This window comes from Neodiprion lecontei, chromosome 3, assembly GCF_021901455.1.
Source record: "Neodiprion lecontei isolate iyNeoLeco1 chromosome 3, iyNeoLeco1.1, whole genome shotgun sequence".
Taxonomy (NCBI): domain Eukaryota; kingdom Metazoa; phylum Arthropoda; class Insecta; order Hymenoptera; family Diprionidae; genus Neodiprion; species Neodiprion lecontei.
Window position 1 is genome coordinate 15994070 of NC_060262.1, and position 64862 is coordinate 16058931.

Genomic DNA, 64862 nt, shown 5'->3' on the forward strand with positions numbered 1-64862 from the left:
TTACACCATTGTCGAGCTGTTACCGTACAGATTCTAGACTCCCTCAAAGTTGTCTTTCATCATTCGCTTCGAACAATTTTATACATTTTCAACTCAGTGCTTTCTTGGAGCCCTCGCTGGATTCATTCTGTGCCTTTCGATCTTCCAGACTGTGTTCAAGGCATCAAGCAAGTAAGCTGCAGATCTCAATCATGTTCAGTATATACCTGGCACAATAGTCTTTTGAAGATCAAGGTACTTCATCCAGAAAGTTAGAAACAAATCGTCATTATGCTTCGGAGGAAGCACGGCTGTTATACGAAGCGCATAACATTTTTTAGTCAAAACATATAAAGTATGCAAATAAACTGCGATCCAAGCTTTTTCAGTTTCATTGCGTTACTTCATTTCATATCATAATCAGGATGATTAAAAGGATTGCTTGTAGTTGATTTCGGTAATCGGATTCTTTTCCATCATAGCACTCAACTTTAAGTACGACTCTGGTATGTTGAATTGTACAACATCCCCAGCGCACCGAGTATTATAGGAATGTCCTCTTCGGCAATGAATACTTTTCCTCCGTTGAACTTTCTGACGATAGCATTGTAGCTTTCGACAGGGTTACTGGTAAAATTATACAGCAAACACTCGGCATGCCAACTAAGTTGTGTAGTCGCTTTAAAGATCCTTTCATACAATCTTAGCTCAATCACTACCGGCATAATTTTTTCTGTCTTATTTCGGAATACTACTTCATAAATGTTTCTTTGATTGTTTATATTCATGAAATTGAATTTTCTGATGAGATTTATAAACTACAACTGCAGTAACCTTAACCAGTTTTTCTTTCACTAGGTAACATATTTTACGATTGAAACTTTGTTTTCGTAATATTGGAGCTAAAATATGTATCCCCAAACATTTGACGGCAAGTCTGACAATAACGTTCTATATCTGAAGTTGAAAGCAGAAAAACGAATAAGTGTACATTCGGGATGATTTGTCAATGGTTCTCATTATCGCTATTCAATTGTATATTGGTAGAGATTTTCGTCAGAGGTAAAGAATAAGTTCCAGGTTATACACGCAAATTAAGTATCTTTATCCTCACGAATTATTCCAAATTGATATGAATTTCATATGGCCACTACGACGATCTGACAAAGTATAATAAATATCAATAGTTTCACATGTTTTGTTCAAATACTTACCTGGATATTTCAGCGTCGATTCTTCATGTCGGTCAAAAGTCAAAGATGGATTGCTCGACACTTTCGGGGCTACTTGCAGCGGCTCAACCTGCTCAAACTGTATGTGTAGTGTACTACACAAGCTGTGTATGGGTATTCGTGAGCAACGGACAGGGCCCACGGAAATTCACGCTTAGCTGTGGCTCGGCCTCGCCAGCTCAGCGCCAAGCCGAAAAGTTAACGGTGGCGCTCTTATATCACTGAATTTTCACGTCGTAAAATATCAGTGAGTAGAGATTAACCAACAACGAAGTTGCAATTAACCTATTCGGTCTGCTGTTTTGTTGTGGGTGAAATAAATTCCAGTGGTATCTAAGTGCCACGAATCGTTAAACAATCAATATGCTATAGCAGGCGTTTCAGCCGTAGCCATGTTAACGGTGACAGTGTGTAAATACGTGTATTAGCTGTCAACGGAATATTTTATAATAATTTTTTTCGGTACTTTCGATTTAACAGAATGTAAATTCGAAAATTTCTAATGATATGAAAAATTAACGACAGAGCCAGGAATCGAACCTGGTGTCTAGAGATGCTTTACGAGAGCCTTACTCCACTAGACCACCTAGCCGCCCTGACTACATTGACTTCAATTTCTCTCATCACCTGTAAATTCGAATTTATTTTGTTTTCGTGTGCTTTTTATTAGTATATATTATGAAATTCGTTTTATCGCGCAAGCAGACTGCACTAACAAGGGGAGGCTGCAACATTCGGATCACGAATTTTCTTCCAAATTTGTACACTTTTCGAACTCCGTTAAAACAACGTAATGTGCAAGTAGCAAGGCGTACTACTTCGGAGTTTTCGATAAAATCGCAAGAGAAATCTTACGTAATTTAATATCCACCGGTGCGTAGCGACACTGACAACGAGGCGGCGCAAGCGTCGCGGCGGCGGCCAAGCGTTGAGCGTTCAATATCCGTAGTCGCTGAATCGCTGAATCGAATCCCGCTCTTGTATTTTTTTTTTTTGCTTTTTTTTTCTCCCATAACACTGGTCATATTATTTTTCATCTATATTACAATTCAAAGATAGTGTAATGAAAAAATACGTGTATTTTCATGAACCTTTATCGAATTTCCAATGTTATATTGCTATATTCATAATTATCGAAAAGTAAACGAACAAACGAATACAGTTTTTCTCAAAGTGTATGCCTGGCGAGATTCGCGAAATTATCGGAAAAAAGAGAAATTTTTCAAAATGTCAACGAGGTTTCTTTTTCCACAGAAACTCTGAAGATTCCTTGTGCATGCGGGAAAATTGCATTCATTCAATGTAGCAGATGCCGTTTTAATTTATGTTTTCCGTGTCTGCATGAAAAATATTATCCTGCAAATTGTAACGTCGAAAGCACATCCGACGATTAATTGTCGAAAGCACTACCTTACATTCACATATTGTAACTCATTGTATTATTGAATAAAATTATTTACACCTTTATTTATCGATGTTTGACTATATAACATTGGAAATTCGATAAAGGTTCATGTAAATACACGTATTTTTTCATTACACTATCTTTGAATTGTAATATAGATGAAAATCAATATGACCAGTGTTATGAGAGAAGAAAAAAAAAAATACAACAGCGGGACTCGATCCAGCGATCCAGCGACTACGGATATAGGGACCGTGCACGGCGTTTGAAGTGCCACCTGATGGCCAATATCAACACTATTTTTGTGAAAGTTATCACGTGCGTAAATGAGAATATTTTTAATCATATTAATTTTACGAAATAAAAACATATTTCGCAATGTCCTCGTCAAGAGGATATTGTTGCATCCGAGGCTGTTCCAATGCGCCCTTTCGGCTGCACAAAATTAACCCACCAGTGAAATTTTATTCTTTTCCGGAGAGCACTGTACGTGCTCCATGGAAAAGTGGAAAGCGAAACAAATGGATTAATGCAGTTAAAAATTACGTGTAAGTTTCATATTATCACTAAGTTTGCTATGATTCATCATTCAGATTGATAAAAATCGTCTCTTGAACATAAAATATCGAGACTCAACCTGAAAATATGCGTGATTACTGATTATTCATCCATATAACCTCCAAATTATTTTATATTTCAGTAAAAACCCGAAAGTTTGGGAATCAAAAAAAAGTACAAAAATTTGTAGTGAACATTTCGTTAACAATGCAAAATCGGAACATCCGTTGCATCCATCTTATCTCCCTACTATTTTTCCGGGGAAAGTAAATGTTGAAAGATCTGCTCAAAGTTTACAAAGATTTGAACGACAACAACGTCGTTTAAAACAAGCTACAAACATCAAGGAATCACCAGTGAATCAAGAGTCGCAGCAGTTATTAAATCAAGAGACGCATCAATTATTAAATCAAGAGACACGGCTGTGTCTTGACGCCAAGTTATTAAAGAAAAATTATACGAAAATGGAGCAGAGATGATTTCACTGATGTTCAGCCAAATGATTATGTAGAAATCAATATACCAAACGACGCTCCAAAAATAGCACATCGGAGTATAACCTGCCAGACTGATGATGTAATTTATAATACTCTGGATGAGCGTACTTATTTTTTATGTACTTTAAGAAAACGCAACGGTGTGAGTACCGCAGTAGTACAAGTGAATATACCATACAAGAAGACAGCGGAAAAGATGTGTGATGCGAATCTGCCAATTTTAAAGAAAGATATTCAAGACTTTGGTTGTAATCCCATTGATCAAGACCCTGCCAAACTATATAGTCCCGGCTTCCATGGAATCTCATCAATTACGGACGACGAGGCTTGGAGCAGTTTAAGTGGTGTTAATTCTTCGATCTTTACTTTTCTTTTAAATATACTTCCAGACTTTGAAAGCTCAAAAGTAAATAAACAAACCAAATTGTTAATTACTTTAATGAAATTGAAGACGGGACTAAGTTATACAGCGCTAAGTGTATTATTTAATATTCATCGAACATCAGCGCAGCGAATGTTCATAACAATTTTGCAGTGTTTGAGTGTATTGCTGAAAAAAATTGTGTTTTGGCCTTCGAGAGCCACTGTGAAAGCAACTCTGTCGGAAGCATTCAAAATACACCATCCAGAAACTCGTGTTATTATCGACTGTACTGAAGTGAATACCGAAGTACCAGCACAGGTGAAAAACAGAGTTTTTATGTACTCTGAATATAAACATCACCACACAGTAAAGTTTTTGGTGGGATGTACCCCAAACGTATTCGTGAGCTTTGTTTTAAAGTATTATGGTGGCTGCGCTGGTAACTGTTTTATTACAAACGATTGCGGTTTGATTGATTTGACCGAACCCGGAGACGTGGTTCTTGCAGATAAAGGTTTTCCAACGATCCGCACTAAAGTTGAAAATAAGAATGCAATTTTTTTCATGCCGCCATTTCTCCACAATCCCCAATTTTCACCAGAAGAAGTGGAAGCAACGTACAGTATTGCTTCGGTAAGAATACATATAGAGCGGATCATGCAAAGAATCAAAGATTTTAATACATTTTCTGAAGTGCCGATACCACTACTCCCTCACATAGATGAAATCGTCTCAGTTGTTTGCGCTTTGGTAAATCTTGAAAAACCAATTATTCAACAATAATTGTGTACATTACGGAATTGAATAAACGATTTTTGGTATTGAAAATGCATACACGTTTACTAGTCTTTTTTTTACTTTTTATTTCCAACATGTTATTGATACACTATTACAATTGCCTCTTTTCCAATAGTTAAATTTTATTTTAAACCTTGGTACTGAAACAGTTTAGTTTTATCTTAAATTACAGTACAACAGTCTCATGAATATGGAATATTTTTTTTAACTGTTTAGCTTCATCTTAAATGTTAGTAATACATTTTTTTTTTAAATACATTTCTGTATATATTTAAATCTTAGTAAATAGCCTCTTTTTCAATAGTTCAATTTTATTTTAAATCTTAGTACTGAAACAGTTTAGTTTTATCTTAAATCACAGTACAACAGTCTCATAAATATATTTTTTGCTAGGCACAGACTTATAACAAGAAATTATTCAATTGTACGTAGAATATAATCTTTGGAGATATACGAGTATATTAAAGTAAAATTGCTCCATGCGAGGCAATATTTTGGCCAAAACTATATCACTTCGGCGAATTGGAATTAACACGCTGCCTTTAGGTGAATAAATGAACAAGTCACAGATATTGACATTCGTAACGTACATTTGAATTTGTACTTGCGTATAAATTGAATGACTTTCTTTCAACTGCAAGCCGTTTTCATCCACCCTTAGGTACGTCACGTTTATCTTCGATAATTCCCTATCAAAAACGGGCAGGTCCGTGCAATTATAAGGGCATTTAATTTCAACAACACGTTTAGTATTAATATTCGATCCATGGATCACAATTCCGTCTGGAGAGCAACTCAACCACGGTTGTCTTAGACAGACAATTAGACCAACCTTGACCACTTCGTATCCAAGAATCAAACACTTTTGATACTCTCGAAGAGCAAGGTCTTCGGTTTTTTTCCCGTACAACATAGAAGGAGTTTCGATTTTCTTGGGAGTCAGCAGGCTGTGAATAACTTTATCTACGTTAAAACGAGTTCCCTTGATTCTATGGCTAATACTTGCAGTTATGCGTAATCTTCTTTCTTTGTACCACTCGGAACTCAGTGATTGATCAATGGTCCCAACGCTAATTTGCAATGCAGCATCAATGTCACAGCAAACTTTCTCAATGTAGAAATTATACAGTTCTGCGGGAATACTTATATCGGTAGAAAATTGAATATTATCCGACTGAAGCGTGAATATTTCCAGTGTTGTTTTTCTGGCCTTCTCCTCTGCTGCTCTTTTTTCCGCAGTGCGTGTAATCTCTACGAGTGACTTTACTGCTATTACTTCTTTGTGGTTTCTTTCTTCAAATGCAAGCATCTCGAAAAGAGGTGTTTTGGCCAAAGATTTTCCTGTAACTTTCGTTGATACCTGACAAGGCTTTAATGCAGCTGTTTTAGCACACACAGGTACTGGTGGAAACAAGCTACATATTTTCGCACCTTTATCGTAGCCCAATAATTGACGAGGGGACGGTTTTCCCCATTCTTGCGAATGGCTCGTCTTTGACGCGGCACTCTCAGGAGAATTAACAAAATGAGCCAGTGCGCACATGTGTTTGCATTTTCCAGACTGGCCAGCTTTACAAAAACATAAAGCATTTGTAATATTTCTATTACAATCAAGCTGACAAATCAAAGTTATTCGGTTATTTATAATTTGAAGCATGTTAATTTTATGTCATACATTTTTCATACGTACCGTTACTTTTACGTCCTACAAATTTGACACCCGAGTCTGTGCTACCACTTTACAGGTTATGGTGGTTTCTGAAACACCTGGATTTTCGGTCTCCACAACGTTTAAGACGTGCCCTGAATCAAACAATTTTTTGCCTTTGGTATCATTTTGACCCCGCACGAAATCGTCAATTACCGGACGAAAGCCACACTTTATTATTTTTATCATTTTTATGGTTATTGCCTATTCTTTATTGCACTATTTTCACAACAATGATTCATCGATTTCCCAAACGAGAGCGCGCACATCGGCAGTCGTCGCGCTCTCTATAGCTCACGCACGGTCCCTATTGAACGCTCAACGCTTGGCCGCCGCCGCGCTGCCCGCGCCGCCTCGTTGTCAGTGTCGCTACGCACCGGTGGATATTAAATTACGTAAGATTTCTCTTGCGATTTTCTCGAAAACTCCGAAGTAGTACGCCTTACTACTTGCACATTATGTTGTTTTAATGGAGTACGAAAAGTGTGCAAACTTTGAAGAAAATCCGTGATCCGAACGTAGTAGCCTCCCCTTGCAAGACGGTGACGAAGAATTCTTATTTTTTCTCATTGAAATAAAGTTGTGCTAAATTATGTTAGTTTGATATTCAATTCTCACCTCATCAATAAACCCTTAACAATTGATTTAAGTTATTTGCGTAAACAGTAATTATAAAATACAGAAAACATTGTATTATGACCGTATATAAGTACAATTTTTAGCGATATTTCAATTATTTAATTCGAAGCTAATAATATTATCATTGCTCGTGTAATTTGGTTAAAGGCACAAGGGCACATAGGACGAGTATGGGTGAAAAAGAAAAAATATTTCCGCCAAGTACGTAGCTCTTTGAATGATGTTTCGATATCACTACACGTGTTACGCCCCGACGTACCGCCTTGGCGTACCTTTTTCAAAATTCCATCTCATTTCATTTCTTTAATCTCCTCAATGCACAGATATCATTTCATCAAAATCTCATATTCTAATAACGGCGAGTTCCACCCCTCCTGGCAAAAGTCACGTAGAGACCAACAATGATCCCTAGTATAAGGTTCAAAATTGTTTCTTATAACTGGTACCAAGAACTGAGATAGGAGACTGCTGAATTAGCATCAGTAGCGCTCAGACTGGAAATATCCCTCTTTTTAAGTTAAAACTATAATCAATAACTAGGATAAACCACTACCTTTAGAACCACCAAATTAAAATAGATTACTTATTGGAATGTATGAATGAATGTGTGAACATTGCATGCAAATATCTTTTGTTCATATTTTCAATGTGTCACCGATGAGATTGAGAATCGTCGGAACACCGTCGAAGAGCGAGAAGTAACGCTGACCATGTGGATTTGGGCACCAGGAGGTCGCCCTCGCACCTCATTGGCTAATTACCGTTGTAACTTATTACAACTGCAGCTCCTTGGACCCTCGGGCCCAAGAAGCCGCGTCTTTCGTCTGTCAAGTCGCGAGGTGCGTGGACGTCAACCCGTATTAGCCCTTCTCGAGCAATAGTAGCGTTCGGAAAATCTTAGTTGTGACCGGCCTAAAGTCTCGCGCTAATTCGTCAAATTCGAGCATTCAGTTATTCTGTTAGCTGCAAGAGACTTACTTTCTTCTACGTTTCCATCTTTTCTGTGCTTTACTAAATCTCATCATTTCGCGAATAGACATTTTTATGCCATTCCATTTTCCATAATTAAACTGAGTTCTGCCCTGATTCAACCGAATTAGGTAATTTTAAGCGATAATAATAATAATTACACTATCGTTTTTAATAAATAATCGTTCCAATCATTTTAACAATCATCAAAATCAGAAAATTGACACTTTCAACTATAACTTTCGATAACAAGATATCATTCCAAATCTAAAAAGACTAAGTGACCGACGTTCAACATCGTTCGATTGAACAACTCTTCCAAACTTGAGGTGAGGCCCTGGTCCAGAATTCTACCGACGCAGACCGACACGATCCGACGGCTCTCAATCTCGTCGACCGATTCACTTAAAGCTAAGTCAATCCGAGTCTTAATCTTCGAAATTGAACGAATTTTTTTTTCACCTTTATAATCAAAATCTACTTCAGTAATTTTCATTCAAAACCAAGTCTAGAACTGGTGGCTAGCTTCACTACCCCCAATTAAATCGTACTTATTGTTTCCAAGAATTAACGAATAAGACTTAACAATAGTATATATAATTGATTTAAGATAATCTAAAAAGAGAGATACAATGCAATAATCACGACCAGCTAGTTAACCATCGTTCAGAGTAGATGTTCCTGGTACCAAATAATAATATCCTTCAGAATAGTAAAACACACGATTTGTATAAACTTGAACACTTTATAAATTGTTATTTTCGGCTCATATATCATTATCACTATTGATTGTTACCAGACATTTCAATAACCAAATCGAAACAGAATATACTTCATCTTTTACCAGTTAAATCATATTAAACATTTATTTTGAACGACCTTCTTCCCATTTTTCTTTATTATAAAATTGCCTCAACAATTTAAACAAACCTCACAGGCCTGTACAGGACTATAGCAACACGATCCTACAAATTACCGGCTTATCGAAAGGTAGGTCTTTTCTTAGTTTTAATAATTATTCATTGTCGTTACGTGGGAGCTTGATTATTCAATTAATCATTAACTACCACCGCTCAGTACACCCTCACCCCCACGTAACACACGAAAAGCAAGGTCCGACTTCACAACGGGTACGTGCGGGGAGGTCGTGCTTGGCATTTTTCCCGATTTCACGGCAAAGATTGACGATAAGTTTTTCATTATAATGTAATTATGGTATTTGGCTGCTTTTTTTACATTTCAGATGTTATTGATTCAGATACAGTTATTGTTTCGGCAAAGTAGCGATGCATAAGTTGAAACAAAAGTATTTCAAATCATAATCACATATGAACCCACACTCGCGTGCAATGTTTACCGTCCGTCTCCACTTCAAATCTAACCGCTTGCCCGTGTCGCGACTCAAAACAAATCTGTATCCATGTCCTATTCTCTACTGTTGCGAAATCATATCTGTGTATCATTTATGTGTATTTTCGCCTGTAAATCTTCAGTTATCGTTCTCTTCTCTCGCGATACATATCAGTAGTATAGATACGCCGGTTCTAACCCAAAGATGGCGGCACTCCCCCCTACCCCCTCCCCCTCACACCCTCTTAAACCCGCGGCGCTCCCCCCTAAATCTGCGGCGCTCCCCTCTAGTTCCCTTCTAAACCCGCGGCGCTACCCCCTTCGCTCCCGCCTCGGCCCGCGGCGTTCACCTCTCACTTTCCCCTCGCCCTTTGATCATTTTCGCGGCTTGCCGCAAGATGGCTATTTTCGTAGGATTTGACACACACACGCACAAAATAATTCCTGTCGGGACTTGCTTGGTGCCGGAAAGTCGCGCATAAATCGGATAGGGTAAAAAACCGTTAGACCTATTAAAAAAATTCCAGGAAATGGCTCCTTTGAGATGGTGCCAACAATGAACTTTTCAGGTGGTGATGCACTTAAACCAGTCTGGGACAAGGGGGGGGGGGGGGGGGGGGGGTCCATAAAAATGAGACTTGCCCGATGGAAAATTGCTTTGGGGATGGGTGGTATATAAAGCGTATGCCTATTGTGATTGTCACTCTGTTCTCATCGTATTCTCATTGTGAACTGTTCTCGCTTGTGACATAACTTCGATACGCGATGAATCTGACAAAAGTTAACCACGTCAGCCGCCTGGAGAATAAGCCCACCAACAAGATATTGGAACTCGAAATTGGAGAGGTTATGGTGTTACTGGTCTAAAAGTGCTCCAAATGAAATTTGGAGTACGTGTTCTGCCTGAGATTAAAGGGGAATACAACGTCTTCTTACCACCGAGAATCACAAAGGTTCTACAAGAAGATTCGAATCAGATAGCTGAAATGTGTGATATGACGGAGGAAAATCGTCTACAGTTGAAATACTTTGGGGGCGAGTTCAACAAGTTTGAATTTTCCTGCAGTTATGTGCGTCAAATATAATCTGACACACCCCCCTCCGCCGCTTCTTCAAAAAATCTATCGTCGGGAGGATAAAAGCGAATATGCAGGAGACCGAATTGTCAGTCTTCTAAAAGCATTTGAACCGATAAAGCGCATCATTCCTCTGCAGCATGGAGATGATCCTGGACGTATTATTCGGCAGCAACCTTCCGACTGGTGAACTGGCGATCATCAAAACAAACGGATCGGGTTTAGAATATACCCTCAATGAGGGTCCCTCATTGAATCACTCCATAATCTGCCTCACTCTTCTGTTCACAAATCTCCTGCAGCTGTACCGAACATTGTGAGAAAAATGGTCGAAAATGCGTGCTACGTGTACGTCAAAGGAGTCGAGAAGAAAACATGGCTGACGGAGATTCTCAACGGTACGCCGCAAGTTATTAATATGAAAGATGTGCATGTTGTACCCCCTACACTGGAAAAACTGAAGTCTATTGAAGCGGCACCCTGGCATGACTTTAATCATGGAAACTGCCCAAACGATAAATTCCGGAAGTATATTAAAGAAGGCTCGATTGGGGTAAATCTCAATTGTGAATACATCCCGACGTATGATTGTGCGCTGGAAAACGTTCAACGTCTGCAGCAGTGGTATTCGAAGGAGTGTACAGCTTCTGTAGAGAAATCTTTCTACCTCTTCAAAGAATTGGGTGACTTAAGAGCGATGAGACCTGAGGATATAGCGTGTTTGCCAAAAGAATTCGTCAACACGTTCGCATCCAACTCCATCAATGATGCGTGGTAGCTAGGGAGCTGGCTGCCAAAATTTCTAAATGATTTGTTCATCTAGCGGACAGTAATATCAAATTTTGCACCATAAGAAACATTAAGAACCGCGTCTGCCACCATGACAGGCCTGCGTTGTCAATTAACAGCGCTTAAAAAATTTAAAAAAAAGGCTGTGCTAAATCATTTTTTCGTGTCTGCCTCTTGGACTGACGGACACAATCATCCTGAAAACGATCAAAATCCAGAGGCAGACATCCAGACCTCTGACTTTTGTAGTAGTAAATTTTTTAAGTTTTTTTTATGATTCAAAAACGTGTATATGAAATGTTCGCTCAGCAGACCTGAATTGTTCGATTAAAAATAATGTGAAGGGCCACAGGAAAATGGTCCGCCACCATGGTAGCGCTGAGTTGTCAATTGACAGCACTTCAAAAATGTAAAGAAAAAGGTGTGCTAAGTCATTTGTTCGCGTCTGCCTCTTGGACTGATGCTCAGAATCGTCCTCAAAACGTTGAAAATCCAGAGGCAAACATCCAGACCCCTTATTTTCCAAAGGCAGACCATTTGAATATAGTTTTTTTTTTCAACTCTACGCTCGCGCCAAGCCACAAGTGAAAAATTCTGCGCCTACAAAATGTTAATAAAAATAATTAATGTTACATACAAGCAATCGATAGGAACAATTTTAAAAAGATATTTCAAAAATTCGGGTTCTAAATCTGTTACCTGCCGTCCCGCAGGTACAAAATGAACTGTATAGTTTGTCTTTCTTTCTTAGAGTGAGAGTGAGAACGAGAAAGAGAGTGAGAACGTTATAACTCCGTAGAGAGTTGGGGCATACCTAGACATATATAATAAATTGTTAAATAATTATTTGTTTAAACAATTTGGTTAATGACTTTTGGGCAATATTATTATTGATGATTGTTGTTCATAGCATGCCGAATGTTGTTGAATTTTTCCAGATTTTCATTAAGTAACAAAGTACGAAAAGTCTGATCGTATACAATTTTTAGCTGGGACATCCTTAAATTTATGTGCGTCTTCTGACGTTATAATGAACTGTTTTTTTTTCTTTTTTTTATTGGATCCAATAAAAAAGACTGAACAATATAATATATATAATAATACTGAAACTGTTAATACCAACAATAAATAGCCGTAATACCCACTTTCCCTTGATTCTGCGTGAACTTCAAAAAATGGTACACCTCAAAATCAGTGACCAAAATGTCTGCCAACATTTTTTTGGATTCTGGTAGTCCTATTGAATCGAATGGACGCAACTAGAACGACGAACAAATGATTTAGTAGACCTTTTTTTTACATTTTTACAACCACGTCCCGTGATAATGCAGGGCCCTGGATGTCTGCCTCTAGATTTTCAACGTTTTGAGGACGATTCTGACCATCAGTCCAAGAGGCAGACACGAACACATGATTTAGTACCCTTTTTTTTACATTTTTGACGCGCTGTAACTCAAAAACATAGAACCTTAATTAACTGGACCAAATCGATTTCTATTGATCTGAACTTTCATCCCTATCGATATGAGAGACGAACAAATCATTGACCAAAATGGCACCCAGCACCCTAGCTATGGGATAAACTACCAGAGAATATGAAAATGGACTACTTCATCGCTAGTTTCCGCAGATGTAGCATACATTATACACCAGGACTTGATGGCGATATAGTGGATGGACCGAATCCTCTAATTAAAGACTGTCTAGGTTGCAATCGTGTGTATAGATAATATGGACAATATTTACCAAAATAGCAATAGAATTTATTACAATATACAATTATATTTGCGTTTATATGTAGAATATTCAATAGAATTAATCCTAATTATATCATAGCTTATATACCCACACGGCACGAAATATGTCAGAAATATTTCCGAAATGTTACAACATTTCAGATTCATTACATAATTTCAGGAATATTTCTGAAATGTTTCTGAAATATGTCAATTGCAATATAACATTCCCAATATTTCGGAAACCTTTCAGAAATATTTCAAATGCAATATAACATCACTGGTACCTTCGAAACGTTTCAGAAATATTTCAAATGCAATATAACATTTTCGATATTATAAATATATTTCAGAAATATTTCAAATGTAATATAACATTTTCGATATTATAAATATATTTCAGAAATATTTCAAATGCAATATAACATCACTGGTACCTTTAAAACGTTTCAGAAATATTTCAAATGCAATATAACATGTTCGATATTACAAATATATTTCAGAAATATTTCACATGCAATATAACATTCTCGATATTATAAATACATTTCAGAAATATTCCAAGCGCAATATAACATCACCGGTACTTTCGAAACGTTTCAGAAATATTTCAAATGCAATATAACATCACTGGTACCTTCGAAACGTTTCAGAAATATTTCAAATGCAATATAACATTTTTGATATTATAAATATATTTCAGAAATATTTCAAGCGCAATATAACATCACCCGAACTTTCGAAATGTTTCAGTAATATTTCCGTTTATGTGTGTATACATATGTATTTTTCATAAAATTTGTCATTTTTCAAATTTTCCATAATGGACACGTGCATAAAGTTTTTCAATATTTATACCTTTCATAAAGTTATGGATCTTTAATGATTATGCATACTGAGCTACGTCCAGTCAAGAAGACCGAAGTGAAGATTTTTTGACGGAATACGAATTGGGCGTCATAATTCTCATTTGTCTTGTTGAATCTACCAATTTTCTCGAACAACATCTCTTAAGGGACAACACCACTGTGACGGCTTCAAAAAATCGATTTTTTGAAAACCATCTAGAAAAATCTAGAATACATTTAAGAATAGAATGCCGTTGGTCCCAGGTCGAAAAAATAATTATTTTGGGAGATATAGGAGATATGGGAGATGCCAAAGGGACTCGTGAGAACGGGTCCGAAAGTGTGGTCCACACCGAATGCGTGTTTACTTTAAAACCAGTATAACATTGACCAGATACTTCCAAATTCCAATGTTTAGAATATTCAAGTATTGGACGTGGTGGTTTCGAACGCCTTAAACGGATACATATAAATATTCGTTATTTACGTCTGAACTATATAAGAATAAACAAGCAGTGTTTATATTTTAACTAAACAATTCATCAATAATTAACATTCCTTTTTGATTCCTGGGTGACCGGTTTACACTAATTGTAATATTATAATATTTATTCACATTCTTATTCTACGTATATGTTTATTAAAATTACCGTCGTACTTATATTAATTCAAATTAACGCGCCTTATTTATTCGCGTTTTATCCGCGAGGAAGCGCTGAAAAACCCTAAAAATATGGCATCACGTCGCATACTCGAGCGCGAGTGTCGAGCGTCGCGCGCCAATTTTTCGCGCATCACCGTCGCGCAGCGTCGTGCACTCTTCCATCCTTCATTCTCGAGCTTTCTTGTTCTTTCGCACCGCGTTTCACAGGTCGTTAGATACCACGGATCTCTTGAGAAAATTACAGAAACCCACGTGGCAAGAAAAGTGGATATTTGGTAAGTAAATGTTTAATTTCCAATAAATGTGTAGAGAATTAGACCAAAAAATATCCTTAGCTACTTGGCATAATTACATATTTACGTGCATATTTGCTATGTACGCGGTTCTGCAGTTTGCTTGCTAAATCGGCTATCCTTGGCCACCACGTGTTGAATGGTATGCAATTGAAATACCGGCTTATGTGTGAACAGAAAGTACTATACTGCTTATAATTTTTTGTCAAGCTGTGAATTAAATAAAATAATTACGATCGTTGACTTCCCAACTATGAAACATCTATAATATTAAATCTTTTTATAGTTTACTCAACAAGGTTATTTCCTAACCGCAGTTGACCTCTCACGAGTGAGTACTCGTTTGATTTTCCCCCTTGATGGAAAATCACACGATACGGCATAATTGCCTTATGCAGTATTAAATTATGCATATTCCGATATTCGTATAGTGTCGCGATTTATTAATAAAGGCTAATTTTAATTTATACTAAATTGTTGATCAATTGAAACTTGAAGATACGCCGAACGTTATCAAACTTCGGTTTACTTTTCACTAGTTAATTACTGATTGAGGCCTGTATATTCAAAACTGTACGTTTTTAACATTTTAACTATAATTATTATAGGATATTATTATGCATTATAATTATTTTTCACGCTATACATATAGACGGGCCCTAATGAAACACTTAGTGTATCTCGCTGGCCCAAATAGAACAAGGCTATTTCATAAAAAGCTGTATAAGGCATGTACAGAGCTCTGTATATACGTCCTATGTCAGCTTCAGTTTTATGCACATTCCTATCATTGTTGATTATAAAATAGCAGAATATACCCTCACAAAACATTCTGCTTATACGTTATTTCAATCTGGCGTATACCACCTTGAGCCTCGTGTAATCTAGCTTTAGTTAGAAAGATATCAGACTAGGTGGAGACCGCCGATCAGTAATTACATGTTATTTGCTTTGAATCACACTCATGTATTTACAACTAAATCTTGAAACATCTGTAATAATTGCAGGAAAAGGTTGAGCAGCTGACAGTCAACTGTGTATTCGAAATATACAACATACGTTTTAGGTAAGACTATTATTAACCAATCATTTAGTTTATGTTTGATCAAATGATTGGGTAACCAGCTACCATTCGATTGGTAATCACACTAATCTAATATCAATAGTGGCATGACGTCCATATTTTCAGTGTATATTTTATGTTAAACAACTTAACTTTGCAGTCAACTGTATAGTAGACCCTGACAAACATTAGTTCTCAGACTGTATTCAGAATAAACTTTTATTTTCCTGCACATCAAATGAGAAATTATTGACTGACCTTTTGTTATTCAAAGTTTTATGTTTGCAACATTGAATATTATACTTGTATTATTTATGATATTTGATTTCAGAAAATGACACGTAAAAGAAAAAGTATCGACTGCTATTCAGATAGACATAAACGTCGACTCGTTGAACAACAAACTAAATTAAGTATTATTAGAATGAAGCACGTTAAGCACGTAAAGTACGAAATGTAAAGTCGTGAACCAAACGCTTTTTTTAAAATATACATGAAAATAAGTATAGTTTTTTCTCGGTTTAAACTTATTATTATAATATTATAATAATTAAATTATTTTTAAATCAATAATGCATATGAAAATATAGGTTATAATAATTAAGCTGATACAGGGCAGTCTTTTGCTATACACCATATTTACTAGTATAGTAGTAATTATACATAGTAACATGTACTACGTGTATTACGTAACATTTCTTTGTAAATATTGTGCAGAGCAAAAGACTGCCCTATATCAGCTTAATTATTATAGCCTATATTTTCATATGCATTATTGTTTCCAAAATAATATAATTATAATAATATAACGATAAGTTTATATTGAGAAGAAGACTATACTTACTTTCATGTATATTTCAAAAGAAGCCTTCGATTCACGACTTAATATGGACATGACTCTGTACGATTTTATAATGTATTTGAAAATAAATAACTTTGTAAGATACCTATATAATTAATCATTTTACTCAGATTCAGGACTTTCTTTATTACCTGAAAGATTTTTGAAATGTATTGTGGAATATATCAGAAATATTTTCACTATATCTTTCGGAAATGTTTCAGCAATATATCAGTCACCATTTTCAGATATATCGCTGAAAAATTTCTGAAATATATCGCGGAAATATTTCTGACATATTACCGAAATGTTTCTGACATATTTTTGACATATGTCAGCTATAAAACGTTAGTTATATATGCGGACATGGACATATTTCTGACATATTTCTGAAATGTTGCAATGGAATATAACATGTTTCTGATAAGACATTTCTGAAACATTTCTGAAATATATCGCGGAAATATTTCTGACATATTACCGTAATGTTCCTGACATATTTCTGACATATGTCAGCTATAAAACGTTAGTTATATATGCGGACATGGACATATCTCTGACATATTTCTGAAATGTTGCAATGGAATATAACATGTTTCTGATAAGACATTTCTGAAACATTTCTGAAACATATTGTGCTGTGTGGGTATAGAATTAAAAAAATTTACTATTCGATAAAATTATAATCTAGAGATAGGATACATTACAAATATATATGTTTTATAATTTTCACCCAATCTTGTGATACAAAATGTAACTGTTACGAATTTTTACTAGTGAAAAATATATAATCCATAATTGTGAATTTAGCGTGGTTTATTCCTTAAAATAATCCATAGAATCATTATCGTTATCCTGTTCGCTAGCATTATCATCACCATCGGTATTGTCGGCATCTATCATTATAGCTATAGTTTCTTCTCCCCATTTTTCTCTAATAATTTCCATCGGTGTATGATTATAATAATTTATATAATATAGGCTATTTGGTCTCACTCGAGCAGCCCGCGCATCCTCAACGAGTTCCCGGAGCTCCTTCAGCGAGAACTACGGAGAAGCCGATAATTATTTCTTCCTCCGCCTCCTTATCCTCACCCCAATCAATGATCAACCAATCATCATTATCATCATCACTTGAAGCATGGTCTCGAGGAGAATGAGATGACATTTTGTTCAAAATTGAATCGCGATAAAGAATCTGTAAAAAGAGCAAACCGAATTAAAAATTGAATGGTGCGGACATATGCACTCGGATCTAAAATATAATTACTTGTTATATGATAAAATACTTACAAAGTCTATCGTTTTGAAGTCTTCGAATGATTGCTTTTTCACAGTTCGCAGCGTTTTCCGTACCTGGAGGGTTTCAAATCTTCAAACAAACACTTTTCCACCACTTTCTTCACCAAACACTTTTCGTACACGGAAGATTTGCGACTACAGGAAAATTTCCAAATCCCTATTCGAATTTCTACTGGGCGGTGGTGGTGGTGGTGGTGGTGGAAGACATGACGCGATGTCCACCAATCTTTAAATCGTCCATTCACTGAGGAGATAGTGCACTTCACGGTGTGGAGTCACAATGCAACGTCAGAATATGTAGAAAAAATTCTTTCGAAAGGGTCATCTCGAGAGGCTTTTCTGCCAACCCTCGTAAAACATAGTTCCTTCAACTGAGGATCGCAGAGTCGGGTTCTGAGACAAAAATCAACACCCACAGCTGTGTTCTTTCAAGAGGTCTATCTCAGGAGACTTTTTCGTCGAACGTCATAAGCGTAGGTATTTGGGGCAATGAGTTTAAAACCCGATTTTTTTTATACCGGCACCGCTGGCGACCTGCATTTTGGTAAGCAATTTTTATTGCATGCTTGGGAAACTATACATTAATACTCTACTCTCAGCATTTGCACAGATTTTTACACTTAGGAGGGCATCTATCGTAGGCGGCGGCGGGTTCGCGCAGATGGGGAGGGTGATAGGGTGAAAACCTGTTCCAACACGCTTTCAGGTAAAATGCAGCTGCGGAAGCGGGTGACTTCAAACGAGCAATAAACTCCGAAAATTTAGGGATGGTGGGAGGGGGACTGCGGACCCCGTCGTCTCTAACGTAATTTTTCCCTCCGAGATGCGCAAAACGTAGTGCGCACCGCATCTCTGACGTCATTTTTCCCTCCCAGATGCGCAGAACGCTGTGCGCACTGCCCCCAAATTCTTGAGATTCATCTGTATAATGCAAGGTGCATCTAAAGACTCGTCAGTCTTACACGATACGTGAAAGTGAAAATTTTTGAATATCTTCATCATCCGCGTCAAAGTCATAGCCGTCAAAGCGTATATGGGACTTGCAGAGCAGATGGAGGGGACGTACAATTTGCTAAGAGAGCAACCTCCCGGAGAAGAGAATGACGCTGCCATCAGTCATTGGATTTATGTTGGAATTGCGAATATCCAAGTTCTGCGCGATATTTCTATGCAACGAGGAACGACTGTTGGTGCGAAAATACGACTCAAACATACAATCACACTCCTACAATCTTGGGTGACGAAGATCAGGCGATTGCAGCAGCGTGCAGTGGTGACGGGTGGATATATCGGTACTCCTGTGGGTGTACAATGGGACGATGTGTATAGTGCTTTTGCTAGCCGAATCAGAACGGGGGTTGTCACAAATCTTCGTCATAATAATTTGGACGCCTTTCTGGACGATGTCCAGCACTTTGTCACCGAGAAGTTGGAGCTGGTACTGCGCGAGGAGGGAAATGTGAAGGTCAACCTCATATTATCGTGCAAATTCGAAAATGCCAAGCACGAAGAGATCTCCACTGAAGTTGAGAGCTTCAATACATCTAACGTGGCGATTCTTCTCCCATCGAGCGGCATAGATGGGTGGTTTATACGTGCATGGGGTGATCTGCTAACGAAGGTGGAAGATTTCGAACAACGTGATTCCGGTTGGAGTATGATTGAGATCCACAACATCGCTGTAAACATCAACTGCTATGATCCTCTCGCCGCGGGGACTTCAACATTCATCGAGCTGCCTAAGGATATTCAACGGAAGAGAGCGGTGGTGAACGTGCGGTTCGAGGATGAAAGATGTCTTCTCTGGTCCATCACTGCAGCCCTCCACCCAGTCAACACCCACACCGATAGGACTCACCATTATCGTCGTTATGTTTTCGAGTTGGACTGTACAGGTATCAAATTCCCTGCTACTCTACATGATGTGAAAAAGCTTGAGAGATTGAATAATTTGCGAATCAATGTATATGGGATAGAATCTCAAACTTTTTTCACATCATGCAAAATCGAATGAAGGCGTCATCGTGCCAATTTATTTAAGTGATAATTTGAGTACCGCGATCATTGACACGATTCATCTTCTAATGGTTGAGAGTAATCCCGAAGACGGTATGGCTCGCGAGTTCACATTAAGATTCCACTTTGCTTGGATTGAAGATCTTTCACGATTGGTGAGCAAACAATTGACCGTTCATGAACACAAAACGTTTTTATGTGACAGATGCCTATGACAACTATCGACAAGATTGCATTATGTTAAATAAAGTACGCATGGAATTTCCGGAGTCCAAAGATTTAACATTTTAAAATTTTCATAACAATGGTACCGTCCCGTTTGTCGTTTACGCCGATCTCGAATGTATATTAGAGTCTATACCGGTTAATGAATTCCAAAATCATGTTTCAAACCGTAAAACATATGAATTTCAAAAGCATGTCCCGCACAGTGTAGCATACTATGTACATTGCGCGTACGATGAGACTTTATCGGAGTTCCGCGGTAAACGCGGTGTCGATTGTATAGATTGGTTCATGCAGCAGCTTAAAGATTTATCGATTCAAGTAGAGTCACGCATCAAAAACATAATTCCGATGAAGTCTCTTACCCAAGTGCAACGTGATCGTCACATGCGCGCAAAGAATTGTTATATTCACGAAAAACCGTTTACCCTTGAGGAGAAAAAGTGTCACGATCACTATCACTTCACGGGTAAATATCGTAGTCCTGCTCAAAATGGGAGTAATTTGAATTTCAGAGAGACGCATACAATTCCAGTAGTTTTCCACCATTTGTCCGGTTACAATTCGCACTTTTTTATAAAATCCCTTGCGTCAACTTTTTCCGGTGAAATGACACTGCTACCCATAAATAAGGAAGAATATATATCTTTCACGAAACGCGTTGATGGAACAATGATGCACTTGAGATTCATCGATTCGTTTCGATTTATGGCTAGCAGCATCGATAAACTCTCGTTATATTTGCATCATGCCGACAAACACATAACATGTAAATTTTGTAATAATCCGACTTAGTTCAGTTTAATGACTCGCAAAGGCGTTTTTCCTATGAATACGTTGATTGTTGGAGGAAACTCAATGAAACGCAGTTATCTGCAAAGACGCATTTCTACTCGCACCTCTGCGATGCAAATATTTCAGACGCCGATTACAAGCACACTAAAAATGTTTGGGGGGAATTTCATTTAGAGTCATTGGGGGGCTATTCAGATTTATATTCGAGGACTCATGTTCTTTTGCTTAACGTTATTTTCGAAAATTTCCGAGCCAGCTGCTTCAAAACATACGATTTAGATCCGTTGCACTATTACACTGCACCCGGACTTGCTTTTGACGCGATGCTCAAGCATACTAAAGTAAATTTACAACTTTTAGACGACCCTGAAATGGTGTTATTTATTGAAAGGAGCATTCGAGGCGGCGTAGCGCAGTTCTCTAATCGACACGCTCGGGCCAATAACAGGTTTATGGGAAAAGATTTTGATCCAAACAAAGCGGAGTCATACCTCACGTATTTTGACGAGAATAATCTGTACGGGGCCACTATGAGCGTGCATTTACCAGTCGGCTCGTTTGAGTGGGAGTATGAGCATGTTGATATAACAAACCATCCGGACGATTCTCTGATCGGTTACTTTCTGGAGGTAGATTTGGACTACCCTGTAGAACTCCACGAGGATCACAAAGACTTACCTCTTCGTCCCGAGCATTTCACTCCTCCAGGTAGTAAAATCGCCAAACCTGGAACCACCCTTCATCCCAAAACAAAATATATATTGCATTATAGAAATTTGAAACAGTGTTTGAGTTTAGGACTGAAATTGATAAAAGTGCATAGGATTTTGAAGTTTGCACGATCTCCATGGCTCGAGCCTTCTATCACTCTCAGCACAGACATGCGCAAGCGGTCTAGGAATGAATTTGAGAAAAACTTTCATAAACTCATGAACAGAATTATACAACGCGGTGTGCGGCAAGACCATGGAGAATGTGCAAAATCATAAAGATGTTGAATTAGTCACAAAATGGGAGGGAAGAGGTGGTGCGAGAACGCTTATTGCCAGACCAAACTTTCATAGCTGCACCGTATGTGACGAGGTTATAGTTATCATTGAATTGGATCGTGTCAAAGTTCTCTTCGCTAAACTCATTTACGTCGGCGCATCAATTCTTGATCTATCAAAAATCATTCTCTATGATTTTCACTACAATTACGTAAAATCCAACTTTTCAATCAGCGAGGTCAAATTGTTGTATACCGACAGGGAAAGCCTTATTTATCAATTCAACGTATCGAACATCTATGATATCATCAAACGTAATGTGGATGCAATGTTGGATACCTCTGACTATCTGCCCGACGATGTGTATGGTATTCCTCTTAAGAACAAGAAACGACTAGGGTTAATGAAGGATGAAAATAACGGTGAAATTATGACCGAGTTTGTGGGACTGGGAGCAAAGCTGTACACATTCACTACGATGGGTGAGGATGGGGAAAAATATTACTATGGAGTGAAAGTGACTGAGCGTGCTAAGGGTGTAAAAAATTCAACAATAAATAGCATCACGTTTGATGATTATGAGCGCTGTCTGATGACTTACCAAGAGTTGACCCGTCCTTAATGCTTAATACGTAGCAAAAAACATCAAGTTAGCACTATCGTTCAGAAAAAATTGGCTCTCAGTTTGCAAGATGACAAGCGGCAATTGATACCTGGGCAGACCGACACAGTACCTTGGGGGTTTGTCGCCGCCCCCCAATAGCTATAGGATAGAACCTCTGTAAATATCTATATTCAGCATCTGAGACGATCCGTGGTGAAATTATCAGTTTTCACAGAAACGAAATAAAAATTTTACAGAAATGAAAAAAAGCTTACCAGAAATGAAGAAAAGTTTCCAGAAAATGGAAAAAAGTTTACCAGAAATAAAGAAAAGTTTTCTGAAAATGAAATTCCCATCTGATTAACACGTAAAAAAAGTTTCCAGAATATGAGAAAAAAATTTATTGGAAACGAAACAACGTTTACCACAAATGAAAAAAAGTTTTCCGAAAATAAAATTTGTATTAATCGTACGGAAAAATAGTATATTATTATCATCATCGTCGTCGTCGTCGTCACCATCATCATTATCATTATCATTATTATTAATGATATGTTACACCTGTATGAATAAGGAAAGAGAATGTGGAGATATTTTGTATAATTGAATATTTTATTGTCATTTTGTAAATACATACAAATTACATTACGTGTCTGCTTTATTTATATAACTATTGTGCGAAGTATCGAATCCCAACCATTTCACATAGAGCTGATTCCCTTATTTGCGTAGTATTTTCTCCACCAAGTAGCCATCGGGGTATTTCACCGTACTGAGCTCCTCCTCGTAGAAACCTCCTTGGATGAGATCTTGATAATCGGTAAGTTTGTAGGTGGGTGGATTGGTATTTTTCACCTCACTCACGGTGAATATGTCAATCGTTCAATTGGGTGTACGTATAGCCTTTTTCGAACACATTTTTGTACTTGCTGATTCGAACCCGGTGGCCAACTTTGAATTTCCGCTTCTGATTGCTCCGCTTGATTTGCCGAGGCTTGTAAACACTTCGATACAGCTGTTTTTCGTTGTCCACGTTGACATCCACCGGCTTCATCAGTATCGTGCGATGCTTCGTGTTGTTGTAGAGTTCCATAAAATCGCTCAAAATATCAATCTACCTGTGAGATCCTCGGAGAGTGAACCGCTTCTACATTTTATTTTTCAACGTTCGGTTAAAACGTTTGCATATCAACGCCTTCAAATTGCTGAATGTCGAATACATGTTAATATTGTTTTGCGTCATGAGAGCCTTGAATTTACTGTTGTAAAATTCTTTGCGTGATCGACGTGTAGATGTTTAGGTATGCGGTTCGGCATCAGTACCGATTTCATGGCAGCAGTCACATCTTTTCGACTCTTTGACTTTATCGCCACCACCCACGCATACTTAGAAAATGTGTAGATGACTGTGAGCAGGTATTTGTATCCCTTGTCGTGTGAACTTTATGCGGTCATATCCACGAGATCAGCTTGCCAGGTCTCATCCAGTCCACGCACGTCTGCGAATCGGCGCGGATAGTTGCGTCGAGCCTGTCTGTGAAGTTCAGCAGCTATTACCACTTTCACTGTTCTCAACTCTTCACATTCCAATTTTTCGAATTGTCGTCCAACCGCTTTTGATCCTCAATCGATACTGGTAGTATATGGGCACCTTAGGGCGTCACAACAGTGGTATAGCAATGGGGGTTCTACTGACAGATTCTTGTTACCGACGCTCACCGACATTCTCCCCAGACTCAAACCCTTCACCGCGATGACGTCACAGTCTGTCTTACCGACTTGAGGTCAAAACCATGCAACCTTACCGACAGTTGTATCGGTCGACGGTAAAAATCGCACTGCTTTACCAACAATTCTTATCGTTTGAAGGTCAAAATCGTGCTGTCTTACCGACAATCTTACCAACCGAAGGTCAAAGTCTTTATGTAGTGCTTGTCTGCCAACGGTAGAGGGTGCAGCGGGGGCGAGAACTTTTTTACCGTCCAGCATTCTTTTCCCACGATAGGACTGCTGATGTGTAACATTAACCACTCCAAATTCCTTTCCCACGGTATGACTGCTGATGTGTAACATCAACCACCCCCACATTCTTTTCCCACGTCATCAACCACGTGACATTCCAAAATTAATGGTTCTGCGAATTGTTCTTCACTTACTCGGATGTCGGTTTGATATCAACCACGTGACATTTTTTTGGCTTGTAACTGTCATGTGAACTCAACAACGAATTTTGAACGGGTTCAGTCAAGACCAGAGTGCAAGGTCGACCGATAGCCGCGGTACATCCAGAGCCATGGACCTGCGGTGTTGGGTTACTATCTCTCTAGGAATGCTAATAGGTGCGCACGCATACACAAACATACGTACAGCTGCCCTATGAAAAGGACGCTCATCACTGCAAACGATCATTAAGTCACAACTTGTCAAGTATACGTGAGGAAAAAGCTCAAGATGAAATCCGCGAAGTGTTTGAGATTGATCGATATTATGGAATCAGCGTACGAAATCTTGGACAAATCATCATCAACAGCAGAGATTCAGAAATGAATGAAATTCGGAAGTCAAAATATTCGGCTTCTGAACAAAATTTTGCGAAAGGCATCATCGATTGGAGAAAAGATGAAAATAATCACAACGATCGGACGCTTGGGAGCGCTCGCGGGAAAATTCAAACGTCTTCAGAAAAGGGGTAGAGGTACGCGGAAAGTAAGAAGAAGCTAACGAGTTCGCTGGGAGGGTTTGGAATCAGCTTTCGAGGGGAGAATTCGGACTGGATCCATCGTCAATTTAGAGCATAAAGATGTGGAGAGATTTCTAGAAGACGCAAAGGTACTAGCTGTGACAAGACTAAAAAACGCTTTAAGAAAGACAGGAGCTTGGAAGCCAACGTTATCCTGACTCGTAAATTTGAAGTTAGAAAAGATGATCACACGGTGAAAGAGATCAAATTTTTTAATACGAGAAATGAAATCACCCTCCAGACAATAGATATCAACGAATGGTTCATCTTTTCTCTCCGGGTGCCTTTGGTTTATCTCTCAGCCCAGCTGCGGGTGTCTTACCGCGAACCGCCGCGGAACGTTTACGCTAGCGGACCATAGTAAAATTTCGTACACTTAGCTCAAGAAGCGGCGTGGTAACGTATTGTAATAGCGTTTGGCCTAAACAAAACCCAACCTGTTGAACTTATAAATAGTTGTGGGCCCGGAGATCTTCTCAGTTAGAAAATCGCGGTGTTGCTGAAAACAAAGATTCTCTCTGTTTCAATTATTGCCGAATTTTTAAAATAATGCAATCGATTAACGATCTCCGTTACGCGGTGGTGAAGGCAGCTAGCCAGGCTAGGAGGGTCAACGCGAGTCTTGTGCGTGTGTGCCCTGTTTTCCGTCGGGAGCTGTTGTTCCGCATATCACATGCGGAATTGCTTCGGCATTTGCGACAGTTCCTGGCGGTCTGCGGGTAACGGGCCCTGGTGCACCTCCACAGCACCGGTGCGTTGCGGGGTTGCGAGTGCGTTAGTGCAGCCGCGAGTGTGATTCGCCAGCGGGGTGCCACCCGCTTCACCGTTGTTCGGGCGCTGATGTCTGAGTACAATGAGCGAACCGGTAAGTTGTTATTTGTGTTGTGCGCAGTGTACGTTTGTGTGGAGTTTGAATTACCGGATCTTCATAGTGGGGTAAAAAGATAAAAGAAAATATGTAATATGGAAAAATTTGGATCAAGTTTTCCAACCGTTAGAATTCCGCGCGATGCTGGGGGACTCCGCGGAGAATGAGGCGGCTCTTTGCGATGTCGTCGTCGACGTCGCCGATGATGTGATTGCGTCGCAAGGAGTAGCGCTGGGGAGGCCCGCCGAGGAGCCGGTTTCTACCGCTCGTGACAGTAAGTCCGGATGATCGTCCGTGCGCCGTGCCGTAGCTGGGAGTTGTCGCGTATAAATACGTTGTGCGCGAGTGAATTAGAATTAGAATTCATGATGGTCGATACCAGCGAGAACGAGGCAGCTCTTCTCGAGGGCTGTGTTGCCTAGAAGGAGTTGGCGCTTGCGGAACAGACAGGGGTGGATCAGACGATGGTGGACGATATGACCGCCAAGGAGCCGATTTCTGTCGGAGCTCGTGACGGTAAATCCAGATGATTTGACTGTTCAATATGCCGTATATCATGGAGTACCCGTGCGTGAATACGTTGTGGGTGAGCGGTGTTCCGAAAGTTCTAGAAACCTTCTTTCACGCGTGTACTGAAGGTTATTGTGTCCGTTGCAGAAATCGATTCATCACGGGCGTCGCCCTTAGTGTTGTCACGTCCAGGTTTATCAGGAGTGTTGGAAATTCAAGGTATATAGGAAAAGTTTGAAATCAAAAATGCAGACCAGGTATTCTAATATGAACTCACGAGCAATTTCTTCTCCGGTGGGACGGGTTATCAAATCCGGTCGCTTCTCATGAGCCGGCGGTAGCAGAAGAAGAAGAAGGAGACAATTATTCTATATCCCCAATGGATGAGGCGATAATATTCTCGTGGCCGCAGACGCCCGAGAGTGGAATATTCACTCACATGAGCTATACACCGCCGGCGATGGACGAGGATATTTTTTAGGGGAACTAATCACGCGGGTACTCTAGGGTGTGCGTTTCTAGTAAAACCGCGAAATTCAACTATACTTGCGGATTGACGACGCTTTACCATGGAGTTTAGTCTTATTTTTGTTTCATATGTACAACAGGGGGCCTTATGCAAACTGTTGGACCGTTTCGCGTGAACGAGGGCGCCAGTACCTCGGGCATACAGACCGGCGGAGGTAGGGCCCGGAGGGCCCCGACTTACGATCTTGACGTGACATGAGAGTCCGACGATGACAATGACGATGCCGATGACGATGACGATACAGAGGGTGAATAGTCTGGAAACGTGGGCAGAGAATCGGAGCGGGAGAGTGAAGCTGCGAGCGAGATGGACTCAAGTCAGGCATCCGATGACGTGGCTGATCCACTGGGTAACCGTTTCACGGTTATCGGTGAATGAACGAAATTCATTCGTAAATTCGCGATCACAGGGCGTGAGTTGCGAATGAAGATCGCGGCCCCTGAATCGGGTGGTAATCTAGTAGAGTGTCTGGAGGACGTGGTCAGAGATCTGCATGCGTATGCCGTAGCAACGTGTCGGCGTAGCGACTACATAGATTTCACGTTTAGCGCGGAGAGTTTCAATCATGATCCTACGTGGTTATCGTTCCGGCCGGTGAGTGACTCGCGGTACAGTGACCTCTGGAAGTTAGTTTCCAGCGTAGCCCAGAGCGCATCAGAGTTTGGCGTCGAGAGTGTCTTCACCGTGACGGTACACAGTGTTGGAGTACCGGAGGGTCGCGGAAAGCCGAAGCCGATCACGCACGCGGGGGTACTTGAAAAATCCGTCGTGCAGATTGTTAACAGTGACGGATTGTGTTTACCTCGGGCCCTCGTCGTAGCCAAGGCTCATGCCGAGAGAGGCCCAAACCGCAGTGGCGCTCTGCACGAGCATTACGAGATGGTGAGATTCGCTAGGTCCAGTTTCCAGCGTGCAGAAGCGCGTAATCTTGTAGCGAACGCCAGTGTCGAGATTCCGCCAACGGGGTGCACAGTGCATGAAATCGCACAGTTCCAGAACTATCTGGTACGCGAGGCATTGCTCATTACAGTGTACGAGTTAGGGAGGCTAGGTACCGGTGAAGCGGCATTTTACGACGGCACTACCGTGGTGAGAGCGAACGGAATAGACGATGTCAGGCACTGATTGAATCTGCTGTACTATCCCGAAGAACAGCATTATTGCCCAAATGTAAATTTAACCGCGGCGGCAGCAAGGGCCTTTTTCTGTCAAGCCTGCAATAGGAAATTTAACAACGGGTACGAACATTATTGTTCCGTAAAGTGCCCACAGTGCCTCGCATCGCCACCATGTAACAGCGAGTCGCGCGAAATCGAGTGTCCCGATTGCAGACGTGTGTTCCGCGGTAACGGTTGTCTGGAGTACCACCGCAGGATCGACTCCTTTAGTCCGCGTCGCTCCGTTTGTGCAACGCTGCGTATATGCCGGAATTGCGAGCGATTCGTTAATCTTTCGCGGAGGGCACACATTTGTAAAACTCGTTTTTGCGTCACATGCCGGTGCAACAGACCGTACAATCACTACTGCTTCATGACGCCACTGAAAGTCGCGACAAGACCGAAACGTTACATCTTTATTTCTTATGATTTCGAAACGCAGCAATGCGAGACCGTAGACGGTGGCGCGACGACAAACATAAATGTGCCGAACTTGTGCGTAGCGCAACAAGTGTGTACGCAATGTATCCACGATCCCGATATATCGAACGGCTGTTCCGCTTGCGGGCTCGTACGTAAGTTCGTTTTCAGGAGGGAACCGGTGAAGGAGTTGGTAGACTTTGCTACTCGGCCCGTACAGGACTTTGCCCGCATCGTATGCATTGCGCACAATGCAAAAGGTTTTGACGCACAATTCATACTGCGGCATATGGTTGAGCGGGTTGGAAATCCGCCGCAGGTCATCCTAAGCGGCAGTGAGATCATTATGCTCGAAACGGGTCACACCCGATTTCTGGATTCCTTAGCATATATGCTGTAACGGGCAAAATTATTCTATCGAGGGTCATAAAATAACGTGCTCGGTTACCCTACGGCGCAGTCACTAACCTGAATAATTAGATATAGAGAGATAAGAAAAAAGAAAGATATGATTGTTGGGCGCCAGACGCACATGCGTTGGAAAATAGATAATTAGAGAAAAAGATAAAGGTAAAGGTAAATGTAATAGATAAAGGTGAGGTCAGGTTTTACGACGGTTTTGCACAGCTTGCTCAGTATAGACAAGATAATGGTAGAGGGGAGGGGTTGAATCCAATAGATAAAATAAGAAACAGGTGAAGCAGAAATAGTATCGAGTATATTGATTAAGAAGCGATAAATTTTAATAACAAGCAAATAACTGAAGAGATTGAGATACAATTGAGATAGATGCGATAATCAACTTACAGCCAGAGAAAAGTTAAGCGAGAGATTTAACAAATAACGGAACGTTTTCCGAATAGGCGCGAGGTATGCGTAGGCTCGCGATACTATGATTCAAGGTAATAATTAATACGGTTTTATAATGAATATGCAGAACAGAAAAAGATATACGGTACTTAAATCAAGCATTGATCAAGTAAACCATAAAATATGAGAAGCAATTATAAAACACATGCGAAATACAAAAATTGTAATAGTTATCACATTACCAGAATTGTCAGCAATATAACAGAGGCAGGGAATTATTAATTACAAGGTAAATTCAAGAAAACAGGTCAAGTAGAGAATTATTATAAAATATAGATACTAACAGATAATACGTAGTCTTTAGTTTGCGGTAAGTGCGAGAAGAAAAAGCGATAATGTTCGGTACGGTAAAAGATAATTTAAGATAAGACAAATAATATTCAAGAGAATTAATAGGCAACATACGACAAACCAAAGAGACTACGGACAACTACGGTCAGCGATATTAGCGAAGAAAATAATGAAAAAGGTGTTAGGCGATACAGCGGAATACTCCAATGTCAAATGAACGACGAGCGGGACCGCGCGGCGATGTAAGATCGCTCACGCGGTACACTCACTAAGATAAATTAATCAAAGGTAATAGGTAAAGAAACAGATATGAATTACTCAGAGAAAGTATAGCGAAATAGTAATGCTCAATAACGAAGATAAGAATTGATCATTTAAGAGAACACGCTGCTATACAGCGATATTAGACATTTAGATATTCTAGAAGAGAAAGGTAATAAAATGAAGCGATAGTCACTAACAATGCGTAAGTAATAGTCAACCAGTCGCGAGGTTACTTGCAATAAGAGGTAGAAAGGGACAAGATAAGGGACAAGATAAATAATAGAGAATAAGATACGAGCCCAGGTGGCTCACGCAGACCAACTGCAAGATAAAGAGAAAGAGAGAGATAAAGATGCGATATATATTGCAAGTAATCTCGTGGCTTCACAAAATAGAAAAGGAGCCCAGTCTCGTAAGGCTCTGGAGTGGTTGGTCGTGAAAGAGCGCGAGCTGGGTATTGACATCAGACATGCCGGAAACGGACGTGAGTTTCGGATTCCGGAGACGGGTCGCAAGGTGGACGGATATCATGTCGCGGGCGACGGTACGCGACACGTCTACGAGTTTCACGGTTGTTTCTGGCACGGCTGTCGTAAATGTTTACGAATCAACCGCGATAGGCGTAGCGTCAACGCCGAGACGTTGGATAGGCGTTACGAGGAAACTCGTGCAAAGATCAGCCGTATGCGCGAATTGGGTTACCGCGTGACGGAACAGTGGGAATGCGAGTTTGATCGGAGCTTGAGGGAGAACGAGGAGATGAGGGAGTACGTGGCAACACACCCGCTGATTGCTGGCGCTGCCACGAGCGAAGCACTCAATCCGCGTGATGCGTTCTATGGCGGTCGAACGGGGAACGCTTCCCGATACTACGAGGTGAAAACAGATGCAACGGGCAACGCGTACGAGGAAATACGATACGTCGATGTTTGCTCGTTGTATCCGTTCATCTGTAAGAATGGAAGGTTCCCTGTTGGCCACCCGACGGTCTACGTTGGAGAGGAGTGTAAGCTCTTGACAGGGTCAAGCGGTTGCGACATCACGCGAGTTGAGGGGCTCATCAAGTGCCGAGTTTTACCGCCTCGCAATCTTTATCACCCTGTTTTGCCGGTGCGCATGCATGACAAACTCATGTTTGCCTTGTGCCGCTCATGTTGTCAGAGTTTGAACCAGGACGAGTGTAGACATGATGACGAGGCTGCGCGAGAATTCGAGGGCACGTGGGTGTCGATCAAATTAAAAAAAGCCGTGGGAATGGGATACAAGATCAGGAGCATACGCGAGATCTGGTCGTATACGGTGACATCGTTTGACCCGACTACTCGTCAAGGTGGGCATTTCGCCGGCTATATCGACACCTTCCTCAAGATTAAGCAAGAGGCAAGCGGCTGGCCTGCTGAATGCGAGGACGAGCCGGCTCGAATGCGCTACCTTGATGAGTACGAGCGGGTCGAGGGTTGTAACGTGGCATTTCGGTTAGGCCTGCCCGTTACAAGTTACTATCTGAACCCTGGGCGGAATCCCGGCATGAGGGTTCGGAAATCGAGTCGCGAAATAATCAGAGAGAGAGCGCCAGAACTGGAGTCACGCACCCGGGCTTCGACAGGGACGAAATAGCGAAGTAAGAATAAGATATTGCAGGCTTTTGTTTTTATTTTTTTTTCGAGTACACCGGCCACCATCCAGCGACCAACTCCGACGCCGAAGATATTTCGAGGCAAGGTGAAACCGCGGAGATCTCGCGGGAAGGATACCAAGGCTGCGGAGGGGGAGGCAACGCAGGTCCCTGCAACCCGGGAATTCAAGGCGGATGCGATTCTCGCTGGCGGGCGGCGCGCCGCAGCCTCCCCGCTCACCCCGCCTACGCCCAACCGAGACAACCGCGAGAGACCAGCTAGCGACGAGGGAGCACCACCCCGCCTAACCCCAGGACCCCGTAGAGCTGCGCGGGAGACGACATCGCGATCTAGCCTTAAGTTCTGCGCCGCGTAGCGACGACAGGTGCGCGGCAAGTTGCGCAATCCCCAAAATCGATGATAGATCGATTGTTGCGCATTCTTAGGAGGATGACGTCACGGAAAATTAGCGTGACGAGATCGGCATTGCGGCCGATCGGCCATCGGAGATCACTCGAGTTCTGGCGAGCAATCTAGAAGCACGTGTGTCGCGAAATGGTCCGTGTCCGAGTTTTGGTTTTTTTTTCTTGTCGCGCAGGAGAAGGTAGAAATTGCGAGGGGAATGGCAGCCAAGGGTCAAGAGGGAGTTGGTCAATTCGTGGCATGGATGTGGAGCGGTAAGCGCTGTTAACCTTCTTGCGAGAGAATCTCGAGAGATAATTAATAAAGGCTTGCCGAGGACGGATAGCCAGTGAGGATTGGCGTTAGCGACAGTACTCAAGATTCTTTAGCCGATACATCTGCTTGGTGACCGTAGCCTGAGTTGCGCGTAAGGAAGTAGCGTTAATTTCAGGTGATCGAGGAGATCGAGTCGAGTTACGGGTTGAGTCGAGACATTATTGCCTTGAGTTTGAGTGTAACCGAATTCCATTACACGGGCTCACTTCAACTTAGTCCGATACAGCCTCAGTTCTCGTATAGGTCGCGAGCAGTCTAACGGGGAGCATTCGAATTCGCGACTGCGTCCCACTGTCGCGAAGAAAGTTGAGCTCGGGTGCGTGCTAGTAAAAATATTCTTTTGTAGAGGATGGTCGCGGGTGACGCGACGAGCCTCGTTTCCGTTTGGTTTTTAGTATAATCCGTTAGTAATAAGTTGGCGACCAGCCCCCGTAGGCATAAGCAATTTTATTTCTTTTTCGTTTGATTGATTTATTGCCGATCGCGGACAGCGTCGGCCGAGAATTCGGTTCCGTTTCCGTCAAGGGGTTTAGTATTAAGTTGGCGATTAGCGCCATTCTGTAGAGGACGATCGCGGGCAGCGCGTCGGGTCCTATTTTGTTTTTGGTTTTTTTTTTGTGTGTAAATTAGCGGTTATGATTAGTACAGCGACTAGCGCACGTAGGCCGTAGAGGTTTTTCGGGATCCATTCATTTTTTTTTTATTGATTATTTTGTTTGCTCTTTCTTTTTTTTCGAAAGCTAAACGTTTGCGTTTGGAATCGCGAGGAAAAACTTTTGCAGTATTGTTATTATTTTTATTTTTTTTTCTGTATTATCGCTATTTGGAAATATATGTAAGGTAGACGCATTGCACTCCCTCAATCTCTTAATTCAAAATCTCCCGCACGAAGTGCGGGTAGATAAAACAGGCATCTGATTGTGCGACAGAGAGGCATTACGTAAGGAGAGACACGTGGGGAGAAAAGTTGGTCGAAGAAGAGCTCCATAAAATAATATAACCTCCAAGAAGTGAAATAAAGAAAGAACAGCGTGGAAAATAAACATTGAATGTTGTTTCTTTGTTTTACAGGTAATGGTTAAAAGCTAGAATATAAGATATTGTTGATTATCAAGTTTGTAAGATTGTAGAGAAAACGTGATTAAAGAAAATCTTTGTTTTACAGAGAAACCATCCGTTTATTTACTCGCCATTAATTCCTAATTCGAGAAGAACATATTATAAAACAACATTCTCGTAAAGAAAACCCACGATGGATAAATTGAGATTCGGGTTCACGATAAGAGGGACTTCGGATGGGAAAACGAACGTGCTGTGCCTAACCTCAATCGAGACACCGGACGGCCGCTCATTCGGAGTTCCAGACGAACACCAGCCAACCACTCTACACACCGAGTTAGCCAAAACACAGACGTTTGCTAAGGTAAAGAATACGCTGAAGAAGAGACACCAATCACGACAGGTTTGGATCACTTTATCAGAAGAATTAAAAGCAACATATCTAGACGAAGATGACAATGTACAATTCGGAGAATATTTCCTGGAGGAGATCAAAGAAGAGAAGGCTACAGCCGCACCCCAGCCGAAAGACTCGGACGGAAAGATGATGGCTCTGCTAGAGAAAGTACTAGAAGAAAAAACGGCAAAATCTGAAATCCAAAATTTGGGAAAAATATCGAAAGATTTTACACTCGAAAAGTTCACGGGAAAAAACTCCAATGCGCACCAATGGATCAACGAATTCGAGAAAGAATGCCAGCGCTTTGAGATAGGTCAAGACAGAAAAAAAAATCGAAATTTTGAAATTCTTCATCGAAAAACCGAGCACGGACTGGTACAGTTGCATGTTGATGAAACTCACAGTAGAATCAGAATGGGAAAAATGGAAAAAAAACTTTTGCGAAACCTTTGGAAGTAAGGGATGGTCCCCTATCAGATACGCGCTTTCATTTAAATATCAGACAGGCTCTCTACTAGAATACGCGATAAAAAAAGAAAAATTATTGCTAGAAGTGAGAAAAACGATAGATACGGGTACTTTGATAGACCTCATCGCAAGTGGCCTGCCAAACTTTGTAGCCGACAGAATCGACAGAGAGACCCTGACCGAAACCGAAGACCTGTATAACGACATAGGGAAATTGGAACACCTAGTTCAAAAAAATAAGTTCGAAAGAAAAAACAAAACTCCCGACACCAAAGAAAAAGCAGAGAAAACGCCGTGCAAAATCTGCAAAGACAGAAACAAAGGTATACGTTTTCACCCTGAATCATCCTGTTGGTTCAGGGAGAACAAAATAAAAATGGTGAATAACGCGACGCTAGAAACAGAGCTCAATTACGAGCCAAAAAACTCAGAATCCCACCATTAATCAAACTCAAAATATTACTGAATGACACATTAGAAGTAACTGGAATATATGACTCAGGCTCAAATGTATCATTGATAAATGCAAAAATACTGAATTTAAAAAACAGCAACAGCGCATATGAAAAAAAGATTAACCTTAGAACGATTAATGGTGTGAATCAGACTGAAGGCACGATCAGAGTAAAAATAAAAATTCTAAAAATAGAGAGAGAAATGGACGTTTTTGTAGTGAATAACGATAACTTCAACTACGAATTTTTGATCGGTTTAGATTGCATCCAAAAATTCAACCTAAAACAAAATGAAAAATTAGAAATAGAACAACAAACCCCGGACACTGCCGGCAAAACAGAAAAATTACAAGTCGACTCTCAGAAAGACAGGGAAACCCCAAAAGCAATAAGCAACGAGACAAGACAGATTAATTTCAATGAACATTTAAATGTAGACAAGTTCAACATTTCGATAAATCACTTGAACCACCACCAGAAATTTGTAATAGAAAACCTTTTAGAAAAATACAAAACATTGTTAGCCAAAGACAAATACGACATCGGCTCGGTGAGGGATTATGAAGCAAGAATAGAATTAACGACGGAGAAATACTGTAGCAAAAGACCATACAGATGCACAATAGAGGATAAAAAAGAAATAGAATCACAAATTTCGGAACTATTGAAAAGAAATCTAATAGAAGAGTCATATAGCCCTTTCGCGGCCCCAGTGACACTGGCATACAAAAGAGACGAAAATAAGAGATCAAGATTATGCATAGATTTCAGGGATTTGAATAAAATTGTAATACCCCAGAAACAGCCGTTTCCATTAATCGAGGATTTAGTGGCAAAAACAAGAAATAGCAGATACTTTTCGAAACTCGATATCAATTCGGCGTTTTGGTCAATCCCACTAAGAATTGAAGATAGATCGAAAACAGGGTTTATAACTCAAGAGGGCCACTTTCAGTGGACGTGTTAACCTTTCGGATTAAAAACTTCACCGGCTATTTTTCAAAGAATACTGAGTAATATCATTCGAAAACATAAACTTTCAGACTTCACTGTCAACTACATAGACGACATTTTAGTTTTTTCACAATCATTTAAGGAACACGTGAAGCAAATATCGCTACTATTAGAAGCCATCAAAATCGAAGGATTCAGATTGAAATTTGCAAAATGCACATTTGCAGAAGAGTCGGTCACATATTTGGGCCACATCATAAAAAACAACTCTATTGCCCCAATTAAAGATAATCTGATTGCAATACGAAACTTCCCTGTGCCACAAACACAAAAAAACGTTCGTCAATTTCTAGGCAAAATCAATTTTTACGATGAATACGTGCCCAACATATCGATCATTCTGGATCCGCTCCACAACCTATTAAGAAAGGGACAAAAATTCATTTGGTCAAAGGACTGCCAAGAAGCCTTCGGAAAAATAAAACAATACCTCTGCACGCAGCCAGTTCTCGCCATATTCGACCCAAACCTGCCAATACACATTTACACAGACGCATCAATAAAAGGGGTAGGAGCGGTACTAAAACAACCACAACCCGCGAACGAAATGAGAAAAGAGATAGAAAAACCGGTAGCGTATTTTTCAAAAAAACTTAACGAAGCCCAAAAGAAAAGAAAAGCAATATACCTAGAATGTCTAGGAATTAAAGAGGCAGTAAAATATTGGCAGCACTGGTTGATGGGAAGATCGTTTAAAGTATTTTCAGACCACAAACCACTGGAAAAACTGAATATAAAGGCAAGAACGGACGAAGAATTAGGAGATCTGACTTACTACTTATCACAATACGATATGGAAATAATATACCGCCCGGGCAAAGAGAATTTAGAAGCGGACTGTCTAAGCAGAAATCCAGTGCTAGACACACATGAAAACGACGAAGAAATTCTAAAAGTTGTCAATCTAATAACATTACAAGAAATTATTAAAGATCAAAAACAAAACCAAGATTTACTGCCAAACGACAAAAGACTAGAATTAAAAAATGAAATATATTACAAAAAAAGTCAAAAAAGAGAAAAAATTGTACTATCCGAAGACTTAAGTAAGGAACTGATAAAAAAAACACACCGGAACTTCGCCCACTTCGGAATAAACCAGCTGGAGAACAAAATCGCAAAACACTATACAGCTAAGAACTTGAAAAAAAATATAAAAGAGATATGTAAATGCTGCGAGAGTTGCATAAAAAATAAGTCAAGAGGGCAGAAAAAAATTGGCCTAATGTCTCAATTAGGTCCCGCAAAACATCCGTTTGAAATAGTTTCAATCGACACTATCGGGAGCTTCGGTGGTTCACGATCTACAAAAAAATACTTACATCTATTGGTAGACCATTTCACACGATTTGGGTATATATTAACATCAAAGACACAAAACTCGAACGACTTTATCAAATTAACTCAGAAAGTATTAAAGAATAATAACATTGGCATGATACTATCGGACCAATACCCTGGTATAAACTCCAAAGAGTTAAAACAATTTTTAAACGGGGAAAACATACCAATCGTATTCACAGCAGTAAATACAGCATTCTCGAATGGGTTAAACGAAAGACTAAACCAGACGATAGTAAGCAAAATAAGATGTCAAATAAATGAAGAAGAAAACAAAAGAAAGGCATGGACGACCATAGCACATAAATGCATAGGAAGATACAACGAAACGGAACACACGGTCACCAAGTTTAGCCCAAAACACCTATTAGAAGGATCCGATACGACAACACTACCATTAGAATTAAGACGACCAACAATAAACGAAGATCTAGAAAGTGATCCAAAAACCGCTCTAGAAAATAGCATTAAGTATCACGCATACAACAAGAAAATTTACGACAAAAATAGGAAAGACTACACAATTCAAGTAGGAGAATATGTGTATGTCGAAAATGGTAATCGCCTAAACAGGAAAAAGTTAGACGAACTAAGAATCGGTCCTTTCCGAGTTTTAGAAAAAGTGTCAAATTCAATATATAGCGTGGACACAGGTCACAAAAAATCGGAATCGAACTTGTTCCACATTGCGAAGTTGATCCCAGCATAACAAGATACGGAGAGACCGAACAAAAAAAAAAAAAAAAGTAAACGAAATTTTTTTTTTTTCTCTTCTTCCAAGGTGGAGGGAGATGTAAGGTAGACGCATTGCACTCCCTCAATCTCTTAATTCAAAATCTCCCGCACGAAGTGCGGGTAGATAAAACAGGCATCTGATTGTGCGACAGAGAGGCATTACGTAAGGAGAGACACGTGGGGAGAAAAGTTGGTCGAAGAAGAGCTCCATAAAATAATATAACCTCCAAGAAGTGAAATAAAGAAAGAACAGCGTGGAAAATAAACATTCAATGTTGTTTCTTTGTTTTACAGGTAATGGTTGAAAGCTAGAATATAAGATATTGTTGATTATCAAGTTTGTAAGATTGTAGAGAAAACGTGATTAAAGAAAATCTTTGTTTTACAGAGAAACCATCCGTTTATTTACTCGCCATTAATTCATAATTCGAGAAGAACATATTATATATATTGTCTAATTTTATTATTGCTTTGTGAAATAACTTGTTGGCGTACGTGTGACGTATCTCTCTCCACCCAAAAATTACCCCTCCCCTCTCCGCGGTACTGAGCTACCGAGTATATAATCGCGGTATATCGTATTACCGATTTCGAGGCGTGTTGATCACGCCAGGCGCCCAACAAATTTCGCGGTATTGTTTCAGGTTCAGGGTACATCGTGGACGCCGATTTATTGTGCACGCGGTCAGTTCTCGGTCATCTTCTCCGAGTGACCGAGGAGCGGGAAAAATCCACGTCACAGGGTATACGGCTAAATCGCGACCGTATTGCTAAAAATCCCAGCATGCGATCAGTTTCCAAATTATGTTTAAATTCGTTTCGGAGCAAGTTCGGGCAACGCGAGAATCTGGTAAAAGCACAGGTTATAAAGACGCGTCAGCAGCTGCTCGAGCTTTTGACCAACCCTGAAGTCCAGGTGTCTGGTTTGCTGCCCGTGAACGATGATGTGTTGTACGTGCGTTGGTCACACGCACAACACAGCGTTGAACCGTCAGCGTTGGCAAACGTCGTGATTGCCTCGTACACCACTGCCCAGGCTCGGCTGAAGCTCTTCTCGTTCCTTGAGAAGCTTGATCGGCGCTTGCTCTATTACGACACCGATTCAGTAATTTATACCCGAAACCTCCCAAGGCCAAACGAGTATGAACCTCCCACGGGCAACTTTCTTGGCGCCCTGACGGACGAGTTGGCGTCTTACGGCCGTGGGAGTTTTATACGCGCTTCCGTCTCGGGAGGGCCAAAATTCCATGCTTTCATCATTAAACGTGCGAATGGTGAAGAGGTGAACATTTGCAAGGTGAAAGGCATATCACTGAATCACACGACGAGCTCGAAAATCAACTTCGAGGCCATCAAGCGGATGGTGGTAGAAGCCGCTGCACCCATTCCCTTGGAGAATCGCGCCGTTCGTCGAACGGAACTGCACGCAGTCGTGACGCGCTCCGAGCGCAAAACGTGTAAACCGGTATACGTGAAAAGGCGTTGTTGCGTCACGAGTTTCGATACGCTGCCCTACGGTTACCGCACTGGATGATGACGAAGAACCCAGACTCCGGGCAGTTGCACACCACCGCCTCCGTCTTCTCACCCTGCGGTAGTACAGACACCCGGACGGCAAGCCACGCGCGCATTTGAGCGACAGACAGATAGATAGACGAACAAATAGACAGATAGACAGAGGACACCGAAGGGATTCTTACCCCAACCGTCTGTTATTCCAACCGGTGAGACGCCAGGTCAACCCATCAGATACTCTCTTGTATGTGTCCCACCAAACTGTATAAAGGTTAGTACCACGGTTAAACCCTACGCATGAAAAATTGTGAAAAACTCTCGCATTGCTCGTAAAAATTCATCTCGCAAACCACGGCGGGGCGCGCTGTTTTCAAGCTGATATCACTGCGCGCACGCGTACGAATAAGCTCATGGCGTACGCGCCTCACGCACAATCAGCTCGACCGCGCCCGCGCCGATGAGCTCGTACCTGCGCGGTTACGCTTCCGCGTGCGCTTGAATAAGCTCATGGTCAGCGCACGACAGGAGTGCCGCTGCCGCCACCACCGCCGCGGCCCCGAGCAGGCTAACGTAGTGAAAAAACGTGTTTTCAATTGTTTCAATTTTTTATAGATCCCGCATTATCCCTGGATTCTTCTTTTTCTTGTTCTTCTTCTTCTTCTTCTTGTTTGATGACGGACACGCATTGGAAACATCCGTTTTCGGCTATTGTAGCCGGGCCGTCAGGATGCGGTAAATCAAATTTCGTCAAGAACTTTCTGCGTCATGGAACGTCAATGTGCGACATAAGATTCAGGCGTATGATATGGTACTTTGACGAATGGCAGCCGTTGTACGACGGGGACAAGAGTATATAGTACCGCGAGGGGTTACCGCAACACGCCGATTACGAGGGTGACAAAAAACCGAAACTTTTGGTAATCGACGATCTGATACGAGAGGCTTCAGACAATGTAATCGTTGATCTTTTTACCAAGGTCTGTCATTATAAGACCCTCGGCGTTTTCTACATAACACAAAATCTCTTTCACAAGGGCCACGGTCAACGAGATATTTCCCTCAACGCAAACTACATGGTCTTCTTCACAAATCCACGGGATCGTGCCCAAATTCAACATCTTGCCAGACAGGTGTATCCCGAAGATCCGAGGTTTCTTCAAGAGGCCTATCACCACGCTACCGCAGCGCCACACGGATATCTGCTTTTCGACCTGGAGCAATCCACTCCGGAGAATTGCCGTTTCCGATCAAGCATCTTCCCTTCGGACGATAATCACTATGTCTACGTTCCGCGAAAGGATATGAAGGTCACCAATGGTACGCTCGCACCGGGTTCCAGTCGTTCAGCTGTGATGCCTCGAATACGCCGTACCGCGTCCGGTCGCAGAGCTCGTGCCGATTTCACCAAAGCAAACGCAGTAGCGCTGCACGCTCTGCAGAAATTGAACCCGTTGCAGAGATCAGCATTGCTACGCACGGCCGACAATTCGTTAGTAAAGACCATTTGTGCGTGTGCATTGAATACCTTGGAGGGTAACGTAGCACTGTCCAGAATTCACAAAAATCGTCTGGCACGTCATAAACAGACATTACGGCGGTTGGCCAGCAACCGGGGTACCTGGAAGTCCAAGAAACGTTCCCTTGTTCAACGTGGGAACGGAGTTCTCACCCTCTTGCTCGCTGCGTTACTCGGGACTTTAGCTTCCAGCCTCTTCTCCAAGTAGCAAAATGGAACGTACAAAGAAGATGGTTTTAATTCCTATGGAGAGTATGGTGAGATTTCAACAACGCGTCAGCGAGGGTATAGCCGCTACGCTTTCACCTGGAAATACAACTACCACACGCACCGATCTCTTTTCAAGACTCGACAACGAGATGAAGGACATTTTGAACAAACCGTCGAAAGACGATGCAGAAAAATGGAAACTCTATCAGCAGGTACTTCAACGATATTTGTTTTTTGCAAACGACGTGCAAACCCATGAAATTAGACGTTCTCGAGGAAAAGGAGAAGAAGGATGAGGAGGAGGAGGAAGAAGAAGACGGAAACACAGCCGAAGAATCAATGATATCTCCCACCGTAGCTGCGAGTCCTGGCAACGTACCCCGAGAATACGTGGGGAACGATACGCTTTGGAAACACATACGCACATTCGACGCTCCGGGTCTACCGACGGTAACATCGCAACAACTATTGACACACACCAGTAGTTCCCCGACGAAGCGACGAAGTTCCGCAAACGTTACACCCGTAACCAGCCGTTCTCACGACGCAGGATACGCTCTACGCAAACGCGCCACCGGAGCAAAATCCGGTTGGAAAACACTTCGGCTGAAAAAAAATGACGACTCTTCTTGAAGAAACGTATTACAATCCCTCGCATGCTACCGGTTACGCGGGAGCACGAATTCTGGAAGATGTTGCACGCGAAAACAACTCTCGCGATTCGGTGAGAAATTTCCGAGAGCTAGGTACAACGTTTCCAACATAGACGACGTATGGGAAGCTGACCTGGCTGACCTGAGTTCTATGAAGAGCCGCAACAACGGTTTTCGCTATCTCCTGGTGGTCATCGATGTATTGAGCAAGTACGCATGGGTCGTCCCGCTGTAACGAAAGACAGCCGCAACTGTTGCTAAAGATTTCGAGCAAGTGTTACACACTACGCCGCGTAGACCCGACCTACTGCAAACGGACAAAGGTAAAGAATTTGTCGGGAGTGCTTTTTAGAAGATACTTCGCGACACTGAAATGCGATATCGTGTTACTCGTAATCCCGACGTGAAAGCAGCCATCATGGAGCGATTCAACCGTACACTCAAAGAACGCCTGTGGCGTTACTTCACGCATAAAAAGACGCAACGCTACGTCAATGTTTTGCCACAAATCGTGCAAGCCTACAACAATACAGTTCACTCGAGCATCGGCATGGCGCCGTCGGAAGTGACGCTTCGCAATGCTGCTACAGCACAAGCCCACATGCAAAAGCGTTATCCTCCGTGTCCAAATGGCAAACCGAGATTCCATTCAAATGATTTTGTATGATTTAGTAAAACCAAGGGAACATTTGAAAAACGCTACGCGGCAAACTGGAACGGAGAATTATTCAAGATCCTACGAGTACTTGCACGTTCACCGATAGTGTACGTCTTGGAAGATCTCAACGGCGAAGTAATCGATGGCTTGTTCTACGACCCTGAACTTCAGCGTGTGGAGGGGGAAACACGGAGATGATAAAATAGCGTGCTATTACAGCATGTCTCTCAGTTGTTGAGTGTTCACCGTTCGACTCGTGCATCAAAAAAAAATCAAAATGTCCCGGGATCAGTTTCACCTAACTTTACCGAGCAACAGCTCGATGCAGTTTTTTCCGGAGAATCGGACGTGCTGTTACATTACCCAGTTACCGCGTCAGATTCAACTAACGGGAGACTGGGAAGTCGGGCTGGCCGAAATTCCTTATCCACTCACGTTCAAACACCCTTAGGGGTAGGTGCCAGTGAAAAATGAAACGATACCCTGTGTCACGTATTACAATACTACTGGGGAAAGTGCAGTTGAGGTATCAGATTGCAAGGTATCCGAAACCAACAAATCATCAAGGATCCCCGGCTGCCAGATGTTTATTTATTGCGATCTGGTGGAGCCACGTATTGTTGGAGATGTTTACGCCTCGCTGTTACGAATCATTGAAACATCCGGCAATGACAATATCTTACAGGCCGAATCAGAGATGACAACACTATCGCCACTGTACTACGTACCACTGATGCTCACGAACTTTCAAACCATCGAGATCGAAATAAGAGATCAATTCGGTAGCCCAGCACCATTCACGAGCGGGAAACTGACGGTAACGCTGCATTTTAGACGCTTTCAGTGATTGACTGGAATCACAGGAGTCGCTCAGCAAAAGAGAGAGAGAGGGAAAACATACCAGGTACGACATGGCTCATTATATGCAACATTACGAAAATCAGCTCGGCGGTAAAGGCATAGAGACGGTTTACCGAGGAGCACCGCATCAACGCGGGCACGGAATCGGCAGCTTCTTGGGAGGCCTGTTTCGTCGAATACTACCTCTGCTGTCCAGTGGTGCTCGCGCGGTCGGAAGAGAAGCACTACGTGCAGGGATGAACGTCATGACAGACGTAAGAAACGACACTCCGTTCAAACAGGCAGTCAGGAGTCGTTTCATAGAATCAGGACACAAATTGAAAAGAGCTGCTGAAGAAAAAATTGATAAACTCATGAAGGGCAGCGGTTATAAAAGCCGAGCCGGCGGATTAGCGCGTCAGTCAAACATTGCCCGCGTCAACAGACTTGTCGGCGCGCACCGAGCAGCTGGTACTGCGAGAAAAATCAGACCAAGGTCGAAAAAGAAAACATCGGCCAAGATACCAAAGCGTGCCGGAACCGCTAAGAAAACTGAACAGAAAAAGTGTTGTAAAAAACGGGACCTTACAGACATATTCGGACCCCGGTAAGCCCACGCGCCGCTCGTCTTCAACCTAAACATCAACAATGGCCTTCCTACACGCGCACTCGGGTGAGTGTATAAAGTCGGAACTGGATTTGTTTTGTCTACCACCAACGCAGACGTCTATTGAGGCTGGTCAATGGGTACACTACAGGCCCGTATCATCTCTAACCGACGATTCCTCGATTGAATTTGTTGTACCTGGAAACGGTGATGAGTACATCGACTTGGCACACACTATGCTTAGCGTACGAGTGAAGCTACAAACGTCTGCTCCCACCCCACCGGCAGGCGAAGGCAACGCGGCTACTCCGCATGCCACTCCGGTAAACAATCTGCTTCACTCGATGTTCAATCAAGTCGATATATTCTTCAATCAAAAACTAGTCTCACCAGCCAACAACTCTTACGCCTATCGAGCATATATAGAGACTCTACTGAATTACGCACCGCCCGCCAAAAAATCCCATCTTTCTTCGGCTCTATGGTACGACAGCGAGGATGGAGTATCGGATGTATACGACGCCGACGCCGTCGGTGCTGACCAAGGTTTCATCGATCGCAAATGGATCATGAGCAATGCACGTACCGTTGATCTGATTGGACATCTGCACTGTGACGTATTTAATCAAGACAAATTTTCAATCAACGATGTGGAACTGCGTCTTCGACTTGTGAGATCAAGAGACAGTTTTTGCATCATGGAAGCCGAAAATCGCCACAAGATGCACATACTGGAAACTTCACTGCTCGTTCGCCGAATGAAGATCAGCCCTGGAATCTTGCTGGCGCACGCACGGACGCTAGCCAAAGGTACGGCAAAATATCCCGTAACCAGAGTTAAGGTGAAAGCTTTCACCATACATGCAGGAGTACAGGCAGAAACACTGGACAATGTCATACTCGGACACCACCGAAACGAATGATAATCGGTTTTGTCAGCAATAAAGCCTTCAACGGCGACAGACAGCGCAATCCGTTTAATTTTCAAAACTACCTTTGAATTTCCTGTCGTTGTACGTCGACGGGGTACAAGTCCCATCGAAGCCGCTACAGATGAGTTTTGTCAAAGACGATCTCTACGTGGACGCTTATTACACCCTCTTCTCCGGTACGGGGATTCATTTTCTGAACGAAGGAAACGGTATCGATCGGCAACAGTTCGCTAAAGGAAATTGTCTATTGGCTTCTGACCTAACCCGCGATCTCTCGGCCAACTGTACATCGCACTGGTCGCTCATCAAACATGCAACTCTCAGGGTCGAAGTGTGGTTCGACGATGCCCTCAAAGAAACTGTGAATTGCCTAGTGTACGCTGAATTTGATAATCTTATTGAAGTTGATGCTGCACGTCAGGTCATTACAGATTTTTCGGGCTGAGAAAGAGAGAAATCATGCCCCTCCTATCACGACCGCTTCTATGACATACCAGGTGATGATTTCCGTTAGAGAGAGAGAGAACACTGTGACTACACCACGCTAACGTCTTCAAGGGGAGCAACAGACTGGCTGGAGACACCCGATAAACAAAAATTGAGACGGGGATTGTAACACAAGGCTGTATATAAACACCCGTAACTACGGTGCCGAGCCAGTCAGCATTCAAACTACCCCACTGCAGGTTCGCTCTTCCTGCTCTTTATTCATTCGACTACATTCTTTTAAGTTCAAGTTCAAGTATGGATGACGTGATAGATATTCAAGGGTCCCGAAACTATGGTAAATTTATACCGAAAGAGGTGGCCATCGTCACCATCGATCACCGCTACTCGGCACATTGGTTAGTAGAACCGCCATATCCCTTCACGGATCTGCCGCTCAAAGAACGTGGCGTGAACAATTACGTAACGTGTTACCATCATGGCATCGAGTGGTTTGAAGGTGACATCTCGCTGCTTCAATTAGACGTTAACCTCCGAGAAATCGCACGTAACGCTTATCGAATCTTTGCCCGTGGACAAGAGAAATGTAAATATATTGAAAATGGTACCGCGCGTCAAGTATTCAACTTGGAGGACATCGATTGTCCGGCGTTCGACAAACTGGAACGGTCTTCGGTATGTTGCTTCTTCCACGGCGTCAAGAAAGAGAAATTTTTCGCATGTGCGATTAATAACGCACTCAAACTGAAGAAATGCATCAACGATAACAATATTCTAAGTGAATACGATTATACAGAAGCATTGTCAGCCAGTAAGCGCAACATCACCGGAGAGGAGAGTTCGACTAGTAATCAGCCACCCCAGGTACCAGAAAGAAATTCCTTGCTACAAGCAGTAATACCAGAGTCAGTCGATTCACTGAAAATCTCTCCTGATCCGTCTGCGCCTACGTCAGACGGCGAAGTTACCGTTCCTCATGACATACTTACTACTGCGATTGACTCACATACCTCCTCACAATCTTCTACGAGTGGTATGATTATCTCCGATAACGAGGGCGAAGAAGAAGAAGAAGAAGAAGTACAAAATGAACAGTCTACAGATATGGAGCGCGTTGCCGGCGATTCCGAACGGGAAGACCGGGGTTTTTGCAGCGGATCAGATGACCCTCATCTGGACACGCCCGACAGCCTTTGTGTCAAACACGAATGATCACACGCGCTCCGGTAGCCACTGGGTGGCATTTTTCGTCAGTTCCTCGGGACACGGTACATACTTCGACAGCTTCGGATTACCACCATTCGTCCCTCACCATAAGCGGACTTTAGAAAGAAATTGCAGACGATACGACTGGAACGACAGACAGCTTCAAAGCCTCACTTCTGATGTATTTGGACAATTTTGTATTATGTTCATGCACTTTATGGCTGCTGGTTTTTCTCTGCGGGCGTTTTTCAATATATATACTCCTGACCTCGAAAGAAACCGGAGGTCCCCCGGAGAAGCTTCTAGAATAAAATACCTACTGGACGAGGGGTGGCGGGGGAAGGGGATGGCGTCCTAAAGTCACTCCTCGGCGAAGAGTGGCGGGGGAAGGGGAAGGCGTCCCAAAGTCACTCCTAGGCGAGGGGTGGCGGGGGAAGGGAAAGGCGACCCAAAGTTACTCCCAGGCGAGGGGTTGGCGCCAGAGAGGGGTGCGAGGGGGGTTCGTTGTGAGGCCCCAAAGTGCCTCTATACTACTGATACTTATTCCCTGCTGGCTTGTTCCAGTGTCGGTGTTGCTTGAATTCCAATATGTTTGATGCGACTCAGCGTGTTATCTATGATTTTGCTATTTATGCCTAGTTGTTTTAACTCTTCGTTGTGATTATGTATGAATCTCTCAAAATTTGATTGAAAAGTATCCACGATTTCCACAGCCATAGACCGTGAAGCAGTATTGAGAACTTTTAAGGAAACAGCATCGGTGGGGTGCTGCGGATCAGCTATGTTACACAATCGTTTACCATCCAGATCGTACTGATTGTCAGGGGTGATATTGAATCCAACACCAGGTGGACCACGAACAAATTTTTTACCACCACACTCTGAATGATGCCCGAATATGTCTATGCTCATTGTTAGACAGTCACTGAACGAATGACGATTTTATGCTGATCTGCTGCTGATAAACGATTCCGGCTTCCCGCAACTCTTCAATAATGGCCACTATTTCGTTGGTATGATTGGTATCGTCCGCAGCCTGTGAAACCATAAGTAGTCGGCGACGATCTACATTTTCATTCGGATCATCCCAGTAAACGTAATCCACTTCTCGCCTCTCGTTTCGCACAATCTTATAGTCGGGTAAGCCTTTACCTGATTTTTCGGCAAGCTAACGTGTTGTGCAACGAAATTTTTATACTTCGCACTTTTTGTATCATCTCGAAGACTTCCATTGGCTTGGTATCGTTTTCGATGTGCATTTGTCATCGTTATAATTTTTATATAATTACTTTCATCAGCATCATTTACAATCGAGACATCGGGTGATTCTTTAAACAACAATTCAAATACTCCAGGTGTTTCCTCGTAACTTTCACCTCCTACGTTGATCTGATCATCAGAGAAATTGACCCGCGAATCGCCAATCATCAAACTGTTTGTTAGCTTTCGAACGCCGTATACGGTATCTAAATCTTTTTTCTTGCTTGTTGTGAACAATTTTTACTATGATGCCACGGAATCCTTTGTTTTCCGCACAGGCGTGCTTGTAGTTAAAGTTTTACCAAATTTCATCGTTTTATCATAAGCATCCATGAAATCCTCCTCATCCTCCCCATCCTCATCGTCGTCCTTCATAGGCTCGTCCTCTTCTTCTTTCATAGTAACATCCGGAAGTTCTGTTTTAATTGCTTGTTTCACATGCTGCTGCTACTGCTGCTTTGAAGCCAATTCTTGCAGCGGCGTCACTAGTGGTTTGAACACTTCTTCCATAACCCGCTCGGTCATGTCTTTGTCCAACTCGATCATTTTGTGCTTCCGACGTATGGCATCGCTAGCTTTAAGTATTTCACTCAACATATCGCTATGCTTTCGAATCTTGGAGCTCTCAATGTTGAGGACTTGATGGCCACGATACAACTGTACGAATTTCAGTTAGTTTATGCTCATGAAGCTGTCGAATCCTTTCCTGTATCTCCTCCCGTTGATTTCGCTATCCTTTTCAATCACCATAAAACTGTATTTACCATCATTCCAACATGCCGAGCATAAGTCCTTAAATTGCTGATAAGTCATGTCGGTGTTCATGTGATCGTTGTAGATATGTTTCAGATTCATTTCATCCTGGCGAAATAGAACCAACATGTTTGCATTGTCACGCACCAGATTTTTAGGTATGCGCGCATATGTTTGACTGAGATAAAAGCTATCGACGTCGCGATGTCTATCTATTCTGAAGGATGCTCTGATATTATCCTGCTTCTCACACGCCACATCATCGAAAATCATAACAGAGTTCGGGTGCGCATCTTCAGGTATCACGACATCCGAGTTCTTACCAAACGGGAAATACCCCACACCCCGTAGGGGTTCCAGCAACTTTTCCAAAAATTGATACTTTGGCTGAATGAGGGATTTTGAATAAACGTAGACATTTTCGAATCTCAATCCGTTGTCGTGGGTAATGAGTGAGAGAAGAGCGTTAGTTTTACCACAATTGGACGGACCACAAAAAATTGCCCTCATGGTATTTGGTAGTGATTTTCCGTGACGTTTCTCTTTCTTCTTGTTTCCACACCGAACTATTTTGTCGAAATTCGCGACAGGTAGTTTATCCGTCTGATCTTTAAATCTCATGATGCTCGATCAAGGTGTCAACGAGGACTAAGGTGATCGCATATGAGTTTACCCTTTTATAGCACTCTCGTTGGTTGCTGCTCGACTATGAAGACGTGCACAACACGTAAGAGGCGTGGCTGTGGTTCACTGAATAAAATCATCAATCGTCTCCCAGTTGAATTGCACGTGCCGGGGTATCAGTACTGCGGACCCGGAACGAAATTAACCAAGAGGTTGGCTCGTAGCGATTTCGGGATCAATCCGCTGGATGCTACGTGTAAAGACCACGACATTGCATACGCAAAGAATTGCGATATTGCAGCGAGAAATCTTGCCGACAAAGTGCTCACTGGGAAGGCGTGGTATCGCGTCTTGGCCAAGGACGCTGGTGTGGGTGAAGCGGCGGTAACTTGGGGAGTCACCAACACCATGAAAGCTAAATCTGAACTCGGAATGGGATTAGCAAGGAAACTTGAAGCGGCTGCACAGAAGAAGAAGAAACTTGGAGCGTGCGCGCAGAAGAAGAAATTCACAATGGGTGTAAAGACTGAACAGCGAAAGAGATCAGTGAATCTTGAATCCATCATCACAGCAGCAAAGGCGACCAAGTTATAAAGCCGTCGAGTCGGCGTTGGCGGATGCTCGTGCAGCCGCGCGTGGGACTGGGTAGAATGTTCGTATGCCTCGTGTTATACCTGTGCCTAATAAAATAGGCGGTATTCTGCCATTTCTCATTCCAATTCTGGCCGGTCTAAGCGCTACTGGGACTCTAGCGAGTGGTGCTGCGAATATAGCTAAAACCATCAACGAAGCTAGTGTCAACAAGCATCGGTTGAACGAAACCAAACGGCACAATACAACAATGGAGGCGATTGCGTTGGGCAAGGGATTATACGTGCGACCCTACCGCAGTGGAATGGGTCTATATTTACCACTAGCAAAAAACTAATAAAACTACCACACCGAGCTCTCACCAACATTGATTTACAAAAATATGCTGAGGAAATGAAGATTCTACATTTTCTTGGTGTTTTCATGCGGAATGATCTGCCAGAATCTGGAACGAAAAAGCGAAAAACTGAAATTATCGATCTCGATGATAAAAACGGGCCTGGATCACATACTGTTGCGTATAAGAAAAATGGTGATAATGTTGTGTATTTCGATAATTTCGGTGATTTAAAGCCGCCTGAGGATTGATGAACTATCTTGGTGTTGGTAGCGTTGAATACAATCATAGAAGATACCAAGAGTACAATACTGTGATTTGCAGCCACTTGTGTCTCAAATTTCTCAGCCAGCGGTTATAAAAAGACAAGTGCCACATGAGCAAGCATTAGTCATGTCGGGATCATTGACGTTGACATTATCGAGCAACTCATCCGTGTTGAAGGCGCAATATTTTCCTCCAATCGAGCTATCATCGAAGAAAAACTATGTTCTTGGACTCCTCGAATTCACGACATTCAATTCCATACCCAATATTCAAGAGGGTTGTAATGAATTATATCTGGAGCGGGCGGATAGAAGCCGAGAAGTTATAACTGTACCCACTGAGAGCTACGAAATTGAAGATATCGAAAATTTTCTGCGTAGGGAGATACCCAACGACATCACCCTCAGTTTGCAAGCCAACAACAACGAGCTAAACAGTGAAGTTACGTGCAATCAAGTGTTAGATTTCAAACCCGAGGATTCCATAGGTCGATTATTGGGATTCAAGCCGGTTGAGCTAGCACGAGACGTTACTCATAAATCGGAATTACCGGTGGCCATAGTGAAAGTTATACTGAAAGTCAATACCATACGCGTTGAGTGCAACATCACCACAGGGGCATACATAAATGAGCGTCCAGCTCACACGATTCATGAATTTTTTCCAACCGATCAATCAGGATATAAGATTTTCGAAGTGTCTGCCAGCGTCATTTACCTACTAACCGCCGTACAGTCGATACATCATTTACAACTGAGAATAGTTGATTAAGCCGACGAGCTGATTAATTTTCGTGGCGAAACGATTACTGTGCGCTTGCATGTGTAATCTCTCGAATAATGGGGATCGTGTTTGAGACGAAAAAATCGGGCAAGGGTTATAAAAGCGAGACGTCATGGCCAAATATCATCAGTCGTCCAGTGACTCCGACGAAATTGACAGCTCCGCTGACACCTCCGAACGTTCGGTTTCTGAAGAGCCTAGGTCTTCGATTACGTGGAAATTTTGGAAAATAAGAATTCGTGTTCGCTGCATCCTGTGTGTGTTACCATGGAAGAAATAATAAGAATACAGAAGCCTGTGGTAATCGACGAATTGATTGCGCACTCTGAGATTCACGCTCATCAGCCGTTTGCATCATCCACCTTCCAGAACAACGATGAAATCCATATTGTTGTTCAACATCAGGACTTGTGCCTACTGCCCAGTAAAAGCTTTCTCCACATTCACGGAAAAATTACAAAGGACGAAGGTGTAAATGCGGTGACGACTACGAAATTGATCAATATGGCTGTTTGCCATTTGGTTGAGGAAGTTCGCTATGAGTTGAATGGTGTGGAGATTGATCGGAATAAAAATGTTGGTTTCATCAGCATTATGAAGGGTCACTTATCCCTAAGTCTGGGTCAGCAATACAGTCTGGAGAATACCGGTTGGTTGAGCGATGATGTCGAACTAACTGATGCTTCTGGAAATTTCGACGTTGTTCTACCGTTAAATTATATGCTGGGCTTCACCGAAGATTATTGTCGAGTCATCGTCAATGGCAAACAGGAGTTGATTTTCACACGTTCCAACTCTGATTTGAATGCGGTGATTCAGACCCCGCCCACGGAAAACTTTAAAATTACCCTTAATAAAATCGAGTGGTTGCTACCCTACATCAAACTGGCCGATAAACCGAAAATCCAGCTACTCCACTACATTGCCAAGGATCCGGTCATATGCATGAGTTTTCGTTCTTGGAAAACGTACACGTATCCGATACTCCAGTTAACAACGACGCGACATGTGTGGGTGGTCAAGACATCGACGCAGTTAGAGAAACTGAGATATGTTGTTCTGGGATTCTAAACTGGACGAAGAAACAATCCCCAGAAAAATGCCAGTGAATTTGATCATTGTCATGTTACGTCTAGCATACCACTTCTCTCTATTTTTCCTACTCGCTAACTCTCCCACAGTTCTTACATTAATCTCATGGTCTCTGTCCTGTCCTCTTATCTCTACGTAATCTCACGCTATTCACTATCACGCTTACTCATCAAATTCCATTCCCTACTCCTAGCACTGTCACACCTTTTCTGCACCCGTACGTTTCACATCTCGAGGAACACTTCTATTCTAACTCTCAACAACGTCACATCTAGACTTCTTACATAGCTTCATACAACACACTTCGTTTTTACCGTCATCTGAACTTCCTCGAAATAAATATATTAGTAATATCTCAAACAAACCCTACGTTATTTGATCCTCATCCTGATTTCCGGTTGTCCTGGAACTTAAAAGCGAATCCAACCAGTTTACTCTTACCGCTCAGGAGTAACTCTACTCACGGACGTAACATTGGTGGCAGCGGTGGCCTTCGCTTTCCGGAAATCCAGTGATACAATTTTACGTGTGTGCTACGCATGAAGTGCCGTCTGATAGACCGGTTCCGAAGTGTGCAAGCTCAGTGATGTTAATACAAAAGTAATACCACTGTGTGATAGTGTTGAAGACACTCTGAAAGCCATATTCTACGTTAACGCAATCAACGATCTCTGATTCACACGAACGTCACAGACAAATCCGTATCTCCAAATCGATATTGCTGGAAGACTATCTCCTGCTGCTACTACGACGACATCTTCATTCTTCACGACTTCTAGTACGGCACGACGCACACCGACGTCATCACCGGCTACAGACACGAAATCGCTGGACCAACATCCTCACGGAAGAATGCAACATTTCATTCCGTTCCTCCTCTTCATCTTCACCTTGTAAGTCGACAAATCCTAGATTAAAATTCACAACATGGCTACCGAAAGCACTTTTCCGCACCTGCCTCTTAAAGATGCATTAGCTCTGATTCCCACGTTCAGTGGCACTAATATGCCCGTATCCGAATTCATAACTAAAGTAGAATGCGCAAAACAAGCTGTCTTAGCCAGAGAACTGAATTTATTCTCCACACTCATTCGCACGAGAATCGAAGGCGACGCAAGTAAATACAGGGTGTCCCTAAATTGCCTCCCACGGACTAGCCAGCATGATACCTCGTTAAAATCCAACCGAGAATTTCTTTTCCGGAAGCTCGTCCGACGCATAGTTTTTGAATTATAAGCGATAGCGCTAGGCCAATCAGAGTGCACCATTTCATCTAGATTTGCCGCCACGGAAATTGCTGTTTTGTTCGTCTGGGTGAATTATTATTATTCGTTTACGAATTAAATATCGGCACCTCCCCTCTCTCGCTGCTGTACCCCTTATGCTTGAGGATGCGCTTCTGTTTACACACACAACTGTGCGCCCATGGATGTGCGGCCGGCAGCGTGTGCCGCGGCAACAATACCGAGGTCAGCGCCCGAGAAGGGGTACAGCAGCGAGAGAGGGGAGGTGCCGATATTTAATTCGTAAACGAATAATAATAATTCACCCAGTCGAACAAAACAGCAATTTCCGTGGCGGCAAATCTAGATGAAATGGTGCACTCTGATTGGCCTAGCGCTATCGCTTATAATTCAAAAACTATGCGTCGGACGAGCTTCCGGAAAAGAAATTCTCGGTTCGATTTTAATGAGGTACCATGCTGGCTAGTCCGTGGGAGGCAATTTAGGGACACCCTGTATATGGAGTCAGATAATCCGGATTCTCTTCGAGATTTGCTATACTGCCTAAAACAGGCCTACGCGTCTAAACAACACCTCCCAGATATCCAGCTAGACCTCGCACAATCGGCACAGAGGCGAAACGAGAGTGTTCTAGATTACGGTGCTAGAATAAAACATCTGTTAAGACAAGCGTGCGAATCAATAGATGCCTCAGAATCTATCAGTGATGCTCAAGTGCTAAAGAAAAATATCAAAGAGACCGCAAGACTAAGATTTATCAAAGGATTACTAGACGAATTAGAAATAAGAGTAGCTCATGAGAATCCACAAACCCTACAAATGGCTATAGACACGGCCACCAAGACTGAAAAACTATTATCAGATAGACTTAAACTAGCCTCATACCGTGATACTAACTACGAAACACAAAACCATATAAAATGTTGTGTATGTAAATTAACTGATCACATCGATAAATATTGTCCTGAACAACCTTCCGTATTAGTAGTGTGTAGATACTGCAAGGAGGCAGGTCATAGTATAGAAGAGTGCAGAACGAGGCAGCGCAACAACACAACTTGCACGCAGAGTGGTGGCAAAGGCCACTCAAACGATAATTGTCGCTCAAATCGTTCCCAATATCCCCAGAATCCAAAATTCTACCAAAATTCAAGAGTTTTCCAAAATAACACTAATCGTCAACAACAGAACAATCCCAATACCCAATATCGAGCAAGAGACTCGACAAACCAACCTTTAGACCAGACGCGAGATGACAGTCAACGCTCACAACAGTATAACACACCAAATCCTTCACGATCGAACTTCAGGGTTAATTACGTAACACAAGACTACTCGAACGAGAATTGCGATACAGGCATCCACCCGGAAGTTTCATACGAAGCAAAGCAACATCGCGAATATTCAGGCAACGCGAGCCATTTAAACGAGTTCAGGGACGGCCGCGCGGACGCATCGACCTCCCTCAAACCGGAGCAGCGTCCAAACCAAACGTCAGCTCCGTACAATTAGAATCTGGCCCTCCACAGATTCGAACACAATGCCCGCAGTCTTTGAATGGGTACGTGACACTAATAATAGATAGTGGCGCTAATATTAATTTGTTAGAAATCGATAAAATCGACCCAACAGTCCACGTCACAAAGACGGACATTAGGCAGATTTCAGGGATAACGGAAGAATCCATCAGAACAATAGGAAGTCTCTACATCGAGTTAGCTAATACACGCCACGAATTCCATCTTGTCGATAACTCCTTCCCTATCATCGAAGACGGTATACTGAGTGCAGACTTTTTACGTTCGGAAAAGGCGACTATCTGTTTCAAAAACAACTACCTTATCTCTCGCGAAACCGGCGTTATTCCCTTTAACAAGCATAGAACCAACACAAAAACACCACCGCGTATCCTCATAACATCTGTCACACAAACACCGAAGGTTCGAATAACCACCGGTGAACTCACACTACAACCCAGCACATTTATAGTTGACACCGGTGCTGATGTAAACATAATTAAACTCGGAGCAATACATCCGCATGTTCCGTGTAAATTACTCGAAGGTCAGATCCACGTTACCAGTGCTATACATTAGCCAATAAAAGTAGTAGGAATAACTAGCATTCGAATCGGTGACAACCTTCATATATTCCATATAGTCGACGATCTGTTTCCGATACAAGAAGACGGCATCTTAGGATCGATATTTTTACGGAACGAAAATGCAACGATATCTTTCGATACAGAAAAAATAATACCGAGCAATACTAGCAAACCATTCAAACTCCTAAACGAAGACTACATATTGATACCACCACGAACGGCTCAGGTGATTGCACTAAAAATTTCGAATCCCTCTGTAAAAACGGGATTCATAGAACAGTTGGAAGTAGGCGCTAACATATTCCTGGGACACGCCCTGGTTACCAACCAACAAGGGTTTGCTTACGTTTATGCAATAAATTCCAACGAATCAGCTGTGGAAATGAGAAGACCAGTCGTAACACTAGAAGAAGTCGATGAACTCGCGAGCACCGCCACGCTCAGTGCAAAAACACACCTAACGCATACAAGTACTGCAAGCAGCGGACAGGTCTTACTAGCACAGCTCTTACACGAAAAACAAAAAAGGATCGAGAATCGCGTTCTTCCCACATCCCCAAATTACGATTCGAGACGCCTTGAGATTTTGAAAGAAAACTTACGATTGGATCATTTGAACGACGAAGAAAAACAATTAATAGTTGATCTTGCTATCGAATTCAACCATTTATTTTTCCTCCCGGGTGACACCCTGGGACATACAAACTTAGTCAGCCATACGATCCCTACTACTAATGACGCACCGATTCATACCAAACAATACAGACACCCAAGAGTGCACAAAGATGAAATACAAAAACAAGTGACCAGACTCCTTGATCAAAACATTATCACACATTCTTCATCTCGTTACGATTCCCCGGTCTGGATCATCCCCAAGAAATCAGATGCTAGCGGCGAAAAGAAGTGGCGAATGGTCATTGACCTCCGGAAACTGAACGAAAAAACCATTGGCGACGCTTACCCGCTACCAAATATCGTCGATATCCTAGATCAGCTAGGCTCCGCAAAATATTTCTCAACGTTCGACCTGGCTTCCGGGTTCCACCAAATTCCAATGCATCCCGATAACAACGCAAAGACCGCTTTTTCGACTCCTTACGGCCATTTCGAGTATACTAGAATGCCATTTGACTTAAAAAATGCCCCATCCACCTTTCAACGTCTAATAGATCAGGTTCTATCGGGATTACAGGGTACAGATATGTTTGTCTATTTGGATGACAAAGTCATTCACTCCGGATCCTTGGAGGAGCACTAAACCAAATTTCGGAAACTCATGAAGAGATTGTCTGATGCGGGACTAACCCTGCAGCCAGATAAATGTGAATTTCTGCGTAAAGAAGTAGCATACCTAGGTCACGTCATCACTCAAAATGGATTGAAACCTAATCCGGAGAAGATATCAGCAATAAAAAACTACCCAGTTCCCAAGAATCCTAAACAGATCAAACAATTTTTAGGCTTGATAGGCTACTACCGAAGATTCATTCCTAACCTTTCAAAAATTGCTAGACCTATTAATAATTTGCTAAAGAAGAATAGCCCTTTCCTATGGACAGCAGAACATCAATTTGCGTTCGAAACACTACGCGATAGTCTGTGTCGAGAACCGATACTGCAGTATCCAGACTTCGAAAAACCCTTCGTTCTAACAACCGACGCTTCAAAGTATGCAATAGGAGCAATACTTAGTCAAGACAAAGATGGCGAGGATTTACTAATCGCGTATGCATCGAGGGTGTTACAAAAGGCCGAAATCAATTACTCGGTGTCCGAAAAAGAATTCTTAGCGGTCGTTTACGCCGTCAAACATTTTCGTCCTTATCTTTACGGTAGAACCTTTACTCTGGTAACAGACCACGAACCACTAAAGTGGATCAAAAACGTACGGGACCCGACTTCTCGTTTAATGCAAGTAGTGTATATATGCCGGTTCTAACTCAAAGATGGCGGCGCTCCCCCCTAGTTCCCCCCTAGCTCCCCCCTAGCCCCCCCCCCCCAGCCACCCGACTCGCGGCGCACCCTCTCTCACCCCCCCCCCCCCCCCCCCCCCCGGTCATTTTCGATGGCTATTTCCATAGGATTTGACACACACACACACACACGCGCACACGCACACGCACACACACACACACACACACACACACACAAAATAATTCCTGTCGAGACTTGTTTGGCGCCGGAAAGCCGCACATAAATCAGATAGGGTAAAAACTTGCCAGATCTATTGAAAAAATTCCAGGAAATTGCTCTTTGAGATAGTGCCGACAATGCACTTAAACCAATCTGGGATAGTGGGGGAGTGGCCCCGATAAAAATTCCTCGCACAATATGCGTGTCGAGACTTGTCCAATGGAAAAATTGTAGTGGGGGTGGTATATAAAGCGTACGTCTATCGTGATCGTCACTCTGTTCTCATCGTATTCTCATTGTGAACTGTTCTCGCTCGTGAAATAACCTCGAAACGCGATGGATCTAGCAAAAGTTAACCACGTCAGCCGCCTGGAGAATCTGCCAACCAAGAAGATGTCGGAACTCGAAATTGGGGGAGTGTATGACGTCATCGGGTTACGACTGGTCAAAACAAAATTCGGGGTACGTGTTCTGGCGACAATCGATGGAGAATACAACGTCTTCTTACCGCCGAGAATCGCAAGAGTTCTACAAGAAGATTCCAGTCAGTTGACTGAAATGTGTAGCATGGCCGGAGAAAATCGCCTGCAAATGAAATACCTTGGTGGAGAATTCAACAAGTTCGAATTTTCATGCAGTTATGCGCCTTAAATGAACTATGCGACCCCCCCCTCTACTTCCACAAAATTCATCCACGAGGGGGTAAAAACGGGTGTGCTGGAGATGGAATAGTCAGTCTTCCACATACAATCCGTCAGTATATAATCGAGCGCAACATTCCCACTCCTCAACATGGCGATGATCCTAGACGTGCAATGTTTTATCGGTCATAACATGAAGTTTGTACCCAAGGAAGTCGCAGTCGTGAATGTAAACGGGTCAGGTCTGGATTACATCATTTTCAAGCCGCCCTATGATTTGGCAAGCCTACCACTTGAATGTAGAGCTACCAATGTATGGTTGACGCACAATCACCATGGAATATCATGGAACGCAGGCAACAAATCTCACGACGATGTGACGAAGATTGTGAGAAAAATGGTTGAAAATGCGTGTTACGTATACGTCAAAGGGGCGGAGAAGAAAGCATGGCTGACGGAGATCGTCGATGGTACAACGAGGGTTATTAATATGGAAGATTTGCATATCATACCCCCTGCACTGGAAAAATTGAGGTATATGGAAGCGGCATCGTGGCACGACGCGAACCATGGATACTCTCCAGCGAATAACCTCCAGCAAGCAGCAGCGCCAGGCTCAATTTGGTATGATGACAACTCTGAATACATCCCGGCATACAATTGCGCGTTTGAAAATGTGCAGCGACTAAGGAGTTGGTATTCGAAGGAGTGTACCAGCTCCCTCGAGAAATCCTTCCGTCTGTACAAAGAATTGGATGGTTTAAGGGGAATGATGTCCGAGGATATAGCTTTTTTACCAAAAGAATTTATCTGCACGTTCGCATCAAACTCCATCAATGATGCGTGGGATAAACTACCAGAGAATATGAAAATGGACCACGCCGTCGCAAGGTTCCGCAGATGTAGCATACATTATACACCAGGACCCGATGGCGATATCGTGGATGGACCGAATCCCCTAATTAAAGACTGTTTAGCTTGCAATCGCGTGTATAGATAATATGGACAATATTTGCCAAAATAAAAATAGAATTTATTAGGATATATACAATTATATTCGCGTTTATATGTAGAATATTCGATAGAATTAATCTCAATTATATCATAGCTTATACATAGAATTAAAAAAATTTACTATTCAATAAAATTATAATCTAGAAATAGGATACATTACAAATATATATCTTTATAACTTTTACCCATTCTCGTCATACAAAATGTAAATGTTATGAATTTTTACTTGTGAAAAATATATAATCAATAATTATGAATTTTGCGTGGTTTATTCCTCGAAATCATCCATAAAATCATTATCGCTATCCTGCTCGTTAACAATATCATCATCATCGCTATTTTCAACATCTATAATTATTACAATAGTTTCATTCGCCCATTTTTCTACAATTATTTGCATACATATATCACCGTAATTTATATAATATTGGCTGTTTGGTCTCACTCGAGCAGCTCGCGCATCCTCAACGAGATCCCGAAGCTCCTCCAACGAGAACTCGCGTGTTGCTTCGGAAAAGCCTATAATTATCTCTTCCTCAGCCTCCTCATCCTCGCCCCAATCAATGCTCGACCACTCGTCGTTATCATCACTCGAATGAGATGACATTTTTTCTTTCCAAAATTGATTCGCGATGAAAAATCTGTAAAAAGAGCAAGCCGAAATAGAAAAGTTGAAGCTGCTGCACTCATCATTTATATGCATGATAAATCTCCAATTCAAAAAAGTTTCCACCTATTCAAAATGAGTGATACGGAGAAGGTGTGGAAGATACTAGAATTTTATTTTAATGTAGTGCTACTCACCAATCCTCGTCCGAAAAATATCCATCATCGTCAGCCCTATCTATGTCTCCCAGGATTTCGCGGATTTCATCAATCTGAGCCAGAAGTAAAGCGAATTGAAAGCGTGCGTCATTATCATCACCGCCATTCCAAACATCCTCCACCTCTGCTTCCTCCTCCCCCTCCTCCTCCTCCTCCTCCTCCTCCTCCTCCTCCTCCTCCTCCTCCACATCACTCGATGATGATGATGATTCGAGATGATGCTCGGGGTCGATAATTAGCCTATCAGCATCACTATCTGTCAATTCATCATCATCATCCTCCTCATAATAAGCCGCCCCTCTGCATACCCGCTTATATGTGGGCGATCGTGGTGGTGAATGAGGTGGGGAGTCTGATGGCCCCCTTTTCTGTCCGTTCATATTTTTTCGATATGATTCTAAAATTTTTCCAGAATTTTTATGGATACGATGATAGGGAATACAGAAAAGTTAAAACAAATCGAAAAAACTTTTGTTAACATACTAATCAAATGCGATAATCATTACGGAATTCAAATCAACATTCACAGTATCGTAAGAGGATTGGCGTAGCACCATATACATATATATGTGTATTCTATAAAGTACTCACAAAAAATATAAACTCGTTGAAGTCTTGAGATTTTTCCAATGAACACCGATTTTTTTCTCACTTTATCAAAAACGTCTGTTTTGACACGAAGGATTTTTTCAAAATTACTAGAGAAGTTTTCAAACCACTGTTCGAATAAATACTAAAGGACTCGCACCCGCCCCCCACCGAGCAAAACCCAGCCGGCCAATCATTCGTAGAGCACGCATCACGTGACATAGAGACGAAAGAGTGACGCGGGGGAGGCGGTATAAGCTAGGAGAAAATTTTCTCAAGAGCTCGCCAGCTTTCCATTGCATACCCCAACGCTAATATGGTTGGGGATGTGCAGGCTCGGACTTGCTCGCTATCAAGAGTCGTAAAACCCCAAAACTGCATGTGCACATACCATCCGGTGAAGATCGGGCAAGATAAGATTTTTCTGACGCCAAACACTGTTCGCCACTCGCTTTTCGTTGACCGATTTTTCCCACCACATGGCTCACGCTGCTTAACGACTCATAAAACCCAAAAATTTAGGGATGGTGGGAGGGGGACTGCGGACCCCGTCGCCTCTGACGCCATTTTTTACATGAATTTCATCTTCTCTGCAGAGTCGGGAGGGTGATGAAAAGCGGGCAAGATAAGATTTTTCTAACACCAAACACTGTTCGCCACTCGCTTTTCGTTGACCGATTTTTCGACGAAAGAGTAACGCAGGGGAGGCGGTATAAGCTAGGAGAAAATTTTCTCAAGAGCTCGCCAGCTTTCCATTGCATACCCCACGCTAATATGGTTGGGGATGTGCAGGCTCGGACTTGCTCGCTATCAAGAGTCGTAAAACCCCAAAACTGCATGTGCACATACCATCCGGTGAAGAGCGGGCAAGATAAGATTTTTCTGACACCAAACACTGTTCGCCACTCGCTTTTCGTTGACCGATTTTTCCCACCACATGGCTCACGCTGCTTAACGATTCATAAAACCCAAAAATTTAGGGATGGCGGGAGGGGGACTGCGGACCCCGTCGCCTCTGACCTCATTTTTTACATGAATTTCATCTTCTCTGCAGAGCCGGGAGAGCAATAAAACTCAAAAATTTAGGGATGGCCGGTCGGATAAAGGGTGGGCCCAGTCGGCTCTGACGTCATTTTTCCCTCCGAGATGCGCAGAACGCAGTGCGCACCACATCTCTGACGTCATTTTACCCTCCGATATGCGCAGAACGCAGTTCGCACCGCATCTCTGACGTCATTTTACTCTCCGATATGCGCAGAACGCAGTGCGCACCGCATCTTTGACGTCATTTTACCCTCTGATATGCGCAGAACGCAGTGCACACAGTTCCCAAATTCTTGCGATCTATCGGTCTATATACATATAAGCTCACAGCTGCACCCGTATTTGACACTGATATGGTTATCGTTGAAATGAATCGTGTCAAAGTTCACTTCGCCAAACCTATTTACGTCGGCGCATCAATTCTAGATCTGTCAAAAATCTTTCTCTACGATTTCCACTATAATTATATTAAAACCAACTTTTCGAATAAACAGGCTAAATTGATGTATACCGACACAGACAGCCTTATTTATCAATTCAATGTGCCTAATATCTACGATATCATCAAACGTGATGTAGATACAATGTTAGACACCTCTGACTATCCGCCCGACAATGTGTATGGTATTCCCCTTAAAAACAAAAAACAACTGGGGCTAATGAAGGATGAAAATAATGGTAAAATTATGACAGAGTTTGTGAGACTGCGAGCAGAGCTGTACACATTTACTACGATGGGTGAGGATGGGGAAAAATATGACAGTGGCGTAAAAGTGAGTAAGCGTGCCAAGGGTGTAAGAAATTCATCGATAAATAGCATCACGTTTGATGATTATAAGCGCTGTCTGACGGCTTACCGAGAGTTGACTCTTCCACAGTGTTTAATACGCAGCAAAAAACACGAAGTAAGCACGATAGTACAAAAAAAATTGGCTCTGAGTTGGCAGGATGACAAGCGGCAATTGATACCTGGACAGACCGACACCGTACCTTGGGGTTTTGTCCCAGCCCCCAATAGCTATAGGATAAACTTTAGACATAGAATTCATGTAAATATTTGATGTTTTGACGCCTCGAACGATCCACCATCGGGCGGAAACGTTTCATGATCAATACGATATTTAATGGATTTGAAGTTTCAAAATGTGAATTCATATACTCAACAATTGTTTATTCATTTATTATTGATATATCAAGCAATTATTCATATTTATTCGTTTACCACGAGAAAAGTTTTCAGAAAATGAAAAAAATTTTTCAGGAAACGAAAAAAACTTTTCAGAAAATGAAAAAAACTTTTCAGAAAACGAAAAAAAGTTTTCAGAAAATGAAAAAAAGTTTTCAGAAAACTTTATTCCCATTTGATTAACACGTAAAAAAAGTTTTCAGAAAATGAAAAAAAGTTTTCAGGAAACGAAAAAAACTTTTCAGTAAATGAAAAAAACTTTTCAGAAAACGAAAAAAAGTTTTCACAAAATGAAAAAAAGTTTTCCAAAAAATAAAATGTGTAATAATCGTATGGCAAAATTGCATATTATCATTATTATTATTATTATCATTATTATTATTATTATTATTTTCGTAGTACAGAGTATGGCACATGTGCGCACAAAGGAGATAAAATGTGGAAATATTTGTATATTCAAAATCTTTTATTGTAATTCGGAAAATACATACAAATTATGTTACATGTCTGTTTTATTCATCCAACTATTGTGCGAATTATCAAAACCCAACCACTTCACATAGAACAGATTCCCCCGTTTGCGTAACACTTTCTCCACAAGGTAGCCGTCGGGATATTTCACTTTGGTGAGCTCTTCCTCGTAGAAGCCCCCCTCGATGGGATGATCTTGATAATCGGTAAGTTTGTAGGTGGGTGGATTGGTATTTTTCACCTCACTCACGGTGAATATTTCTGTCGTCCAATTGGATGTATAGCCTTTTTCGAATACATTCTTGTACTTGCTGATTCGAACTCGATCGTCTACACTGAATTTCCGCGCTCGATCACTTCGTTTGATTTGCCGAGGCTTGTACACGCTACGATACAGCTGTTTTTCATTCTCCGTGCTCACATCCTGTAAGTTTTATTTGAATCGTGCGATGTTTGGTGTTGTTGTAGGACTTCATTAAATCACCCAAAATATTAATCCACTTGTGAAATCCTAGGAGAGTAAACCACATCCACATTTTATTTTTTCAATGTTCGACTAAAAACGTTCGCATATCGACGCCTTTATGTTGCTGAGTGTCAAATACATGTTGATATTGTGCTGCATCATGAGGGCTTTCAATTTGCTGTTGTGAAATTCTTTGCATTGATCAACGTATAGATGTGCAGGTATACGGCTCTGGGTTAGTACAGATTTCATAGCAGCAGCCGCATCTTTCCCCCCACCACGGATGAGGATGAAACAAAAATGTGACAACGGTGTTAAAGTGGGTAAGCGTGTCAAGGATGCGAAAACTGCTACGATAAATAACATCACGTTTAATGATTATAAGAACCGTCTGAGGGGCTTACCAAGAGTCGATCAACCCCACAGTGCTTAATACATAGTAAAAAAATGCGAGGTTAGCTCCAATGTACTGAAAAATTGATCATGAGTTGACAAGACGGTAATATGCAACCGATACCTGGGCAAACAGGCACCAGAACTTGGAGGGTGTCCTGCAACCCCGCAATAAACTAGCCGTAGGCTGGAACTGAGGGCATAGAACCGTTGTAAATATATGCGTTTGACATCCATGGCGATA

The 64862-nt window shown here is 42.0% G+C and overlaps 1 protein-coding gene and 1 long non-coding RNA gene across 2 annotated transcripts; both read left to right on the plus strand.

The window, feature by feature from the left end:
• The first annotated feature begins 14732 nt into the window (after nt 1-14732).
• LOC124293265 lies at nt 14733-16870 on the plus strand. Its single transcript, XR_006903177.1, has 3 exons — nt 14733-14887; nt 15913-15971; nt 16300-16870. It is a non-coding gene; the product is annotated as an uncharacterized LOC124293265 (long non-coding RNA).
• Nucleotides 16871-44255: 27385 nt separating this feature from the next.
• Nucleotides 44256-45137, plus strand: LOC124293448 (uncharacterized protein F54H12.2-like). Its single transcript, XM_046734309.1, has one exon. The coding sequence runs from the start codon at nt 44256-44258 to the stop codon at nt 45135-45137; it is 882 nt and encodes a 293-aa protein (XP_046590265.1).
• Nucleotides 45138-64862: the final 19725 nt, after the last annotated feature.

What these genes read in the sequence shown, in the direction of transcription:
- LOC124293448 (XM_046734309.1), top strand. Translation starts at nt 44,256, where the DNA reads ATGGCCTTCCTACACGCGCACTCGGGTGAGTGTATAAAGTCGGAACTG.